This window comes from Malurus melanocephalus, unplaced genomic scaffold (assembly GCF_030028575.1).
Source record: "Malurus melanocephalus ecotype Western Australia unplaced genomic scaffold, MMel_1.1 scaffold_1, whole genome shotgun sequence".
Classification (NCBI taxonomy): Eukaryota; Metazoa; Chordata; class Aves; order Passeriformes; family Maluridae; genus Malurus; species Malurus melanocephalus.
The window spans coordinates 9,408,288-9,479,491 of record NW_026623233.1 but is presented as its reverse complement, the minus strand read 5'-3'; the positions used below and the strand labels follow the sequence as shown (position 1 = coordinate 9,479,491).

At 37.1% G+C, this 71,204-nt stretch overlaps 3 protein-coding genes across 6 annotated transcripts in view; 2 read left to right on the top strand and 1 right to left on the bottom strand.

Annotated features, from left to right (window-relative positions):
* LOC130572258 (E3 SUMO-protein ligase RanBP2-like) overlaps positions 1-26,388 on the top strand; it is a 34,092-nt gene extending 7,704 nt beyond the window's left edge. Inside the window, exons 7-29 of one of the 2 annotated variants that reach the window (XM_057363838.1) lie at positions 1-158; positions 880-970; positions 1,842-2,051; positions 2,582-2,760; positions 2,843-3,018; positions 3,329-3,452; positions 3,788-3,949; positions 4,278-4,415; positions 4,505-4,651; positions 5,689-5,871; positions 5,954-6,037; positions 6,570-6,705; positions 6,876-6,973; positions 7,515-11,865; positions 17,487-17,654; positions 18,647-18,739; positions 19,589-19,782; positions 20,174-20,402; positions 20,900-20,998; positions 21,172-21,314; positions 22,831-23,104; positions 23,230-23,564; positions 25,818-26,388. The exon at positions 1-158 is cut by the window's left edge and continues 35 nt beyond it. In XM_057363838.1, the coding sequence (XP_057219821.1) occupies positions 1-158; positions 880-970; positions 1,842-2,051; positions 2,582-2,760; positions 2,843-3,018; positions 3,329-3,452; positions 3,788-3,949; positions 4,278-4,415; positions 4,505-4,651; positions 5,689-5,871; positions 5,954-6,037; positions 6,570-6,705; positions 6,876-6,973; positions 7,515-11,865; positions 17,487-17,654; positions 18,647-18,739; positions 19,589-19,782; positions 20,174-20,402; positions 20,900-20,998; positions 21,172-21,314; positions 22,831-23,104; positions 23,230-23,564; positions 25,818-26,123 (8,078 nt within the window). In that variant the 3' untranslated portion in view covers positions 26,124-26,388. Of the gene's footprint in view, positions 159-879; positions 971-1,841; positions 2,052-2,581; positions 2,761-2,842; positions 3,019-3,328; positions 3,453-3,787; positions 3,950-4,277; positions 4,416-4,504; positions 4,652-5,688; positions 5,872-5,953; positions 6,038-6,569; positions 6,706-6,875; positions 6,974-7,514; positions 11,866-17,486; positions 17,655-18,646; positions 18,740-19,585; positions 19,783-20,173; positions 20,403-20,899; positions 20,999-21,171; positions 21,315-22,830; positions 23,105-23,229; positions 23,565-25,817 lie in introns of both variants that reach the window. The other variant, XM_057363833.1, reaches the window with a different exon arrangement.
* Positions 26,389-27,428: 1,040 nt separating this feature from the next.
* CCDC138 (coiled-coil domain containing 138) lies at positions 27,429-60,630 on the top strand. The gene is made up of 15 exons (XM_057363819.1): positions 27,429-27,523; positions 29,568-29,628; positions 30,259-30,394; positions 31,123-31,238; positions 31,861-32,045; positions 33,040-33,198; positions 34,405-34,524; positions 35,925-36,002; positions 36,079-36,189; positions 38,359-38,523; positions 39,255-39,371; positions 40,475-40,667; positions 42,920-43,096; positions 58,257-58,395; positions 59,475-60,630. The coding sequence occupies exons 1-15, from the start codon at positions 27,440-27,442 to the stop codon at positions 59,644-59,646; spliced, it is 2,013 nt and encodes a 670-aa protein (XP_057219802.1). The 5' UTR covers positions 27,429-27,439; the 3' UTR covers positions 59,647-60,630.
* A 5,264-nt stretch (positions 60,631-65,894) lies between these two features.
* EDAR (ectodysplasin A receptor) overlaps positions 65,895-71,204 on the bottom strand; it is a 70,982-nt gene continuing 65,672 nt past the window's right edge. For 2 of the 3 annotated variants that reach the window (XM_057363797.1, XM_057363786.1), the window contains exons 11-12: positions 69,445-69,505; positions 65,895-68,049 (exon numbers count right to left, since the gene is read on the bottom strand). In XM_057363797.1, the coding sequence (XP_057219780.1) occupies positions 67,730-68,049; positions 69,445-69,505 (381 nt within the window). In that variant the 3' untranslated portion in view covers positions 65,895-67,729. The remainder of the gene's footprint in view (positions 68,050-69,444; positions 69,506-71,204) is intronic. The other variant, XM_057363805.1, reaches the window with a different exon arrangement.

Below are 71,204 nucleotides of genomic sequence, written 5' to 3'. Positions count from 1 at the left end.
TGAGTGTGGCTGATGAGTTGTCTCGTACCTATGTGGAAATGAAAGGACAGCTGTACATGCATGCTGGAACTTTGCTGCTGAAAATGGCCCAAGACAATGAGGCACAGTGGAGGGCTATGTGTGAACTAGCAGCATTGTGTTACCTCCTGAGTTTCCAGGTAAATGATTTTTCAGTCTATGCCTTCAGCTGATGCTTTTCTTGAAATGTTCTTGCTGTGCTTGTGTTGAACTCCTGTATTCCTGAGATGAACCAGTGTTTATGTATCTAAAGGAGAACTCTGTCATGACTTGCCAAGCCCTCCCCTTTCACAATTGTTTAAAAGTTTCAAATTTCGCAAATAGGGTTCAAATACACCTTCAACTGTTCCCCTTGCCAGAGAACCAGATGGTTAAATGCTAGTGCTTTATCTCCTGCAATATATTACCTTTTTCATAATACTACAAATTTACCTGTTAAGTCTTATTCCTATAGGGAGGAAAGAAGAGGAATTGAATTGTTCCCATGGACTTGTTGGATAGATAGCAGAATTTAAAAAAATAAGGTTCTTTGCCTTATGAATTCTGTGCCTTGGCTTTCCTTTTTATGCCATTGCTTACATTGCAGGCATTACTTGCACTTGCAGGTATTACTTAATGTTACTTTTAATAGCTGTAGTTGCACATTTGTGGGCTTTAGGTGGGTTCTCTGCTCTCTTYGCCCATCCCACACAGAACTACAACCCAATGTGTAACACAGTACCTTCATAATGAATAATGCCTGTTTTCCTATAGCTTTCTAATGCTAAAAAGAAGCTTATTTCCTGATTTCTAGGATTCATTTAAATGTTCTGGTCTTACCATGAAAAAAACTATAATAATTTTTCTCCTTATCTTCACCAGGTTCCTAAACCAAAGTCAAAACTAATAAAGGGGGATCAAACTGGACAAGATATGCTAGAAATGTTGGCCTGTGATCGAAAAAGCCAGTCTGGTAATAAAAATACCTGCATGGTTCCATTTTAGTGCTGTAGAGTGACTGTAAAGACTAAGTGATTTGTTAAGGGACACATTTGTGTATCTTGTAACCTTATTGCTCCAATATGCAGTAAAACCTCCTRGATTCTGACTACATATGTAAAAGAAAACAGTAGTTTGGTTCTGATGCCTAAAGTTATTTTTTTCCTTGTAAGCATACTGGTAGRGTGTGTTCTCTTTGTTTCAATATAGTTTGGGTTTTCTCCTCCTTTTTGAGTTCCTACCATGCTGAGGTAGAATTTAGGTTTTATCGTCTGTTAAATCTACTTGAATTGRGTTCTGCCTCTTGATACTATTTTGCAAGTATTGTTAGCCCCAGGAGGGAAAGAAAAKATTACTGTTTGTTTCTCTGATCTTTTCATCCTTTTACTTGTTCATTGGCTTTCTTTTTGCTGCCAAGTATAGACAGTGTTTCAGCCTACAAAATTCTTAGAAGGCCTAGATGAAAACAAATGAACCATCTAGACATCAGGTTCATTTACTTCAGAGTGGATTTCATKAATCCAAACTTCTGCTTGTATTTCAGCTGTTTCTTTTAAGGTCAGTTGCAATGCCCKTAGAATAGTCATGGTAAGAGCGCTTTGTTTCCCCTAAGAACTGGATTTACATATGCCTTGGGATGGTTGTCACTAGGAGCTTGGAAAGCCTATGTGTTGAAACACTGACCTAATTACGGRGAGAATGTACCTGAGCAGTCTGTAGGTTTCATAAGGGGAAATCCTGATTCCCATCCAGCCTTCGGTAGCAAAGAACAGTCCAGTTTATCAAATACTGCTTTCTTGGTGTTCACTGCTTTATTTATGCGAAGTRATATTTTTGTTTTCTAGGTCATATGCTGCTGAACTTAAGTCATGGCAAGCAGGACTTCTTTAAAGAGATTGTGGAATCATTTGCAAACAAGAGCGGTTCATTTGCATTGTTTGATAGCCTGTTTGAAAGTGGAGCTTCTAGGGAGAGATCTTTTATTGGCACAGATGATATTGGAAATGTCAGTACACAAGCACCAGTGCAAATGGAACTTCATAAATATGATATTGGTAAGAGGTGTTACTTTCTGGAACTCAACACAGCTTTGTGTCCTAGAACCTCTTCTACAAATACTTGTGAGAGAAGTTTTGGTTCACAAATACTTGTATTGCAACAAAARACAAATACCTGGAATAGTGTCCAAAGTTGTCTTAATGTCATAGGAAAGACTTATACTTTGTTGTCATGTAAAGAAGTGCTTCTTCARTAATTCCTTAAGCACTTTTTGAGAAGTAAATAGATTTGCTAAAATTAGTTGTCTGTTGGACTGAGTAAGGTGGGGATGAAAATGATGAGAATCATCCCCTTAGAAGCTTAAGCAGGTGATGGCTTTGAGCCCTTGGTTGTACTTGATATGTTTGGCTAATCTGACATTTGTAATCCTTCATAAGTGAAAAGTGGAATCTTKGTGCTCATTGGTCTGTAAAGTATCTTTGGCTGCTCTTACTGAGTGAAATGTGAAACCYAGCATTGATCAGATAGAAGTATTGAGGACTTGCAGGAAGCTGACATTTGCATCCAACCTTGTTTTTTTGCATAGGGGCTGTTCGATTGCACAATGGCAGTCTCCAGCACCTCGTGTGGCTTGGCTTGCAGTGGAATTCCATGTCAGTCTTACCCCCCATGCGCAAGTGGTTAAAACAGCTTTTTCACTTGCCCCAAGAAACATCAAGGCTTGAGACAGATGCTCCTGAATCCATTTGCCTATTAGACCTTGAAGTAAGTGAACTTTCAAGTTCTTTAGTGTACCATACAAATTAAGTTTTTTGGCATTAACTTTTATCTGTTTTTATAAAAACAGGTATTCCTACTCGGGGTGGTGTTCACTAGCAACTTACAACTGCAAGAGAGGTTTAATTCTCACTACAGTTTACATCAGCCTCAATTCTTACCATTGGCAATGTACAAACAACTCTATACTGAAAAGCAAAGATCCTGGTGGGATGCTGTTCGTACTCTTCTTCAGAGAAAATCAATGTAAGGCTTTTTCACTTTGGAAATGTTTGATCAAGCCTTTAGGCAGCATCTGCTACCACAGCTTGGATTGGTCCCTATAGATTCTTGTAAAATAATTTTTGGACATACTTTGGACATTGAACCTTGGTTATACTAGGGACTTGCTATGCTTAAAAAATTTCTAAAAATGGGATTTTCATTTCTAACAATGCATTTCTAACCTAGAGGCAAATTAGGACTAAAGCCTCAGGCTGTATTCATCAAGTAAATGGTATGTGAACAGATGAAAACCAGAAAATATTAAYCAAGGAATGTTTCTTCTGATATTCAGACCAGGAACAGCAGCAAAGCTGAGACTTATTGTACAGCATGGCATAAGTACTCTGCGAACACTTGAGAAGCATGGTCTCCAACCTGCCTTAATCATACACTGGGCAAAAAGCCTGCAGAAAACAGTAAGATGAGATTATTTTTAAATATGTGGAAGCCAATGTGTTTTTCTCTACTTTCTAAGCTATTAAAAGACTCGGGAGATGGGGGAATCAGATGCATGTGTATTAAGAACACGTTATTATTTTACCAGGCAAATTTGTTGCTCTAGTCACTCTATAAAGTATCCTGTCTTAAACTGTAGTGTTATTTTCTACATGTGTTACTTTACATAGCTACTCTGTTTAGTGTCAGAGGATGAATTTGGAACTCTTAAAGAAAATAGAAGGGTTTGTAGGTATGGCATTTTGACTTGAATTTATTGAAATAACATGTGTTTCTATTCTCTTTTCTTCACCAGGGAATTAAYCTTAACTCTTTCTATGACCAGAAGGAATATATTGGACGAAGTGTCTACTACTGGAAGAAAGTTCTTCCTATGCTGGAAACCATCAAAAAGAAGAGGAGTATTTCTGAACCTACTGATCCTCTCTTCAAACACTTCCATAGTGTAGACATTCAGGTATAGATTGATTGAATCAAGGCTGAAGATTGGGCCCATGTCAGAAATGTACATAGTTGTGGGATTTTTGTCTATAATGCACAAGTCCATGTTGTTATTAATATGAAACTCTTAACGGTGAGATTTGGTAATAGTGTTTAATAAWGGGGGAAGATTCTTTCCCTATAACTTGGGTCCTATTTTAAAATGGTGTTTATGKTATTAGGGCACTTAACACCCTCCACCATCCAAAGTTCCAACTTTCTTGAGAAAGAATTCTCACTGTATTCTAAGAAAAAAGGTTGTCATTCCATTGTTTAATATAAGTCATCCTTCACTGTGTTTGTAGGTCTTTCAGGTTGCAGCATATGAAGAAGAGGCGCAGATAGCATTTGCTATGTTGGATGCAGTTGATGGCAAAACTGATGATGCTTTATTAGCATTTGAAGCTATTGAAAATGTGGTTTCATACTGGAATCTTGCCTTGGTAAGTTTATAAGTTGCATTATTCAGAAATGCTTCTCTTTATTCTCTTTCCTTCTGATGATACTATTCARTCTGTATCCTGTTCTTTAGATTTTCCAAAGAAAAGCAGAAGAGATAGAAAATGATGTCATGCTGCCAGAAGARCATGAGGAGCACAAAACTTACCTTCTTAAAGCCAAGTATTATCTAATGAAGATTATTGCAGAAAGCTCTTCAGATATGTCATTAGCTGAGAAAGTAAGTAMTTTTTGCTTTAAAAACTTATTCCAAGGCATGCCGTGGCTTAAGTTACTGTTTAAAAATTAAATCCTTTGCATTCAGGTTAAGTTTTTAAAATAGGCGTTGCATTAAGACAAGTTAAGTTTTGGGTAACTATCTTGTTTTGAGATAAATTGGGTGGCAAGTGCTTCCAAGTTCCAGCAAGCCCCTCCTCTATCAGGGCTCAGAAAATAATTCCCTTTGAGGAAAGTGAAAAAKATCTGTTTATTTCACAAAACAAAATGCCCACAAGGTGTGGGAAAATGGAACTATTAAACCTGGGAAGACAGCTGGTGGATTTCAGAGTCCTTTCTTGTGGGCTGGGGCTGGATGGGAGTTGCTCTGGAGGCTCCCTGCACGATTTTCCTACCAACCATCCAGGGATCAGCTGATTTTTCAGATCTGTAAACAAGCTGAAGAGTCGAAGAAGAAGCAAAAGCAATCCCAGGGAAAACAGCTACTCAACACAGCAGCTAACAAGAAGCAGCTAGCTAGCTAGCAAGAATGTGAGCCGGSTAACTCCTCCGTGCTCTGCAAACCCACCTCTGGGAAAGAGTCCTTGAGCAAAGGGAAAAAAACCTCACACACCTCCACTCCYCTCCCCCTGCACCCAGGTTACAGCTACAGGAGCCATTCTGGGTATAAAGCAGTTGATAGGGAATTACACCATTGTTGCAGTCACTCCAGGACAGTAACTTTTGTAACCTAACAGATCATGTGGTATCCTCACTACCCTGTGGATGAAAGCTTTAATGTAAACAAATAGCTTTTGCCACTGTATTTTTGTAGAGGTGGATAATTTTAAAAAATAAATAGTTTTTAAAAAATTTAAAAAAAATCGTTTGCATGAATTGTTTTCTTAGGTGAATTGTAATAAATTTGGAGCTTTGCTGATAAAAAACCCAGTATTTATCTAATGAAAGACTTGTGAATTKCTCAGCCAGAATTCTGAATGTAGTTTGTCTTGTTCTGAGGGAGAATTGCAGTCATTACTGACATTTGAAATACCTTTCTAGTTGCCAGTGTCCATTGAAACTGTGAAGGAAGTGTTAGACACAGTGATCCAGGAACTTGGCGAGAATGGTGAAGAGGGAAGTCTTGCCTTCAGGAATGGTCTGTCACGAACTGTAGATTCAGCAATGAAACATTCCACTCCATCACCAACCAAGTTCTCTCTTTCGCCTACTAAGACATACAAGGTATGTTAGCCAGTTATTATTCCAGGGAATTGTTATCTTGTGAGAAAAATTAAAATAAATCAATTAACTTTTCTTTTCCTAGTTTTCTCCGAAAACTCCTCCTCAGTGGGCAGAAGATCACAAATCTATACTTCAAATGATTTGTCAGCAAGTGGAAGCTTTAAAGGTAAAAATTCTGTCACCATATTCAATTAAGGTCTGTTAGCCTTTTAGTTAGGTAAGGATCTAGTGATAAGAGCATAGGCTAACTTACAGTTCTTAGAATTCTTTTCTGTAAATATCTGCCTGAAATGAGTGCAAAAGTAAATATTTTTGCTTAAAAGCTCCTCTTTAGAACTTGGACAGGAGTGCTGACGCAACCCATCTAAGGATTCTTTCTGCATGTAGAAAGAGTTGTGCTTTTAACAGCTTGGTTCTCATCCAGTTTGTTCTGGGCTTTTTACTGTTATGTACTGGTGTTAGAACACATTGGAAGTACATTGTACTCCCTGGGCATATCTTGCATGAGTCTGGCAGGTACTTCTTGGTTGGTTTTGTCTGTTTGGTTTTGGTTTTTTATTTTAATTACCGCCACCCCATGTCCTGGGTTGAACATGCTTCTAAATAGCAAAAGGGTATGGATCATGCTTTGTATTTTTTTTAAACAAATTCGTGTGCAATAGATATTTACACTTTTGCTTGGCATCCTGTTTCAACAGAATGAAATGCAAGAAATGAAACTTAATAATTCCAACACAAATGCGTCTCATCGATGGCCTGCTGAAAACTATGGGACAGATACAATGCCAGACAGTTATCAGAGAGCACAAAATCTTCATGAAGCTCCATTAACAGGCAAGTTGCTGTAAGATTTTTATCTAAAGGCTTAGCTGAATCAAGTAAGACTTTTGAAAATGCCAAAATATTTTAAGGTTTCACAATTAAAAACTGATTGCTGGGAAGACTCTGTAGAAAATAAGAAGAAAAGATCAGGTGTAAACTGCTTTTCTGGTGTTCCTTTTTAGTTGCTACCACTGGCCCATCTGTGTTCTACAGCCAGTCACCTGCCTACAACTCTCAGTATCTTCTGGGAACTGCTGCAACCAATGTAACACCAACAAAGGTGAGAATAAACTTACTTGAGTTGTTTCTGATGATCTGCTGAAAATGACTGATTGGTTTTTATTCTATACATAGATGGATGTAGTTGCAGATCCTGCTGTAGAATTTGGTGAACTTAGACTGTTAGGGATAAAATGATAATTTGTCTTCCTGCCTGATTTTTGGGATATGGCATTTGGGAGGAAAACCCAGCAAAATATCTGTTATGTGTGTGTACATTTCTGCTACAGGGTATGTATGGTAGTCCTTAACTATGTCCCCCCTTCATAACRTAGCAAAAGAAAATGAGGTTTGCAAAGCCTTTTTTTTCATGGAAAAGACGCCCAGTCATATYGTGCCCCTTTTTCTTGTTTGCTTGTTCTCAAATGCCCTTCAAGTTTTAAACTAGTCMGTTTAAACTTAGGTAAGAGTAGTTTAGCTTTAAACTTGCATGAAAGCATGCCCTTCTTTTAAGAGTACATGTTAYGGGCTCCAGCACAGTAAGATTTTGTCCTCTTTGTTACCATGATAATCAAAGCACTTGTCTTCTGCTTTTTCTTTAGCCTCCTGTCTATGGCTTGAACCGACTTACACCTCAGCCACATATATATTCCTATCAACCACCMCCAATGCATACACCACCTCTGCAAAACACTTCTGGTTGTATGTTTTCTCAAGAAATGTATGGCCCACCTCTGCGCTTCGATTCTCCTGGTACTGCGCTCATTTCTCCTCGTGCGAGTGATGACTATTAYAACTACAGTGTTCCACAGGCAAGCACCAATCCAACACTGCCTAAACCAGGGTATTTCACAAACCGTTCAGTCACGCCACCCACTTTAAAGCCTGCAGAACCRAAGGCAATGCCTAAATTTGGACAGCCAGGAACAGCTGAAGGATCAAAAACACCTCTGCCAACACCAGCACCACCRAGTCAGCCGACAACTTTTAAATTTAAACCTAACTTCAAGTCTAATGATGGAGACTTTACTTTTTCTTCTCCTCAAGTTGCACCACAGCCTCTTAATGCACCTTTTAATAGCAGAGAAAGTCTTTTGGATCTTCTGACATCTGATAAACCTTCACAGGATGATAGATMCACTGAACAAAAGCCAGCTAATATCTTCAGAAATATCTTCAGTTTTAGTGGTAAACATATTCCAGGCATTTCTCTTAGAGAAAACATGGGACAAAATGCACACAAACCRCTGGGTGTTGAGAAGAATGATACATTTAGTGTTCAAGAATCAARCAAGCCTGTATTTATGGCTTCAAATTCAGATTTGGCCAATAGAAGTCATGAAACAGAGGGAGGAAGCATCCATGGTGGAGATGAGGATGATGATGGTCCTCATTTTGATCCCGTGGTGCCTCTTCCTGATAAGATTGAAGTAAAGACAGGTGAGGAAGATGAAGAAGAATTCTTTTGCAACAGAGCCAAGCTCTTTCGTTTTGATGCAGAATCTAAAGAATGGAAAGAAAGGGGTGTTGGAAATGTGAAAATACTGAAACATAAAGTATCTGGCAAATTTCGTCTCTTAATGAGACGGGACCAAGTACTGAAAATCTGTGCAAATCACTACATAAATACTGATATGAAATTAACTCCAAATGCTGCATCAGATAAGTCATTCGTATGGCATGCTTTAGATTATGCAGATGAATTGCCAAAACCAGAACAACTTGCAATTAGATTTAAAACACCTGAAGAAGCAATGCTTTTCAAAAAAAAGTTTGAGGAGGCACAGAATATTTTAAAATCCTTGGGATCAAATGCTGATACATCTGTAGCTCAGAGCAGTGGGWCTGCAAAAGAAACAGCCAATCAGGACATCAAGGAGCCTAGCAGAACCATTTCTGGGACCATGAACTTGGGCTTTCAGTTCCCAAAAGATGGAGCAAGCAGTGAACTTGACAGCAAAKGCAGCTTTACAGCTGCATCCACTGCATCTGGCACTACTATTTCATTTGGAAAGGATGCTCAGCAAGCCTGTTCTTCTGGTGGGTTAGGGCAGCATCTCTTGAAGAAGGATCAGTGGGAGTGTAAATGTTCAGTCCTAAATGAAGCAACTGCAAAGAATTGTGTATCGTGTCAAAGTCCAAATCCAGGTATGTGGGAAACCCATGGCACCYCATTAACTGGCTCAGCAGGTTTCAAAGTGAGTGGTAACACACTGCAAGACAAATTTGGATCTGTTTTTGCTAAAAAGGAAGGTCAGTGGGACTGTTCCGTGTGCCAAGTCCAAAATGAAGCAAAAGATGTCAACTCGTGTTCCTGTAAGAGTCCAAAATCTCAAAGTCAACCAAACACATCCATACCTACTGTTCAGGCATCTGCTGCTCCTGCGTTTGGTTCCACTGCTGATAGAAGCAAGCCACAGAAAAATGGCTTTGAAGGGCTTTTTGCTAAAAAGGAAGGTCAGTGGGATTGTAATACTTGTCTTGTGAGGAATGAAGGTTCTTCATTAGTCTGCGTAGCTTGCCAAACACCAAATCCATCTGCAAAACCAGCTGGTGACACTTCATCAGCTCCTGCTTTTGGCTTGAAAAGTAAATTATCTGAACTTGATGGAGGACAACTGGGAACAGGCTTTAAGTTTGGTCTTGACCAAGGCAAGGCACCATCATTTACATTTCAAATTTCTTCTGATACCGAAGCTAAGTCTGCCAAGGAAGGATTTAGCTTTTCAATGCAAGTGCCTGCAGGTGGATTTAAGTTTGGGATACAGGAGTCTGCTAAAAATACCAGTAAGAAAGATGAGCCATCCAAAGAGCCTGCAGCTGGTTTCTTAAAAAGTGTTGATGAAAAAGACAAAAAGGAATTGCCTTCAGACAGTGGAAYTGGATTCCAGTTTCAAGAAACAGCAGACAAGGAGAAAAGTGACTTTGTTTTTGGGCAGAATAGCAGTACTTCTACTTTTGCTGAGCTTGCAAAAAGTACTCCTAGGGAAGGCTTTCAGTTTGGCAAAAAGGACCCTAATTTCAAAGGCTTTTCAGGTGCGGGTGAAAAGCTGTTTTCTTCACAAAATTCTAAAACAGATCACAAAGCAARCACATCTGCTGACCTTGGTGAGAAGGATGATGATGTGTATAAGACAGAGGACAKTGATGATATCCATTTTGAGCCTATAGTTCAGATGCCTGAAAAAATAGAACCATTTACAGGAGAGGAAGATGAGAAAGTACTGTACTCCCAGAGAGTAAAGCTGTTCAGGTTTGATCCAGAAACAAGCCAGTGGAAAGAACGTGGTGTGGGCAACCTGAAAATTCTTAAAAATGAAGTTAATGGCAAAGTGCGAATATTGATGCGGCGTGAGCAGGTACTGAAGGTGTGTGCAAATCAYTGGATAACAACAACAATGAACTTGAAACAGTTGTCAGGCTCAGACAAAGCATGGATGTGGATGGCCAGTGATTTCTCTGATGGTGATGCAAAGTTAGAACATCTGGCGGCCAAATTCAAGACAGCAGAGCAGGCTGAGGAGTTCAAACAGAAGTTTGAAGAATGTCAGAGGCTGCTTCTTGATATACCACTGCAGACACCCCATAAACTTGTTGATACAGGTAGGACAGCGCAGCTTATACAGAGAGCAGAAGAAATGAAGTGTGGCTTAAAAGATCTCAAAACGTTTCTGACAGATGACAAAACTAAACTGTCAGAAGAGGAAAACGTAAACCCTGCTAGCACTAGCARTGCCTCTGATTTGGTTATAAAGCCACATGCTGAAAGTACTGGCCCTACTCTGGAGTGGGATAACTATGACTTGCGTGAAGAAGCATTRGATGATAGTGTAAGTAGTTCTGTATATGCCTCACCTCTTACAAGTAGCCCTGTGAGGAAAAATTTGTTTAGATTTGGAGAGTCTACCACTGGTTTTAGTTTCAGCTTTAAATCTGCTTTGAGCCCATCCAAATCTCCTGCCAAACAGAATCAGAGTAGAACATCAGTCGGCACAGATGAAGATTCTGATGTTACTCAAGAAGAGGAGAGAGATGGACAGTACTTTGAACCCGTGGTACCTCTGCCTGATCTTGTGGAAGTGACCAGTGGCGAGGAAAATGAGCAAGTTGTCTTCAGTCATAGAGCCAAGCTCTACAGATATGACAAAGATGCAAATCAGTGGAAAGARAGAGGTATTGGGGATATCAAGATAYTGCAGAACTATGACAACAAACAAGTGCGTATAGTGATGAGAAGGGACCAGGTACTAAAACTCTGTGCCAATCATAGGATAACACCAGATATGAATATGCAGCAAATGAAAGGATCTGATAGAGCATGGGTATGGACTGCATGTGACTTTGCAGATGGRGAAAGAAAAGTAGAACTGCTGGCTGTGAGATTCAAGCTGCAGGATGTTGCAGAYTCATTTAAGCAAATTTTTGATGAAGCAAAGCATGCCCAAGAGAGAGAGACACTGATAACWCCTCTTTCTTCTCGTGCCAATACACCAAAGGAGTCTCCATGTGGTAAAAATGCTGTAGCTGTGCTGGAAGAAACAACCAGAGAAAGAACTGATGTCAGCCATGGTGATGATACTTCTGATGCAACTGTAGAGGCTGCAGAGGTTTCCAACACTTCTGAAACACCAGCAAAAGCAGTGGTTTCTCCTCCAAAGTTTGTATTTGGATCTGAATCTGTCAAGAGCATTTTCAGTAATGAGAAGTCTAAGACATTCACATTTGGAAAYACTTCAGCCACTGGTTCTCTCTTTGGCTTCAGCTTTAATCCCCCCAAAAAGAGTGAAGGCCATAATCCAGCATCTCAGAACACAGCACAGAAAGAACTGGAAGTCCCTGAACCACCAAAAAGCTCAAATCCTACTCAGAAGCCTGTTGACAGCAAGGTGGATAGCTTGCCTGCTTCAACACAAGATGGACCCTCTAACTTCTCATTTAGAATTCTGGAAAAAGGTGAGTGTCAGTTGAACTAATAATTTTTTCAAGTATGCAATTTACTTAGCAGTCAGCTCTGTGCTATTCTTTATTCTCTTGAGAATTAGGTAGTTTCTTTCAGTTTTGATGCCGGTATCCACATGTTCTCCAGAGTTTCAACTAAATGAGGGAATTGTAATTCATAATTATTTTCAAATAAAAATGAAAATGTATGATGCAGGATGGAATTCAGTTCACTGAGAACAGGTGTTTCAGAGCCTATGGTTTAGCTTTAGCTTTCAGGTAAAGAGCTAAAACTCTGAAGTGCTGTATCTGAATCTTGGATTTAAATGCTCAAAGAGTCTGTGGATTCATTTTTTGAGACTTAAATAGGTAGTTGATACTGTATGTCTGTAGGCCTTTCCTGTGAGTGGCAAAATGTGAGAACAACAAATGTATGCAATAGGTAAAGTGTGGATCATCCCCAGGATTGAGTTAAATGGGTATTGTGGAGCTGTTGTGTACCTTTGTTTCTAGTCTTAAATATTGGCCTCTGCAATTTTAGTTRTGTAGTTTAACACCAGATGTCAGCTTTCTTTGCCTGAAAAGAGGTTATGATTGTATACTCAGTTGTGCAGTTTYTGTCACAGTCTGAAAAAGATGTACATGCAGAAGCTGTGGCTGTGACAGGACCACAGTAATGTGCTTAAATGTCTTTCTGAGAAGGATGGGATGTCTCAGAATTATTAACACATCCTGTCTATTAGCTAAAGTATAATGAATGATATGGCAGAAGATGATAGCTGCAGTCGATTCTCAGGGGTTGGRTAAGCTTGTGTAGAATTAACAGATGAAATTTCGTGCTGTGAAATTTGACTATGGAATACTTGCATAACATAGATAAGTCTGGTTTATCCTTTTAAAATTCCAGGTAAACACTTGTATACCCACAATTTATTTTTTTAGGATTTAATTTTAGCCTTTTTAAATCTAATCCCATGGCCTTTTGGACAAGCACACCCTCCTTGCAACCTGATAGTAAAGGTATTTACATACTGCACTGAATGTGTGATAAAAACACTCTAGCAGGCATGGACAATAACCCAGCTGTGTCAAAGCAGTTGGCTCAGTAATCCTTACAATATTAACATGCATGCTGAAGGAGAGTACTTGAAACCRTGTGTCTGACTACTGAATTTGTCATGTTAAAGAATGTCTCTAGTCCGWTAGTATGTTTACATCAGCCAGCACAGTGGATGGCCCTGTTTAAGCTTTTGGCTTTTGTTTGCCTTAYTTTTTGAGGCTATCTGCCCTACACGATCACAGTTTTACTAAGTTTGCACGCTGGATCTCTTAAATTGCTTTTTTGCTAGAGAAATTACATTGCAATTTTCAGAGAATATATCTTGAAGTGTCTGGTGTTATCTGTTCCATGTCAGTGAAATATACCTRAAGATCTTGAGACAAGTTATCCCACTAAGAGCTTGAATGTATTTAGCCTCTGTGGAAATGTTCCCTTTAGTTTCCCGATTATCAGTGTCAATTGCTGCACTTGTAAAAAGAATGRATKCACAGAAATRAGAGAGGCCARGTCCTTAGCTGCCACTTACATCTTTATACTTCATGTATAATATGAAGTCCACCTCAGCTGGTCAGCAAAGTTCTGCCAATTTGTGACTGATTTGTTTACATTCAGAGACTATAAGCTGTARTAGTTTTGTTTAGTATTTGATTTTGTGTTGCTACCAGTCCTTCTTGCAAGTATGCTTCCTGTAAGCGTACTCAACTCACAGTTTTTGACAGTATTTTAATTTTAGATAACAAACGTTTAGCCTGCATAAGAGTCTTCTAATATTAGTGTCTTACATTGTTTTAAAATATCAAAATGTCATTCAAGAAGCTGTTCTTAAACACTGAACTCCTGTTCTGTGTATGTAACCTAAAGTCRCTTGCGCTGTGTTTTTAAGCATCTCTGTGGATGGAGTTTATTAACAATTCAGTTCTGTTTTTGTAATTTGATGTCCGTAATATGAAGTGATTAAGCATTCTATGCAATACACACATGCAAGAACTTTTCCTATCTCACRTTGATCCTGGGTTTATATTGGGAGCATATGGGAGGGGGATGTATTTAAAGAAACAAAGAAGATAAACATTTCTGGTACTTCAGACTGTTCTTCATTCTACTTTTCTGACAATTAGGCAATGATTATGTAGTCAGTGATTTATTTACACTTGATAATTGTCCTTAGTGTAACTTTTTGGTCTTAGATCTCTGACTTAATAGTAAAGTATTTTGAGAAGTCCCTTCTAAATTAGGTTTTCAAATCTACCCAATACACAGATAGTGTGAAGTTTTGTCATGGGGAACCTCTTTTGGGGTCTGGCTTCTGAGTTGCGCTAGAACCACATTCAAAACAAGTTTACYGTCAGTAGTTCTGCACCTCTGTGCAGAAGTATTTAACTATTTCTCAGGTCAGGTYACACATTTTTTCTAAGTTCTTGTTCTGGTTTTGGCTGGGATAAAGTTAATTTCTTCTCAGTAGCTGGTACAATGCTGGTTTTGGATTCAGTGTGAGAATAATGTTGATAACGCACTGATGTTTTGGTTGCTGCTGAGCAGCGCTTAAGTCAAGGACTTTTTTTTTTTTTGTCTCATGCTGTGCCATTGAGTAGGTTCACAAAGCTGGGAGGGAGCTTTGCTGGGCAGGTGATTCGAAGTGGCCAAAGGGATATTCCACACCATAGAAWATCATGCCCAGTTTGTAAATTGSGGGAGTTAMCTGGAAGAGGGGCTAATAGGCGTGTGSGGATAGAGTTTGGCACTGGTCAGGTAGTCAGCAGTTGTATTGTGCATCCCTTGTTTTTCATGGAGTTTTATTTTTTGCTTTTAAAATAATAATTATTATTTACTATTATTATATTTCATTTCTGTTTCAATTACTAAACTCTTCTTATCTCAATTTACAAATTTTACTTTTGATTCTCCTCCCCATTCCACTAGGTTATGGGATGTCAGCCAGCAGCTCTGTGGTGCTTAATTGCCAGCTGGACTTAAACCACACCAGTGCTTTACAAGTTTGAGTCATGTCAGTTGTTGGTTACTGTAGCTGTTACATGCTTTAGTGTTTAAACTGGTGCTTTCCTCTTACATTCAGACAATACTCRTCAGTGTATGAGAAGAAATATCAGTATTGTGACTAGCTAGAGAGATTTAGGCCTGCCTGGTCTTAATGTTAGTTCAAACAAAAGTGAAAATACAGTACAGCATTGAAAAGAACTGTTGTGCATGATGTTGTTCTGGATTTTGTTTCTTCCATATAYTAACAATGTTTTGTGTGGGGTTTTTTTCATCTAAAGTAGAAAGTTCTATTAACCTAAAACCAACAGTCTTTTCAGAATGTATGTATGCATGCATGGATCTTTGTTTAAAGGCTGCCTGTGAAGATATATATATAAGGTGTTTGCAACAGTAATCTTTGTTGCTGAAGTCTTTTATCATTTTGAGTAGATGTTTGGCACACTAGAATCTTATTTTAGTGTTTGATAGATCAGTTTCATGGTAAACTTTACCTGCTGACTAATCTGAAGTGACCTTGAATGGATTTCTCTTATTCAGCTGTGTTGCCCAAAGGGTACTAAAAGAGACTTCATGATAACTTTTTAAATGYTGTCAAACCTGATGAGCAATGAATGAATGTGGTAAAATAGTGTAACAGTGTATTTGTTGCCATGCTCCTAGCTAGATTTCTACTTCTCAAATTAAAGAAAGCACATTCTTTTATCATCTACCTGATTGACTTGAAAGAAGTGTTTTGTTGTATTCAAAGATATATTTTTGAAAATTTTCTAACCCTAAGGAAAGCAGGTTTTTTGCTGTGGGACTAAATGCTCCACACTTCAATCTCTGGTGAACTTGGTGCAAACTTTGTTCAGTTAAGACACTTGCTTAACTGATCAGAAATAATTAGTAATATGCAAGGTATCTTCTTAACACAATACTAGATGTACTTCTAATTCTTAAGACAGCCAGGGTAAGCGAGTTTTTGGATAAGATTTTGAGAAGATGTATGAAAACATCTATAGCCTGCTGTTGTAAGAGCTTAGAAAATTGCTGTTCAAAAATTTTATCCTACATCTGCTTTCTACAGGCTCAAAGAAGTTACTGAGATCCAAAAATCTGAGCACAAAGAATTAATCTACCAGAGTGTGCTGATGATGGGTTTGAATTATTTTGTAGCTCTGGTGTATAAATGCCTGAAATTATCAGCTTGTAATCAAAGTTGGGGCAAAGACTGCAGGGGCTAATGCTTTGAAAAAATACTTTAGTTTGAATCAGTACTTGGGATTTTGCTTTTACTTTACTTTATACTGCTCTTAATCTACTGAAAGATAGTATTGAGAAAATTGCTTTTAAAAAGGAGACTTACTTATTAGGGTGTTAGTTGTGTGGATCAAGGGACATGTCTGTAAAGGTGTCTCTTTTGTCCTTGTCTCMTCTTGCAATGATGAGTTAAATGGTACGATCAGGAAAATCACTGTTTTTCAGGAACTGGATGCTAGATTGGGTTCTAGGTAGAGATGTAGGTTTCCTGTAACTGCACTGTGCCACAAATTAACCATTTTTTTTTAAAATGAAGAGTACAGTGAGTTTTTGGGACAGCCCTTCAGATAACTAACCTAAATCTGGAGAACAGCTAATTGGCTGAGGTACTAAAGCAGTCATTGCTCTTAGAAACAGCTGATATGTGGCTATTGATGTGCTTATGGGATAATTCTTAAAAATAGTTCACAGATTTTATCCCCAAACTCCCCTTCTCAAAAAACAACACTTAAACCTAAACATGCAAAACCTCAACCAAACTATACCCGATGTTTAAATTGCTATATTCTCCCTCTGCTTCCATTCTGTCATAATAAACTCAAATATTTGTTTCCAAAGCTGTCTGTTTTTACAGCCATATGTTTATCTGCAGTTTGATCTAGGCATTACTTTCAGCTTTAACCTTTGGACTGATCATGCAGTGTTCTTAACACTGGTGGAATGAACCATTTAATATTGAGAGAAAACAAAAAGCCTAAATAATAAAATTGATGGTGCTATTTGTCCTTGCTCCAAAAGCTAGTTATAGGCTGAAAGCAATATTTTTTGTTGTTTGATAGTGTAACCAGGATTATTKTACTTCCRTTARCAACAAAARTCTCAGCAACAGCTATTATGGTAAATTGAGATTAGCTAATAAAAAGCTCAGATACCCCATAAGTAATCTGAAATGAGTTCTATTTAGTGGCTTGGATASGTTGTTGTACACCACTTCTTTTCAGGCCTGAAGTTTGCCTGTTCTCACCTCTGTTTGACACCTCTGTCCCTCCATAGTTGTATTTTATCTGACGTGAGGACGTAAATAACAATCCTTTTAATAATATAAAGATGCAGCCATGATTTGTTTTAATACTTGAATTCCAAAAGGAATAGAACAGCATGTAAGTTTTGCTGTTCTATCCTAGCATCCTGTAAGTTTGATTTTTGTTTCCTATGTGTCAATAGAAAATAGGTAGGCCCTTAGAATTAATTCAGTTCCATAATAATGTGGGGTTAATGTTATTTCCTGTTCTGAAATTATTCCGTTTTAATGCTTTGTTCAATTTCCATAAAAAAGCTGAGAAGACCACAGTGTCAGAGGAGGATGATCCATCTGATGAGGTTGTCATAGTTTATGAGTTAACACCTACCCCTGAACAGAGAGCTCTTGCTGACTTCCTCAAGCTCCCTTCAACATTCTTCTGTTACAAGAATAAGCCTGGATATGTGAGTGACGAGGATGATGGTAAGGAATGCCAAAGTTTATATTTGTGCTGCCTTTTTCTGGGGAAAGGGTGTAATACACTGCGCTGGTACAGGCCCACCTCAAGCTCTGTGTGCAGTTTTGGGTGCYKCAGTGTAAGATGGCCATCAAACTGTTGGAGCATGACCAAGGTGAGTGGCCTTGAGTGCCATACTCAGGAGGAGCCACTGAGGTGTCTTGGTTTGTTCTGTTTGGAGAAGACAAGGCTGAGGGTGACCTTGTCACAGTCTACAAATTCCTCGAGGGTATCAGCAGCATCTCTCTGCTGCTCAGTGATAGAACACAAGGAAATGGAATGAAGCTGTCAGGGGAAGTTCAGGTGAGGGAAAGGTTCTTCGTTGAGAGGGTTTGCACTGGAACAGGCTCCCCAGGACAGTAGTTAGACCAGCAAGCCTGTCAGAGGTCAAGCAACTTACGGATGATGCACTTAATAATATGGCTTGGTTTTAGGTAGCTCTACAAAGAGCAGGGAGTTGCAGCTGGTGATCCTTAAGGRTTTCTTCCAACTTGAGTTACTCAGCACTGTTTCGAATATTTTTGTTTGGGCCAATTGGAAGCAATTCTGTCAATGTCCTTATGGCCAAGTCTTCAAAAGCAGTATGTGGAAAACAGAACATTACAATAAGAGGCCCTGGAGTGGCTAAAGTTTTTATGTAAAAAATCTTCAGTCTTCTTTCCCAAATCTTTCCCAAATCTAGCACGCTTAATAAAATCACTCAGTAAGAAATGTCTTTTCTAAAAACAAAACCTGTGCCATGTATCTGTGATGATCTAGGCTAAGAAAGTGTGAACAGCACACTGGAGCACATGTAAGCAAGACTAGAAGTGAAAGCGTACTTGTTGACTTGCATAACTTTTAAAATGTTAGCAGAAAGTAAGTATGCTTGCTGGCTTTGTGAGTTGGAAGGGCTTAGCAGACTTCTTCTCTGACCTAGAACATRCCTGAGAACTTACTCTTATTTCCTGTATTTAAGATGAAGACTATGAAACAGCTGTTAGGAAACTTAATGGAAGACTCTATCCCAGTGATTCAGAAGAGAGAAAGAAAGGGCAAGGTCCTGTAAAAGGTATGTTTTAAAAAAATTTAATTATTGTGCTTTATGTACTGGAACATAAACTCTGAATCCAAAGGACACATGGGCAGAGGTTAATTTTATGTTTCCTGGGATAGTTTTTAGAAGCACAGGTGCTGGGAGCAGAAAAGCTGAATCTCAAAGTACAGAGTTAAGCTCAGTATGTTAAACTGTTTTTTTTTAGCAGTGAAAGAGTACCTTAAAGAGAAATGTACATTCCAGGTGATCTTTAAACAACATCAGAGGTYTCTTCCTATCTTGAGCTCCTTCTGAATATGAAAAATTCAGCTTGGCGTGATAGTRCTCAAGAGAAAGTTGCCTACATCTTTGAATACTTGCTACTTGTGCAGTTACTCAATTTCAGTTTATGAGTTAATGTTCAATTTGGAAAAAAAATCTGTATACTAAAAATACAGGTGTAGATGACTTGCTTATGTTTGATTGTGCTTCAGACTTCAGTGTTGCATACCTTCAAATCTAGGTAGGAACTTCTGGAATTCGGGTTTTTTTGAGGCTATGTGCTAGAAGGATGTATGTRTTGAGCCATCTGAAATTTTGAAGGAAGCAATTAGTAGTGGCAGCTGCAAGATGGAACTCTCCACCATTGCATGGAAGTTCCCTGATAGCAGTAAAAACCCATGGATGTTGTATTTTTAATTCTAGTCATCCCAAGTTAGGTTWGTCTTCACTTCCACTATTTAAATAGTAATGCTGTCTGGGAAACTCTTTGTCTGTCTTCAAGTTGATCTGACTGTTACAAGTTCAATTTATAATGTAGGGGCCAAAAATTATTTCAGTATTTAGCTWCCTTCACATCTATTTTCCACTAATTCTTTACAGTAGGCCTTGCAGGAAAAAGCGAATTAAAAAATGAAAGAGAAAGTGCTGCTACTTGGGAAAAGAAACCAGCTCCTGAGGAGAAAGCTGAAGCAAAAGCTCCGCAGATTCCTTCTACATCTGTTTGTGCCATCAGCACTGATACTGAAAGAGACAGTCCAGAAGACTTAAAGTCAGAAGCTAAAATTCCAGAAACAAAAGTAAGAGCTAAATCTTTACTGAATGTCTTGTTATTAAAGTTRTACAATTACTTTATATACATGTGAGACAGTACAGTGTTTGCTTCGCTACAGTGGGGAAAAACTACTTACTTGAGTTGTGCCTCCAGTCTTTGCCAACACTAAAACAGGAGATTGATTTCAGGAAATAATAGTGTTTTTTTGAAAACATACTATTTTGAAGATACTTCAGTCTCTTGTCAAGTTAACTTATGTGATAAGTGTAATGAAAAACTTCAGAAAGCTTACAGCAACTTTTCTCAGTGTCCATTTTTTTCTGAAAGGACTGTTCATAGTCTCCTGGGGAGGAGGTTTGAATCCTMGGGTCTTCTAACTTACTTGCCTATTACATTACTGTTTTTATTAATTGCAGGAGACCAAAGTTGCAAGCTCAAGTGACTTAGTTTGTACCAGTAAAGAAGAAATACCCACTTCATCAACTGAAGAGGTGACAGCACTTGTACAGTCAGCYACCAGCAGTGAAGAACCACATTCCAGCACAGAAACTGTGCAAGTATCGCAGACTTTGTCACAAACTGAAGACAAACCTGTAGATTTGTCAACTAAAAAGAGTGATTCAGATGGTTCAGAGTCAACACAAGGTGAGGTCGGGGGTATGTTCTGASGTTTCTTTGTAGGAAACTCAGTATGCTTTTCTGTAGATGAGTTCATCTAATGTAGTTGCTGTCTTGGGGAGAAGTAGTACCAATACTGAATTAGAAACATGGGTATCAGTCTGGTACAAATTTGAGTATATCAAGTTTTGTTGAGTTGAAGTTCTCTACAATAGAACAATGCTAGTGTCTATTGTGTAATTTACATATTATGTACTTTTATTAGTTTACTGTTAAATACTACATGAAAAGTTACTACAGCTCTGTGGCTCTGCATAGAAGTAGCATGTTGAAACTCAGAGTCTTGGGCCCTTTTTTAAAACCATAGTAGACGGTCATTATGGACAAGTGTCATTCAAATTTTACATTTATTGGAAGGAAAAAATGCTGTAGACAGTTCTCCAGTTTATTCTTGTGACTATATAAATGCATTTCCTTTAGGAAAGTAGAGAAAAATCTTTGACTTTCCCCTTTTTATTTGATAGAAAACAGAATCATCTCATTTGGTTTTGGCAATACTGCAGGCCTGTCATTTGCAGATCTGGCATCCAAAAGTTCTGAAGATTTTGCTTTTGGCTCAAAAGGTGAGTTCAACTAGTCTCTGAGAAACACCTCAGCTTGACTTCTGCTTCATACAATATGGCTTTTGTGCACCAAATTTTTGGTGATCAGTAGAAACAATGTTTTTTTGCAAGTTTTTGTCAGGAAGGAAAAAAAAAACTACACAAAGTTTAAAATGTAACTCTCTTAATTGTAGATAAAAACTTCAAATGGGCAAATACAGGAGCAGCTGTGTTTGGAGACACCACCCGTAAAGCAGATGAAGATGAAGGTGGTAGYGATGATGAGGTAGTACATAGTGATGATATCCACTTTGAGCCGATTGTGTCCTTACCAGAGGTAAGATGACTTCTGGAATATAAAACAACATTAAGAAAAGCATGTCTGCTAATACAGAGAGCTTTAAAAAATGTTTTGGTTAACTAACTTTGCTTTCTGTGTTGTTGTGCCTTGTTCTGAATGTCTTAGACTATGTTGAAACACCTGCTGTTTTCAATGCTAGTACACCATAGCTCTGGGGAAGTGTCTGGTGCCTCAGTTAATATCTTCAACACTGCTTTCTTTATCACTTGAGTGTTGATCAGGATGCAAATTTGTACACATAGCTTGTAAAAGCATTTATATAGCACAGCTGAAAATCAGGAAGGGGAACTGAATAACTGGATTACAATTTGACTCTGGCTTTCTATCTGTAACTTGTAGATTCAGTTCTGTGAAAGCTGTGCCAGCTTAAAATTTTTACTGCAAGCTAAGCAAGAGACTTCTAAAATCACTAAGCAAAAAAATATACAATTAACCTCATCTGAAGGCTAAGAGAACTAACTYTGTCAGTTTGAAAATAAGTTGTTTTTCAAGAAGTAAAAGAACCTTCAACTTTGAAGGTAGCCTTACAACTTACTGAGTGAGACTTCATGTAAATGTGTAATATGTAAATTACACATTTACACATGTCCTGATTTGATATTTAACCTAGTAACCATTTTTATGACTTTTTTATGATATAGTCATTTGTCTGATCTTTCTATACGTAATGGAATTTACCTATAGATTAGTAAAATTATTAAGCAAGGCAAATAGAGCACAAAGGAACAGTATGTGGTGTCCTTTAATTTGTACAGCTAGTCTGATATATTTTGTAACATTACTTCAACTTCAAAATTTGGTGTGCCTTTGCTAATCTATGTGTCATGTTATGACTTTTATTATTATTTTCTTCCCTGCTTCCCTTTTTCAGTTTTACAAACAGTGTTCTGTCATGTGTTTCCCAGTTCTCTGAAGTGTTAACTAAAGGAGATAAGGGGCCAATAAATGCATACACAAAGTGAGGTGGAGTTAGGGCTGTTAGGCCACAGTTTTGTATAGTCAGTGTTAATTCTGTTCAATGTAAATATAAAATTCTTKAGCAGTGTTCTAAAGGGAACTCCTGAAATGGGAACAGTACTTTGTCTTCTCTTCTCAATGTGCACATAATTCAGCAAACAGGAAACTTTCCAGAACACTTGATAATGTTGTGGGGTTTTGTTAAAAGAAGAAAAAAAAACCACATAAAGAAAATACCACCAAAAACCAACTAGCCAAACCACTCCCAAAGCAAAACCAACAAACACCAGAACTACATGCAGCATGGTGGAGTATTGCAGTTGTGTTATTAATCTCAAATAGTGCAATTTGTTGTGCTCTTAAAATTTGAAAATGTTGTACTCATTTTTGTGTGATGAATGGGGTGTTGGAGAAGGGAGCACATGGAATAATTTTCCATTGTAATATGTCAGAATGAACATAAGTGTATGTAATAATTATTTAATATCTCCCTAGGAAATCACTGGTACTCAGTCTAATATGCTATTTATTTTAGGTGGAGGTAAAATCTGGAGAAGAAGATGAAGAAATTCTCTTCAAAGAGAGGGCAAAACTTTACAGATGGGACAGGGATGCTGTTCAGTGGAAGGAGCGTGGTGTTGGAGAGATGAAAATCCTCTTCCATACACAGAAGAAATACTACAGRATCCTAATGAGAAGAGATCAGGTTCTTAAAGTCTGTGCAAACCATGTTATCACCAAAGAAATGAATTTAGTGCCCTCTGATACATCAAACAATGCTTTCATTTGGACTGCCACAGATTACACTGGTGAGTTTTTTTTCAGGTGGTCTTTGTATTTTCTAGGTTTATCTGTAGTTTCTGTGGATTTGTTTTTCCCCAGAGATTATTAGAAAATTAGACTCAAGAAACCTTTTTTTTGGATTTATTTTCAGATGGTGAAGTCAAAGTAGAACAATTTGCAGTCAAATTTAAAAGCCAAGAACTTGCCAATTCCTTCAAGAGCAGGTTTGAAGAATGCCAGCTAAGCTTGTCAGAACTACAGAAGGGGCACTTGTCCCTGGCAGCAGGACTGTCAAAGGACACCAACCCTGTTGTGTATTTTGAAGTTTCTGCTGATGGTGAACCTTTAGGACACATAACCATGGAGCTGTTTTCAAATATTGTTCCTCGAACTGCTGAAAATTTCAGAGCCCTGTGCACAGGAGAGAAGGGATTTGGATTCAAGAACTCCCGCTTYCACAGAATAGTCCCAGACTTTGTGTGCCAGGTAAGCATATCTTCACTGAGCAAATGAGATACATCTTGACTAACAATGGTATTTCAAAAAATAACTTACACAGAACAACACATTGCTATTGGCAGCATGGATCCATTGTGCAGGATACKCTCATCTGTCCTTTCCCTGCAAGGAGATGAGAAATGGTGCAAGCAGCACATGCTACCCTAAGATAGATGCTTTTCACCTATGTCTGCCAGTAGTCTCATGCTTCAGTGTATCCTGGTGTTATYATTTAGTGTGGAAGAAAAAACATGGAGGGAGAGTGGGATCCTCCTACAATAGACAAGGGGCCTGTTGCTGAACAGGAACACCAAGGAAAGTAGGTGTTTCCAAAACTTCCATTCATCCTTCYCTCTTTCTCCAGAGAAGAACTTTTGTATGCTCACCTGTTAAGAGCACTTACTTTCCAGGCTTCTCTTASACTTTAAAATACACTTTGTATTTCAGATACCATGCACTTTAAAACTGATATTCTGAGTACTCTAGATGTTCAGGTTTCAATTTAAAACATGTCTTCTAGATCCAATTATGCAGTGGCCTGTTTCCTAAAACATTGGGTTTTATGCTGAGAGTATCAGCGTGCAGTACATGTGTATCTCAGGTAGACGGTGTTGGTTTTAAGCCTCTGTCCACATTTGGTAGCACTGGCAAGTTCTTCATAAGTGCTGAACGCTTGGGAGCTTGATCATAGCTCAGAGAAATCTTYCCTAAAATTCTTATCAATACTTCATTGAGTTTTAGTAACTTGTAACAAGTAAAATAAACCAACTTCAGTACATGCTATGCTAATGATTTGCATGTCACTAATACATGAAGATGAGGGATGTAGATGACCTTCTACAAGCTCAGATGTATACAGTAATATAGGAAAAGAATTTACTAAAGTAATAGGAAGGATATSAACCTGTTAGAGTGAGTCCAGAGGAGGGCCAATACCTTTAGGAAGGATGGAGCACTGGTCCGATGAGGAAAGGCTGTGAAAGTGAGTTTGTTCAGCCCGGAAAAGAGAAAGCTTAGAGGTGATGTAACGGTGTCATTGCAGTGTCTCAAGGAAGCCTTCCAGAAAGATGGAGAGAAATGTTTTACAAGAGCATGTAGTGACAGAACATGGGGGGAATGGCTTCRAAGTCAAGGAGAGTAGGTTTAGATGTTGGGAGAAAACTCTTTACTGTAAGGATGGTGAGACACTGGAACAGGTTGCCCRGAGAAGCTGTAGRTACCCCATCCCGGTCAGTGTTCTAGGCCAGGCTGGTTGGAGCTCTGAGCAAGCTGGTCCTAGATCAAGATGTCCCTCCCAATGGCAGGGGAGTTGGAGCTAGATGATCTTTATGTTCCTTTCAATCCAAACCATTCTGTGATAGTATATGAATGGCTTGTCACCAGAGTAATAGAATAGCCTGTCTTTTGATTAGCTGTCTACCTGAAGTATGCGCTTCATGGCTCTTTTGTTAAAACTTTGTGCCATTCCGATCAGCAAAGCAGTATTAGCTCATTTAAGGTTTAAGCTTCTTTCAGGGTATTCAACGTTCTATAAGGAGCAGACTTTCTTTTTAAAGCAGTTAACTGCACCATGAGTACCTTGACAAAGTGAGGTTTTTATCACGTGAAATGAGTGTATTTTGAGTTTGCTCTGCTTTGCCTGGACTTTCTTCAGATAGGGTGAGAAAGTCTTCAGTGAACTAGGGCTTTCTTCGAGATACAACTTACACTGTCACCTTTATGTGTTTACCCAAATTATCAGGAACCAGAAATTTACTACCTTCCAGAAAGATAAGACACACTTCTTATGCTGCTCAACCAGTAATGTGGCAAAAGTCCTATGGAATTACTGGTTGCTGCTGTATTAACCTTTTTCAGGTGATGAATTCTATGCCTGCAGGGGCTAAGCAAGGACAGGCCTTCAGTGAGATAATGCAGGTCCAGGCAGCTTCCRGGGCCAAGTGATGCAGGCAGTAGGAAAGACAGGTATAGAGGAATGTCACCATGGGGAGCAGAAAGATAAAATGCTGTGTTCAGAATAAACAAGGGATAAACCTTCCAATGCTGCTTCCCTTAGCAAACCTGCTGAAGCCAGGATAGCCTTGTATCTAAGCAGATACTGATACTTGTGAAAATGAAAAATGAATTCTTCCAAAATTAAGTCTTTACTGTTAAAAGGAAATACAATTTTTGGGTTATGTTTTRGGACTTAGCAGTTAATGCTATGCTTTTTTTTTTTTCTTTTTCTCTTTTTTTTTTAAGGGAGGCGATATAACTAACTATGATGGAACAGGCGGACGGTCAATTTATGGAACAGCATTTGAAGATGAGAACTTCGAAGTGAAACACACTGGTCCTGGATTATTGTCAATGGCAAACAAGGGCAGGGACACAAATAATTCTCAGTTCTTCATAACACTTAAAAAAGCAGAACACTTGGACTTCAAGCATGTGGTATTTGGCTTTGTGAAAGATGGAATGGATGTTGTGAAAAAGATTGAATCCTTTGGTTCTCCTAAAGGGCTAGTAAATGGAAGAATTGTCATTACAGACTGTGGACAAATATAGAATTATTTCTTTGAGTATACAAGTGTTCTAGCAGTATAAATCAGTACTTAGATGTTATTGACTAATTATTTCAACTTCTTAAAATGGACACTTCTGATGTATAAATGTAAAATTACAGGTTATAATTGAATTTTTTATGTGTTCTAATTGATTTTTTGCATGTTAAATAAAGTTCAGGCACTGGCATATTTCAGGTGTATTTGTGTTATCCTGACATATTTGTATTAAGTGTCAAATTTTAAAAATTAAATCCTAGTCTTGTTAAAATAAATGTCTAGTCTTCACTTTGGTTTGTTTAAAAGAAAAAACTTCCATAACTTTGCCTCCTGCTCTCATTAAGCTGTTTTGAATGTGCAGATTGTAGATACAAATTGCTCGACAGTACAGTGAAGGCTTTTAAAGTTAATGGGTGCAGAAAGAAGGCTGAGCCAGGTAGTGGTTGCTGGTTTCTTTTGTCTGGAATTTCTGAATGTCACCTGAGTATTTAAAAGCTAGAGCATAGTTTTTAAATGATTGATCAGTGTTGTGCTAGAGAAGTATACAGGATTTTTGTACTTAAAATATTTCTAAAAAACTTGGCTTAATGAGAAACATCTGCTTAACACTGGGATTTTTCCTGACATGCTCTAAGTACAACCCTCTAACCCTGCTCARTGTTTTATTAGCTGTGGCCAGCTTCTGACCTCGCTGCAGACTTGAGTTTATGAATGCCAATGTGCTTTTACCTTTTACAGCTTTGCCCCTCGTGAGTGAGTATGCATGGGTTAGATGTTGGGTTTATTTAAACTCTGCAGCTCTCTGCTGGCATTATCATGGATTTAGCTTAGCTTTAGGTTTATTTAGGGTTTGTTTGTTTATTTTTTTAAAGGATGGCAGTARCACGTCTCTAGGGGTGACCTTACCATTCTTAGCAACCACCTCAAAGGAGGCTGGAGCTGGGGGCCGGGGGGAGGTTCGGCCTCTTCTCCCAGGCAACCAGCGACGGGACAAGAGGATCTAGACTTAAACTGTGCCAGGGGAAATTTAGGTTGACCAGTAGGAAGAATTTATTCACAGAAAGCGTGATTGGACATTGGAATGGGCTGTTGAGGGCGGTATTGGAATCCCCGGCGCTGGGGGTGTTTAACAGGTGCAGGTGCCCTGTGCTGTCGGGCCGTAGGCTGGAGCCGTGCCGGGGGCGGGCGGGAGCGCTGCTGCTGCTGCTGCTGCTGCTGCTGCTGCTGTTGTTGTGTGCCGGCCCCGCCCGCCCCGCGCTGCCCGCGGCCCCCAGTGCGCCTGCGCGCCCCGTGGCGGTTGGTTCGAGCGGCGGGGCCGCCATGGCGAGACCGGCACCGGCACCGGGACCCGGCCTGAGGCACGGCCGCTCTGCCCAGCGCCTGCAGCGGCGGGGACCGGCGGGGGTGAGGCGGGGCCGGGGCCGGGGCGGGCGGCCTGCGGGGGGAAGGAGGAAAACGCACGGAAAAGCCGTTTCCTCCTCGCCGTCTCCCTAAGGTGTTTGGAGGAGATGGAGGGAGGGGGCCTCTCCCCTCCCTCGGGGTTTATTGTGAGCGATGTGCTATTGCGTACCCGGGCGGTGCGAGACAAAAGTGGCCTTTAAAYAGATTTGAGGAGCTTACGTGCCGTKTCTAGATCTACCCTTGTCCCRGTGCTCTGCCTTACAATAGGAGTGCTGAAGACYTGCTTGGGCAGGAAGTTTCCCTGGAAACTGCAATTCCAGATTCCGTGCAGTGTCAAGATACAGCTTAGAACCTAATTCTTGCCTAAGACCTAGTGCCTGCTAGTTGAGTCAGAAAATACATGAATCGTCTTAGGATTATACTAAGCTTATATGAAATATATATGTGATAGGTTAACTAATTTCATTTTTGCCACGATAATTGACAGCCGTACTTAGAATACGTTAGGAGTGTTTATATGTAAAGCCTAGTGATTAGTTCTGTTGTCAGAGAGCAAGAAATTSTTCCCTATCTAGTCAATCAGGAGTCCAACCCATGGTTCATTAGAGACTGCAGCAAAGACCAGACAGTAAATTATGATGGATATCATTCCCTTGTTGAGGTACAGCMGTGTTGTCTTATGACAGAAAGAACCTGACTTTTTCTGGTCTATGAATGAAGAACTGTATTGTGCTGCCTCTCTGTTGTGCTGACAAGTATTTATGGGTCTGCTCAGTGGTCTGGGAAACTGATGTGCCTAAAAATCCAGCAGCAAAGATCCATCTCCGATTCTGGTGTTTCAAAAGCCATTGATACTTAGGAGGAGTACTTGCTGGCCAAGCACCTTTATTTGCCTGAATTCTGTTTGTCTTCCAGTGAAACAAATTTTTGCAGTTATTTTCCTGCATCTGTATTCCCTGGGTCAAATGCTTCCAGTGTATCCAGGGGATAACAGACGTGAAGTGCTCAAACGCATACTCCAAGCGAAGTCATAAGTTGGAAAAATACCGATGAGCAACCAAAGATTGAGAGAGATTGAAAGCTGGCTTTGACTTAGATACATGGTTGGGATACTGAGTTCTAGGAGTCAACAAATGTATAGAAAACCCAGCCTTTTTTTTTTCCTTATAAAAAGTGGTTTGCCATTTTAAGATCAGGAACTGTCCCAAATGTATGTGAAGATTTGAGGATTTTAGAAGCTAAAATCCAGCTGTATGTGCCCTTAGTTCCTGCAGAAGGATTTGCAACTTGAATAGCATTTGATGGTGTTTTAGACTCTATGGGGATTTTTTCATTGGGATATATTCTGCTTTGAATTACAGAACTGTTCTTTAAAGAAAAATAAATTTTAAATCTTATTTTTAAAAGACTGTCACTGAGACTTTAATGCTTGCAAGGAAGAAAATGTTTCATGTGTTCGTGTGCTTTGTTATTTTATTAAAAAGTGGTCTTTCAAGTGCAGGAAAATTTAGCAGCTGATCACTTGATTTAGAGTATAGCAGGGAGATGCAATGAAACAAGTAAGAGAGTTGCCTTGAGTCTGATATTTTGTAAGGTGCATTTAATCGATTTTGCTTGTAGTCTAAAACTTCTGTCATTCACTTTTTTAGTATGTAGTTAGAAATTAGTAAGAAAAAGTAGAGCAGGATACTTTGGTTTAAAAAGCCTTGATATGAAGGTAGATGGCACTGTTTCTGTGATTACCTAATTCTACTTTATTTTATGTTACTGTCTTCATATTGGCTTTATAGTTTCTCAAATATTCCGACATATGACACTGTGAATATTTTGTTATTAGATTGTAGGGAATATATTTGTCTCTTCATATTAATATGAGGACCATTTACATTTCTGTATTAAAAAAAAAAAACAACTTCACTTTTCAAAGCCAGTGGTCTATAGTAAGAATCCTGTCTTAAGGTGTTGTAACTGTTAAACCAGTAAGTTGTAACATACTTTTCCTCTGAAAATTCTGACTAGATTGCAGTGGTTTTGTGCTTTCTTGTAGGATTGCGTCTCAGGAGCATTGCACACCAAATACAAAAGTGGAAGCTCCCTATTTTACAAAGGTAATACCAAACAATAGGGCTTTGATATCTTTTGCAGGRGAAATATACACTAAAGCTGTGTCATTCCTAAATTTATTTAAAGCAGTTTTGTACTTTCTGATTTTCAATAGGTAGATATTCTTGATCAGGGGGTTGTGATAYCTGGGAGCCAGCCTGGGAATGTTGACATGCAAGTAAAGGATATTTTAGAACAACAGTTCACAGCCTATTTGTGTTTAAGTCCTGCTTGCATTAGTTGGTATCAGTCTGCCTCATAATGTGTATATTTGGCTTTAATTTAAAGATATATAAATGTTTAAAATTTGTAATATATTTTGGCTCCTTCAGAAACTGGTGCATGAGGACAACAGGCTAAAACAATGTATTTATCAGACTTCAGTTACAGAAAAATTTCTATATGCAGACAAGCTCTAAAATTTCAGAAAGAAATCTGGTGTGAAAGCTAAATAATTCTTACTATGGTTTAAGCTGTTATAATTAAATTCATAATTTGTCAGGCTGCATCAGTGGTGGTTTTGGTTCTTAAACCTACATGACTACTTGGCAAGCACTTCTAATAAGTCTTTGTTGATTTCTTAATGTCAAATTCTCAAATGAAAAATAAAATTGTTGTCACTTTATATATTACAGGTGACACTGGCAGCTCACTGGAAAATACAGCTATTTCTTTGTCAAATTGTTCTTTAGAGTCAGAATTTACTGAAACTGGAAGAGAGAACAACATCAGATCCAGTGAATTCCAAAAAAGTTTGAAAGACTGGGGTTGGTAGGAGGTGTTTTTAGTTCTTCGTTATTTATTTTCTCGCATAATCCAGATGAAACAATGAATAAACAATATATTTGAAAGCTGTTTTAAAGTTATTGTTTTATGTTAAGTAAAGAATTGTTTGTGGACAATTTGTGAGATAATGAGAGTGCTGATTTTGATGAGGAATATTGTTTCACTTTCTGATCTAATTGGTGTATATTGGAATTGTTAAGGGGAGACAGACATGACATAAACTGAACTAGGTGATGAAAACATGAACTAGGAAGAAAGCAAATAGCCCAGGCTGATAAACATTTTTATGTTTGTTTAGAAATAATTCTATTCTAAATACCAAGAATTTCTTTAAAGGCCCATTTTACACTAAACAGGAAATACACAATTTAAAAAGARTACTTGTGTTTTTAGTTCTCCAGAAATTTGGTGGTTTGTGGTGAGAGAAGAATGTTGGTTTTACCTGTTGCTTTCATGTGCTTACAGCATGAAAAGCCTGGGTATTGTAACAACTTTTAAGTCAGCAATACATAATTGCTGTGGTTAAAGTCTTGKGAGTAATAATGCCTTTCATCCAAATGATTTAACTCTCCTATTTGTTATCAGTAAAATATCAAAGTCTTAYATTAAGCAGTGTTTGCCTTTTTATACAGACTTCTTTCAGACTTCTCTGTTACATATCACAGTAGGAAGGAGTTAAATAATTTAAAGTWACTGCTCTTTTGCACTTTTAGTTTTCATGATAAGCAAGATTCTTTTTGTGATTCAAGTGATCTAGAAGTAGAAGAAAAGGCCATTGATTRCTCTGAAACTGATGCAATTCAAAATACAGCTATACACATGGGAACAGGTAATACTTAATTTTATATATTCTTACAACTGTGAAGTATAACTAAAAAAACTTTCTAGTAAATTTCTATTCAATTCAGAAATACACTAGTCACCTAAAATGTATTTTAATGTGGTGTTTTAAACTTTTACATGAATACTTTCTTTAGAATTATTTTAGAAGGTTTAGACATGCCTGAAGCAGTACTAACATTATTTTCTCATGTGGTGTCAAGTAGTTTCTTAAGTCTTGTTCTGTTTACTTAGGTGTCACCCTAAAGTCTATTCAGTAGCAAATCACTTGCCTGAAGCCTTTACAAAAATAGGAGGTTTTGGTGACATGATTCACTCTRTGCATAGACTCCATACAGATATCTCTGTGATTTCTATATTGCAGTGGAGGGCATAGTTKTGCTTATAAAATTCTGTTGATTCCTGATCAGTTAAAATAAATCACGGAACAAAAACTCTGATCAAATCTCTGTAATTCTTTAGAGTACTTGCACCTTTTGATACATCTTGCTCTATACTTGTAACTCTAAATTTTTAGAACACATTTTCACTGATTYCRTACAAYAATCATATCAGTTTTTARCTAGGACAGATTTTTTTWAATGTAAAATGCATTTTTTCCCTGTCCACAGGCCACACTTTACCATCTCATTTGGATGCAAATACTSAAGAAAAAAGGGAACAAATTATTAACAATGGTTTCTTAAAGAAAATTGTGCATGATACTGGTGCTCAGGCATGCAATAGRCAAGGTTTAATGCCACCTCACATCAGTCAAATTTATGATGAATTATTTGTCATACATCAGAAGCTCCAGGTAGGAACTGGAAGTGCCTTAAAATTTTTGTTGAATAGTTCTGTGAAGATTCTCACTTTTCATAAAGAGATCTGAAATTACATATATAGTAAAACTTACTTATATATTAGATCTAATACTTTATACTAATCACAATGACTTATATACTAAACCTCTGCCTTCATCTGCCTCTTCCCCTAGATTAATTCAATGATTCGGTAATGATGCTTTTACTTGAATTGTGGGTAGATCAGGTAGATGGGTAAGTGGCAGATTCAGCCTTAGGGAGTTTAAACACTGTTTTTACATCCAAGACTCTTGTGACACATTGTGGGCATAGAGGGGAGCACCCACAACCGTTGCTTATTTGAGAGCATCTGAAACTGTTCTCTTGACTGTAGGCGTTCCAAAGTGCTTTCCATGATGGCCTACTYCAAAATCACTCTATTCATCCCACCAGTTCATTTCCAGTAGGCTCAGGCTGCTAAYAGAACTTGCTGTATGGTTTTACTCTGTAATAGTTCCTAAGCTTCTACTGGATTCCGTGTCTTAACTGTCTTTTGCAACATACAAGTAAAAAATAYTTCTGAGTCTCTCTTTTCCTCACCACTTTTTCAGGGATGCTTCTCACTAGTTGAATAAGTAATATCATTAATCTAGTATTCAGCATAGACTGTCACATCATACTATATTCTGTCTTACAGTTGGTAGTATTATCCAAATATTTGGGAAGCAAAAGCCAAAGTTTAAATGTCTTGAAYAATAATGCTGAGTTAATTTTTGTATTTTGAGAGCCTGAGCTTTCCCGATGCACATCAAATTCGTTTGGGTTAATGTGGGAGGACACTGAACAAAGATGGCAGTCGAGATACTTTGTACTAGTAAGCTCTTGTGTTACTCTATAATTTCACAAAGAGCTAAGCATATCTCTGGGGAAAAATTTTAAATTCAKCATAATTTGGGGAAACTTCACATAGGTTTTTAAAGTAGTTTAACATCTTTTTTCTTGGTACAGAGAGAAAGTTCAGCACAGCAGGAGTATGCTCTGCAACTCCAGAAACRAGAGCGTTGTCTAACAGAACGAGAAGCATTGCTTTTTAAACATGAAGCAGCTTTGGCTAAAATAAGAAGTGTTGAGGAAGAAGTTCACACAAAATTTGGAGTTATAAAAGAGGTGAAATAATATATTTAATTGTAGATACTGCTCTACATGCCATTTAACTAATCTGTAGTTATCTTAAGCCATCACATGTTTGCTGGAAATCCTGCTTATTTCTTTGAGGTGCTTCAAATTCCCAAAGGAAATATTTATGTGAAAAAAATACTTACAATACTTAAAAAATTGCTTTGGATACTTAAATATTGCTAGGGGTTTTGTACGACTTCTGTTTCAGAATGATGCATTTGGTTGTCTGAWGTGTAGTACATTTTACTGTTACAAGTTAGAAAAAAAGAGGTAACTTGTTCCTAAAATAGCGAAAGCTATGTGACCAATATTAGAGAAAAATTGTGATCTATCTGTAACTGTGTGTAAGTTAAAGGAGTACCTTTGCATTAATTGTAGTTGCAGTGGATTTCCTTGGGAAGGCTTTAAGACACATTAGGATCTTACAACTAAGACCTGTTGCAGAGAGAACTAGCAAACAAAGACTCAGAAAGTTCAGAAGAAGATCAATCTATCTGGGGGTGTGGGAAGAAGGAGTAGGTGAATGAGTAAAGAAGAGTGAATTCATGGAAAGGGAGAAATGAAAGCTTTAATATTTTCAGTAAAATAAAACTTTGCTGTTTTATCAAATCTGAGGTATTTAATCTGAGGTCCAGAGAAGATTAAATATAAACTAAATTTCAGGGTTAAGAGACAAATGGTAGTGGATATACAGGTTGTATTTAACAATTCACATGCCTGTGTTGTAAACCAGATCCCCAGTCTACAAGGCATAGGTTTTGTTTCTCACTCTGCATGATTCAGAATGAGCAAAGCTAAAAACATGAGTTGAAATGTCAAAAATACAATCACCATTTTTTGGAAATATTTGGAAGTGTTAGCTGTACGTAAAAGCTTCGTCATTGATTTTAGTTCACCAACTCATCCCACATCTGAATTATTTGAGAAATATATATATATGGTTGGTTTGGGTAGAATATAGCAGGAATAGGATCTATAGGCTGTGCATGTTGCTCTCAGTTTCTGTATTGATCCTTCTTCMTACACAGTATGGATCTTGTTTTTCTCACTACTGACTGAACATGGACATGCAAATTTGGACATGAAGAACTTGATATTTGACAGTTTGTCTGATTCTTTGGACACTTAGAGGAAACCTATTGTTTCTAGAATAGTTTATTTTAAATTATGTTTTTAAATTTGATATTTCTGTAGCAACATGAGGCAGAARTTAAGCAACTGACAGAAGCCTTGAGAGAAATAACTAAAGAAAATAGGAGGCTGAAGATGTCATTTGACAGCTTGAAGGAAATTAATAGCTCCTTAAGAAAACAGGTAAGATTAATTATTTYCTATTATAAATAATTCTACAGGTTACAGGCCACAATTTAAAATATTTGAGCAGCTTTAGTTTGCAAAACGGTTGATTTTTTTTTTCTGTAAGACAAGAATTGTATGAGTGACGGAAAGTACTTTTCTCACCTGTTTCTAGTGCTTGAAATTTAGCCTTTCTGATCTTTTACAGTATAAAAAAGAAGTTGGGTTTGTTCCATTGACTCACTAGCAACAGCTAATTGTTAGGAAGTGTATATCCATTGAGTGTAGATAGAGAGGAAGTATTTTATGGCATAATCAAATCCACCATATGCTGATTTGCTGTGCTAAATTGCTGTGCTTATTCAATTAAATAAAAAGTAGAATGTGTGTTTCTAACTTCATGTTTGCTCAGTTTCTACAGTTATTTTTGCAAATTTTAATGAAGGCATTTTCTCAGTTCCTAAACTGAAACAGTGTTTCACAGTAATGCATAGAGTAGGAATTTATCTCACTTGACTAAGTCTGACCTAAAATGATGAAACACAAATTGTTATCTAAACTATTTGAGCATTGTTTATTCATTGAACTACTTACATTTCTGATAATCTGACTACAGTAAAAATCTACAGAGCCTTATTCTTTCCCTTAGAGAAGGTCAGACCTAACTCCTAGGATGGTGATGGTTGTGATGCAGCCCATSTGTCTCATTATTTCTTCTCACTATAAAATCTTTGCATTTGTGTGCCAGCTGAGGGCTTCTGTGATGGCCATGCTGTTTATTGTTGTATGGATAGAGTATGTTTTTTTATTTAAATGGAGGTTCCAGTTTCCCTGTTCTTTTCTTATTAACCAAACTGTTTTTCTAGTATAGTCAGTATCCACCTTCCTCTTTAACAAGACTATTGTAACATTTTTGATGCCTGTGCTCATTTTTATGTCACTTCTTCCTGAAAAGTAATCAAATACAAAGTATCTGTATATCTAGAGTGATACTGTAGTGTTTACTCTTCCCCTGTACTCTGAAATGTTGGGCTGCTGGTCAACAAAGAGCTGCTGCTGCTGTCTTGTTTGTTCAGAATGGAGGTTGCCCAGAGAGGTTATTAAGAGTGACACCTTGGTGCTGTTCAAAAGCTGTTTGGACACAGTCCTGGGCAGCCAGTTCTTGATATCCCAGCTTGAGCTGGGGGGCTGGATCACATATCTTCCAGAGGTGCTGTCAAACCTCAGCCAGTGTTTTATCCTGTGATTTGTTGAGGGAGGTGGATGATGGTTTTGTTTCTACCACTTTTAATKCTAAGAAGAAAGATCTTAAAAAAGTTAGCTGCTCAACAACCGCATCAAGTTACTTCAGTGTGATAATTAAGTCMATAAGTGAATTTTGAATTTACAGGTACTGTAATATTTTCTGCTTCTTTCAGATAAGTGATGTAACTGAGTTGAACAAGAAGTTGGAAKGTCAAGCACGAAAAGTACAAGCTCGTTTAGAGAATCTGCAAGTAAGGTTTGTTTTTACTTGTACCTTCTTTTATAGAAAACYAGTGAAATATAATTCATTGTTATATTTTGTTGTAGAGGAAGCATGAATTTTCAGTGGTACGGAAGTCTGACGATTTATGTCAAGTGATGAAACAAAGAAAACCCGTGAAACAGGAAAAAGTGGTGGCAACATCGAAAACTKCTAAGGTAAGAAGTAAGTAGAAGTCTTGAATATTTTCATTTGATAGACATTAGGCAGTGTAATATTCTCTGTGCATTGGCTAGAAATTGCAAAATGTAGCTTCCAATTTTATTTTATGAGCTACGCTAAGAAAAGAAACAGATTATATTGGGAGAAAACSCACAGTTAACAAAGAACTACATTGGTAGGTAAAAATATATCTTGTATTTCATACTGCTTATGTGTATATATATGTATATTTTTGTTTATATGGCATGTTTTCCTCCTTCTTTCCTGCCATCTTTCATCTGCCAATTAGAGTTATAACCTGTGTCCACTGTAACAGGTTTTTTTTTCTGTGTCAGAGCAAATCTTGTATTAATTCTGGTTACTGCTACAGTACAGCACTATCCTTATAAATAACACCAGATAAAAAGTAGTCATTCAGTAGTATCCAATAAAGAATCTTAATCTTGTAAACCAAAAGTGATTTACTACTATTATTTTTTTGAGAAATAATCTTTAGTGAAAGAAAGAGATTAAATGCAATGTTCATTCACAGTTCCAAAACAATCGCCTGTTYTTCCTTAAAAAATCTTCTTACATTGCTTAATGAAATACTTTCTGTCTCCATGTAGTTCCATTTATGATACTACCCAGCTGGTTATGCTTCTTTTTTTTCCCAGATAGAGATAAACTGTGAAATGAGAGAGATATTCACACCACCTTATCTAACTGATCTAYCATCATGGATGCCTTAAAACTGCTGTCTATAAAGAGCCAACCAATTCTCTTTATATAGSTTTTAGCCTACTTTGGTTGCATGTGAAATACAAATAGTATCAGGAGTTACAGTTCTGAGTAAAGAGGAAAACAATTATCTGAATGCAGACAGAAGAAAACTTTTGAGGTCTTTAGAGAATTGTTCATGTAACCTGTCTTCAGGTATCTCTGGATTTCTTTCGTAGAATATTTCATTGCTGTGTAGTAGAGACAGAATGACAATTTTATGAAGTCTTGGTTCTTTTTTTAAAGCAATACTAGTTATTCAGTTAAATTTCAACAATGCTGGATTGCATGAAATAAAGCAAAGTAGGTCTAGTGTATTGAAATAAGAATTTCCCCATGTGAAGGACATTAAAGRCTTGCTCTCTCCTGTAATTCATTTGTTCAGAATTATGAAGAGTAGTGATTCTCTGAGTGAATTATTTTTTCCAAGGTGTTTTACTACCATTTGTCCAAGTACAAAATAAATTATGGGTATATGTTTTTCACACCCAAAAACCATCACAAATGGTGTCTGTTCTGCAGTGGGGAGTGAAGTGTGAGAGAGAGAGAGAAAATTGCTACTGAGTTCCTTCTGGATCTTTGTAAGAAAGGCCTGACAGCAAATGGCTTAATTAAATGGCTATGTTAATAAGACAGAGTAAAGGGAGGAATATAGATAGTGAGCATATCTTCTGTCATTTTACAACCTGGGACCTTGTGTTTGTGCAGCATCAGATGGAGCTCAGGTGGACTTTTCCCAGGGCATGCTGAGCAGAGCCTGTCCATTGAGAGAAGCTCCTCCATTTTGGCYACTCAAGATATTGTATCATTTTCTTGCAAGAAAACAGCTCTGCTCATGAAGGRCGTTCACAGGAGAAGAACTTGTTGCCCTTTTAGACAAGGCCAAGGCCAGGCAGGATCAGCAGCACCAAGTGGGAGCTGCCTGAGTTTACCCTGCAGCCAAGCACACAAGATAACGGTGCWGTTGGTTGATCTGTGCCACACAGTCCAGACTGCACCTACTCAAGTTAACTGTGCTGTGGATCTCTGACTCCTCGATGTACAGTGGTCTCCCAGACAGGATTGCCACCTTCCAGCCTTTGATCCACACACAGTTTGCCTTTCCCAAAGATATTGTAAATTGCATTTATATTAATACTATACAGGCTTCTCAAACCCTAGGTACAAAGCTCAGCAGAGTGCACAGGGCTGGTTCAAGATCACTGTCTCCTTGAATATGTTTTCCACTGGCTTAYGCTATAGTAACTCACCTCTCAGATTTTATCAGGCATAAAATTGTCAGCCTCTATATTATGCATAATATTTCATAGCTAGTGTACTCTTATGTATTTCAGTCTGTTTCAACTTARTGCTTTTTAAAGCTAAAATAGTAAGCTGAAATATCTGATGTTGTGGATTTATTACAGCTACCATTGAATTCACAAGTTTATGAACTCTTAACCTGTCTTATGGATTGGATCTCAGACCAGTATCTTAGCAAAATAAAAACACAAGAAGAAAGAGAGGACACTCATAAACCTATGATTACCCAGAGCTCAAAAAACTCATGTACTCTGGAAAGGTGTATGAAGGTAAAGGAGTTTTGGTTGTTTGTGTTTTCAGATTTCTGGATATTTTAAATKATTCTGAGAGTATAGCAGGTTAGCATGTAATTAAAACAAAGTAATTGTTAGTAAGTCAGTTTTCATTCCAGCAGTGAAATATAATAGATAATYTGTCATTTGTAAGGCATACAGATAATGTTTARTAAAAAGTGTGGTGTCCAGTCTCARTATGAGAGTTTCAACATTTTATTTCAAGTGACTTCTGTCAGGTGATATTTTGTCTTGTGTTTTATGTGTGATAGTTTAAGGAGATGAACAGGTCAAATTTAAAATGTCTTTATGCCCATTTAGATATTAAAGTTTCAAATATGACTGATAAAAGGTTATGCTATGCTGTACTTTTAACACCTCTATTGTTTTCTTTCTCATTATACCAAGATTTGGAAATCAGTGAGGTGTTCAGAAAATTCACTTTGTTGTATTTATTGATTATATAAAAGATKTATAGCCACTGTGATTTGATTTACTAAGATTGAGCTCACATGTATCTCCACTCCTGCATGTAAATCTGTGTAAAATTTAAAACCCGTTTATACACATAATTCTGTTATCTGTACTGAATCTACCCAGAGAGTATTTGCATATGTAATCTGTTAAACTCCAAGAGAAAGTTAGGAGATTTGTTTGTTTTTTACTTACAATTGCTTATGGAATAGTTCATACACTGCATATAATTCTGGCTTTGTATATTTTTGCAGCTTTTGCCTATGGCTACTGAACAGCTCCAGTGGATGCCATATGTGAATCCCAAACTGCACATGCCTGTGATTAAATTTATTTACTGGTCTCTAAGACAGTTAGACACTGATATACAGGTAAAATAAGTAGTCCTCATGCAGTATATTTTTWAAAAAYAATTCACAGAAGATATTAATGGATTTTTGCATTTTAAATACATATGAAAATGGATTTTTTCCGGTAGCATATAGGAGAGAAACTGCTGTCTTTGTAAAGCATCAGTTCATAGTGTTTACCACARAGAGATCGCAAATGAAAAACAAATTCTTTTTCAAGTTAGATTTAAATTTTATGTTGTGTATCTAAATGTAGTTTTCCTATTGTGTAGGAAATCGTGTAGTATTTCCTGTAGATTTCTATTGTGATGTCTAAGCATATCCAAAATGGTATTTTTCCATACGTATTTACAAAACTTTCATTGGAAAAGGCAATTATTTTCAGGTGTTCTTTATGAATGAGATTTGTTGAAATTGATGGACGTGAGTGGCAAAGCAGTGAAGGAATTTTGATTTTTTTCATCCTCTGCATGATGTCTAACCACAAGACATTCCTTGCTTTCTTTGACTAGACTGCTGTAAGAAAATACGTAGCAGTATAATAAAGAAAAAGAAAGTAGTCATACTGTAAAGATTCAGCAACATGTGTCAAATTCATTTGCTAAATCAAAGCTAGAAACTTTGCAAATATGCTGAGTTTAAATTMAAAACAATAGTAAGATATTTGGTTAGGTTTTATTAGGTAACTATATTTTAAACAAGCATATTGTGAAGTTTGATTCTGTGGTAATGTTTCTGTAGTTTTTGGTGAAAAGTCTAGTAGGTGTTACCTGTACAGTGTTCATAAAGTTCGTATATAGACCTTGAGTCTGTGAATGCTTTTAAAGCATATAACTTGAGGCAAGCTTACAAAATACAGTTGACTGAAATAGGTTTTCTGGAACCAGAGGCACCTTAAATAAAGTCAGTATATCCAGGACTCTCACTAGTTAGTATCTTGCTGATACGTGTGTGTTGATAAGGCACTGTGATAATGTTGTTCAACTGCTTTTGGAACACAATCAGCATCTCCTATACTGATTATACTCCAATACATGGTCACACCGTTTGCTACTTCATATTTAATTGCATGGAGAATGAATGTATGTTGTGTTTTAATGCTTACACTTCACTGTTTGAAGCAGCAGGCAACAGTGAGATCAACCATGAGGAGACTTGGCGAAGATATTTTCAAAGGCATAGTGAGTAAGGGAAACCCACACAGTTCTTCTGAACAGTCTGCRGAGAGTAAATCAAAGTCAGCAGCTTTCTTTCGGAGTTCCTGTATGCCTGTGAGGTTTCTGTCAACTTTAATTGTGCTTAAAACTGTGACACAAGGTAAGTCACAATTYTTTATATCTATTTATTTCAGTCGTGTGCCTGGTCAAAAAGCATTTTAGTGATACTGTAGGGTCTATTATGCTTTATTAGTGAAAAATGGTTTCTCTTGGATATTGTGAAGCAATATCAATATACAAGTATGAATCTTGCTATTGCTCGTTTTATGTTAGAATTTATGTTTTCCTTTTAATATCATGACTTGTCAGACAGATCAACATTTCTGAAGAGGGAGGAGAAGGTAAAGGTTTCAAAGTAGACACTGCAAGATTATATGAATCAGATTGTAACTGCACAGTGTGAGAAGCATGGAAAATATGACTGAAATTATAGAATACCTCTTCTCTCAACTGATTTGTTAACTGCTGCCTTCAGCTATGAAATCTTATCTCTCTTCAGAGGAAACAAGAAACAAGGTGTTGCAGATCGTTTTATGGAACTCAGGCAGGAAAGTAATTCTGTACCATTAAGAGCAGTTATAAGATGTGCTTGCAGCTTACCTGCAGCWACTTAGCAGTCCTATGAGTCTGCATAACTGGGGTTTACTGCAGGAGTAAGTTTTACAAGGATAGCATAAGAACGAACATCCCTAGAATTCTTTTCTAGCTCTGTGTACTAACCACTTATTTTTTTCTTTTTCAAAGACATTTTAAAAGCAMAGATTTTTGATAGTGAGTAATTTTTAGTGGGGTCACAATGAGCAATCTAACCTAACCTCAGAGATGGTCTTGCTTTCGACAGGAAGGTTGGACTAGATTTCAAGCGAAATTATTCCATGATTCTGTTTTTGCTACCTTTTTTTCTCAGAATGGCTTGTATTTTAAAATATCTTTACAAGTTACATGGTTAGTAACACACACTGATTGATACAGATTACAGAGATGTTAATTTYCAAGATACTCTTGAAAAACCTCTCCAGAATGTCAAAATCAGATGTCTGCTTTGGCATCTGAYTTTTTTAGTCCSTTGCATGWAATGTGTTACATTTTGAGCTGTTTCTTAGACAGCAGAGATCCATATCACAAAATTGCTACAGTCTGTGGCACCCTGACTGACACTAAACAGGAATGCTGAAGATTTTAAATGCATAGATAACGAATAGAGTTCTTTTTCACAGAGGTCATGCTTCTGGATTAGATGTTTAAGAAGATGAGTATGTTTTTATGCTTGATCACCTATGCAGTATTTAGATTGAGAGTATTTACAGTAAACACAGGATTAAAACATGGTGGAAGATCACTAACGCTGTGTTCCAGCTGTTGGAGAAAACTATTTCAGTCAACATATTTTGGTGAAGCATGATAATTAGTCTCAAATTCAGACTCACATTCTAGACATGTTTGATAAAAACAAAGCAAGAAGAATTACAATACAAAAACTAGTCATTGTGGAGACTGATTTACCCAAAGCAGATGAATGTTCTTGATTAGAATCAGTTTAGCTTCTCATGATTGCTTTTTACTGCTGGCTTCTGTAACACAGAAAATATGATCTGTTGTTAAACATATGTCAGATATCACTTTGTATGAATTTTGATCACTCTGGCCACATGGCACTAATGATCTGGTGATAAAGTAGCAGATTTGGTTTGAACATATGTCCTCTTTCATTCAAAATGTCAGTATCCAGCAGATGGCACCGTAGTTAAACTTATGAGCAGGATAAATTGTTTCCTTCTACTTAATTTTCTGCGCTCCAGATGATCCATGCAATTCCAAGATACTCAGTAAGATTTGACATCAAGAAATTAAGAAAATAGATTGGTGCACTTAATCTATATCCTTYGCATAATTTCTCACAATGGATGAGAATATAAAATGTTTGTACTGAAACGACAGCTTTTTATAGAAGGAATGGGAGTAGTTGTTCTCATGAAAGTAATTGCTCTCACTCAGAAATATCAGCCATTGACTCCATTAATAGAAGTTTCTCAGATGTTGAAAACAACATCGTCTCAAACTATGCAAGTTKTTATTTTCATTCCTCTTTAACAAAATATTTGCAGGGCTTTAAATCTGTAAGTATCTTTTTCTTAAACATATGAATTGTAAATAGTCTTTTTCTTCACTCACAATAAATTGTTAAGGAATAAAAACAGGCTGAGGATGCCTTAAATAAAAGACAATAAATTTAATATTTTCAGCCATTTAACTTCTAAGKGTCTATATGCAATGATAACTGTCAGTTTTTCACATTGCTTAATGAAACAATGGTTATAGAATTTTTATTGCTTTTATTCTRATATCTTGCAGTGGATTACCTGGCTCAGGCATTTGATTCCCTTCGTGTAGACTTGAAGACGAATGAAGGGAAGGCCTTATTTTTGGAATACCAATGTGTGCCTGTTGTATTAAGTCACCTRAAAGTATCCAGTAGAGGTCTGCTTTCCAGTGCTTTTGATGCATTACTTCAGATGACCATGGAATCTGGTAAATTTGGTTATTTACAAAAAAAAAAAGAAAAAAGAAAACAAATCAGGAAAGCATAAATACAGTGCAAAAACAGTATAAAAAAGCAGTGTAGAAACTATATAAATGATCCAATGTACTATTAGCAATTCTTTATATCATATACATTAATTAGAGACATAAAAGATATTTATGCATTGTCTTTTTCTGAGTCATTTTGTGTTTTCCTCTCCCTCCTAGCCACTATGTTTTATATTTTGTCCTGGTTACTTTGTTATTTCTTGCTGTGGTTTTTTTTTTATTTTTGTAGCTGTTTTTGCTTTGGCTTTTCAGTTTATTCCACTCTATTACCTTGCTGATATTTTTCTTTGAAGTCAGACTGTGCCAGGGAAGCCAAATCATAAAAACCTGCCAGAAGGGAGATAAAAAATTGATTTTATTTTAATTCTTTTCTTAGTTTGAATGAACAGTTCATCCCCAATCATTTTTCAGTTTCTAGTGTTTGGAAATGGTATTTCTACAGGAGATGGCTATGTTTTGTTGCATTTTACTGTGCTTTGGCCCTAGAAAAGCATTAATAATCTTAATTGTCACAGCATTTTTTCAGGTGATACAGGTGAGAATCAACTGATAACCAACTGAATGAACATGAAGGTAGTGAGACATTCCAATGCCATGTTGAATAAACCTTGCAAGTGGGTTTTTTTTAAGATAAAATCACTGTCTTTAAGAACAGAATTGTGTATTGTTTTGGAAGTATTTTGTTACTACGCACTGTACTAGTTAAATAGAGAGCATGTTTGGCTTGGGATGGTGTAGCATTGAGTAAAAAGCAAYTTTGTAGCACCCTAAGWGCAAAAATGTTTAGCTAAAGTTCTRTTCTTCCTTGCAGATTCTTTTTTTGACCAGGTAATTATTGCAGTCTTACACTGAAGTGTTCTTCCTAATAGTCATAACTCTGAATGGGGAAGTAATTGGGAAAAAATTAATTGAATACACAAAGGTTCACAACATAAGCAAGATGGACAGTGTCTGGTATTTCTTTGGGTAATGACTGTAACACCGCATCTCCTATTACCTAGCAGTAGCCATTCTGATACGCCAGGTGCCTGCACTTTGAAGAATAATGAAGACATATTGTGAGGCTCAAATTTTGCTTTCTTGCCTCTCAGAGAAGTTGTATGTATGTGAAATCAGGGAAGGAAGAGTAYGATTTAATTAAATTGACATCTGATTGAAAATAATTTCTTGGCAACTGTGTATAAAGCCTTATGTAGAACCTTTCTTTTTGGTAGAATAAATTGCCAGTGCACTAATTAGGCATGTTCTGCACTTTTCCAATATGTAGTGTTTTGTAAGAAATTGTTAACAATGAGAAATAGTATGGCTGATGGGAAAYTGTGTTTTCATTCCTTTGGAAGTTTCCTGTTAAAAAGTCATTRAAAGACAAACTATAGAAGGCAGCASTGRCTATTCAGAGGACATTCTGTGTTAAAGTAAAASAGGAGTTCATGCTCAGTTTTAAAGCTGTACAGCCTTAAATATGAAGTCATAGGTAATGGCTGTATACTAAAATAAGGAATCATATTACCCAAAAGGCAGCATCCAATCAGCAGGGGGCAAAGTCTATACTTTTTTTTTTCTGTAATATATAGTATCCTAGGCATTATCTCCACTTGTTGCAGTAATTGTCTGGCTTTATAGGAGTGTTGCAATACTTTTCTTCAAARAGAATACCTTTACAGATGAAGTGATTAGAAATTAAACTGGAAAAAAGGCCAGTGGGTTGTTTTTCAGCATATTATTTCCTACAACTTTTTTTTAAGGTTTTTTTTTTTTAATAAAGTATTTTTACAGAAGAAAATTTCAATTGTCTCAGCTCAAAAATGTGAATCAGATGTGAAATAACTACTGTATTGCAGTACTACTCCCTGTAACTGAATGTACCTTTCTTTTATAATAAGCAATGAAAGGCAATGTTTCTATGCAGCCCAGGCCTATCTGAGGTCCTTCTGTAGATTCTCTCCTTTYTAAGAAATTATTTTTCTCGTGTTCCAGAAACAAAGCCTAGGATTTCCCYCATATATTAAGGATAATTACTTAAGATGCATATGAACAATCATAGCATATGATGAGTTGGAARTGACCCATCAGGATCATTAAGTCCAACTCCTGGCCCTGCATAGGACGCCCCARGAGTCACACCATGTGCCCAAGAGTGTTGTTGAAATGCTTCTTGAATTCAGACAGGCTTGGTGCAGTGATCACTTCCCAGGGGAGCCTGTTCCAGTGTTCAGTCATCCATTTTGTGGATGTCTCCTGACTCTGCTTCATRCCATTCCCTCAAGTTCTGTCACTGGTCATGAGAGTGAAGAGRTCAGTGTCTGTTCCTTCTCTTCCCYCATGAGGATGTTGAAGACTGTGACGAGGTCTCCCTTCAGTCTCATTCAGGCTGTACAGACCAAGTGACCTCAGCCTCTCCTCATAAGACTTCCTGTCCAGACCCTGCACCTCCCTTGTGTCATTGCTTTTGATGSTCTCCAATAGCTTTATGTCTTTTTTTATATTGTGGCACCTAAAACTGCCCCCAGAACTCAAGGTGAGGCYGCCCCAGSYCAGAGCAGAGCGGGACAATCCCCTCCCTTGCCCGGCTGGCGATGCTGTGCCTGATGCCCCCCAGGACAGGGTTGGCCCTCCTGAGTTCCAGGGCACTGCTGACTCAAATTCAACTGGCCATAGGCCAGGACCCCCAGGTCCCTTTCCAAGGCACTGCTGTCCAGCCTCTCATTCCCCAGTCTGTCTGTACATCCAGGATTGCCCCATCCCAAGTGCAGAWTCTGGCACTTGACATGGTTAAACTTCACACAATTGGTGATTGCCAGCTCTCTAATTTGTTGAGGTCTCTCTACAGGTACCTACTGGCCTAAGACAGATATTTCTCTTGATAGAAACTAGAATGAGAGTCTGCAATACTGCTGAAGCAGATTTGGGGTTGGTATGCACATTCTGAGGTTTCGGATCAGTAACATTGCTTTTGGCTTCATAGTGTGTCTGGTACAGTGGGTTCAGAATCCAGGTTTCCATTGCAAGTTCACCCAACACTGACAGTGCTTCACTAAGTGAAAACATGATGTCAAATGCAGCATTTTTCTATCTGTCTATGTACAAGATCTTAATGGCAAATTAAAATTAGTAGTGTTGCTTCTGGGGATCTTACTGGCATACAGCCTTTCGTGCACTCCATTTCTCTTCAGGAGTTTCAAATCAACTGTGAGAGTCCTGACACCACCATTTCAATGGGAAATGATGGAGGTCTGAAAAGTAACCTTCCTTAGTATTTCTTTTCTCTGTTGACATATGACTTCATTATTACATGTTCAGCAGTCCTGGCCAGCTCAGGATGTGCATTCATGCACAATATCTTCTGCTATTCTGATTGTTGCTTTCTTCTCTTAGATCTTTTTTTCATRAGGAAGAGAAGGAGCAGACAGAGGTGAAGAAATAATTAGCTCTGGAGTGATTTACTTGTCTGAGAAAGCTTGCTAGATCACAGGGGTGCACAAGGTGATCCAGAGGATGGCTTGAGGCATTTCAAAACGTGAAAATAATTCATAGAGTTGAGATTCTTCAATTTCTTCTGGAAACTCTGGCCAGAAAGTCAAAACTACTATTTGGGAAAAATTAAACAATAAGGATCACTCAAAATAATCTAGTTTAAAAAGAGATTGAAAAAATAAATTGTGGGTTAAGATRAAGGCATTTTATTAAAGCAAAAGCGAAATCTGCACATGGAAGCAAAGGAAACCAAAAGATCCCATCAGTAGGTACTGTCTGGCCACTTTCTGGGAAGTGGGGCTTCAGCATGCATAGAGATTGCTCCAGTATGTTGTAAATAAGGAATGCTCCCTGCCCCTCTCACATGTCCTTCCCCCTCCTCCGTTCTCTTAGCTTGTATTGCTAAGCAGATATCATATGCTCTGGGAGTCACTTTGGGTCAATGKCCTGGCTGTGTTCCCYCCCAAGATTTTGCCCAACCCCAGCCTGCTGGTGAGGTTAGAGAGAGTGTTGATGCTGTGCCAGCACTGCTTAGCAGTAGCCAAGGACTGRTGTGTTACCAGCACCTTTCTASCTACCAATACAAAGCACTYTGAGGGCTGCTGTGAAGAAAATTAACTCTGTCTTAACCAATCCCAGTACATCCAATTATTGACGTGTTTGCAGCTGTATAACAGTGTGTCCGATACACAGAATATATATGTGTGTGTATGCATATAAATATATATATATGTGTATGTACATATATGCCAATCTTGTTGGCCTTACCTCTTTTACAAAAAATTTAAGRCCTAAGGAGGAAGTAAAAGTTCTGCTGATAATTGTTCTTGTCATATACAAACACATTCATAGTTGGACCAAAGGCTGACTTTTAAATGTCAGGGGTGAAAAAAAATTGATTTTTGTGTCCTCCTCCGGGTATTAGAGTGAGAGTGGGTTCAGACAGTTTACTTTGTGTCAAAAGAACTTCAGTTTCTGTTTACTGTTATGCTCTAATAGTGTTGGGGTTTTTTTCCATATTCCGCTGCTTTTGTGGATTCATTTCATTAGTAGATTTGAGGAACGATTTTTTGCAACTGAGTGGGTCCTCACCTAACTACTTGCATTCTGTTAGCAAATTGCTTAGTTTAACCTRTGCTAGAAACCTAATAAGTAACTGAAATGAAATTGTAGATAATTCTTAGGATAAACTATATAATTCTAAATAATTTATATTATATTTTCTGTTGTTTATGTGATGGAGAAATTGTTTTTCTTCAGATGAGCTCAGTGGCCTAAGTTGAAGTCTAGTTGGTTTAGTCAGCTCTCTTCAGGGGAAGTAATAGGTTGCTTCTAAATTCTACAGCTGTGAGAGTTAACAGCTTGTCATGGACCTGACAGTAGGAAACCAACTGTGCAAAGATATTTTATCTCTTTTATCTTATTACATCCTGCTAATATTTTTGTTTAAAATTGTACTTAATGGTGTATAAATTGGTATAGCTATATTTTTACTGTAGGTATGTCATTGCTTCCTGTCTTGTTTCATGGTGAGATGGGAGGAATGTCAGTTCAGTTACATATTTTTCAATTTCTTTTTTGTTCTCCATACCCATTATGAGTATTTCAATCCATGTTTGTTTTCTGGAGGATGGCCATCTTTCCTGTACTGCAAAGATTGACTGGATAGAAGCAGAATCAAGAGAGCAAGTCTTGCAGTGTTTTTTAGTCCTGGTGCTCTTTTCCTTGAATCTTAGGCTCCAAATAARTGCCATAACGTTCAACTTGATCCTTCTTTTGGTTATTGAATCTAATCAGTGATCTATAAAAGGCTCTTTCTTGTTTCTCATGGAGTAAAAGGTTAAGGCATCTATTCCCTCTCCTTTGATAGGAAAGAAATATTTCAGTACATGGCTTTTGAAGGTTTCCTTGCTTTAGTTAAGGAAAGCAGGCTACCAGGCCGTGGCGTTTGGTTTTAGTCACATCTCTAAGCTATGAATCCTTCTGAAGACAGATGTAAACCCAAGGACTCTGATATCATTGTCATAGAAAGTAGGTTTAGTATCTTGTTAAATGCTGAACGTGCTTGTTGATAGATTTCTATAAACACAGTGTGCTCTGACTGCCTTTGAAATTTTGAGAGGAAAATATTTTAACTGCTACTGCCAATGTTTCAGTTTAGTCAAATGACATGTAATGTATTTATTGCTTAAAAAAGCTCTTACCATTTCCCATTAAAATTACTATTAAAATTAATATTTAATAATTAAATTAATAGCTACTTCTAATCATCCAGATTGTTATAGTATAAACCAGTGGCTTCCAGAGCATTTTCATACCCCGAGCTCCCTCCTTAAAGACTACAAGTTTCTTTTCTCAGCAGTTCTGGTTTCTGGGACAGGAATTGCAACACACACTGTTCAAGAGACTACCTGGATGCCAGACTTGAAACATTTTCTGGAAGCAATCTGGTAGTAAGTAGCATGACCTCATCAAGAAAATTTATTCTGTGGGTGTTGAAGAACATCTTATCATTGATATAAAATTACCTTGCAGTTGAATACTTGTCCTATGCAATCTTGTTCAGTCTTTTCACTTCTCACTTACTATTTTTTTAACTTGTGAATCAGTTAAAAGGGTTTCAAAGGAGATAGTGAGTATATAGGCATCTATCAAAAATGCCATTGTTAACTGCAGTCTGGTTCATGCTTGTTTTGAAATCTGCTGTTAGCAGAGAGCTCCCTGCCTCAATTTCACCTTTTGCACTTCCATACAAAGGCATCTTGAATTCCTCCTGCAGTGATATCTGTCTTCTGTCATATAGATTGGTAGGGTTCCCCTTTGTCAACCTTAAGTTCATTCAATGAAATCAAAACTTGCCTGCTCACTGGACGTGACAAAATAGTGGCCTTTGCTTTAAATAAAACTTAAATGTAATTTGTCTTCRGGCTTATTTCTGTTTTTCAGAGAGTATATTTTATATTAGTGTGTACTTATTCACAAACTGAAATGAGAAAAATAAAATCTCAAAATKATACTCTTCTGTTTACTGTAAGTTATGGCACATTCTGGTAAGGCTTAAGGGTGATTTCTTAAGAACRTTGACATCACTGTAGATTTTTAGTAACTGCAAAAGTGAGCTGTATCTACACAAYCACCGAACTCTGCTTTTAATTTTTTAAAGAAAATATTATAGTCATGGTTAATCAAGTCTGTGTCCAGATGTACTCATCTCATAGGGAAKTTAATGAAGCCAGTGAAGATAAAAGGATTGTCTCCATAGTAAAAAGCTCTGCTTATTTACATGTAAACTAAAGTCTTCTTACATTGACCATCTAGAGGACATTCCCTCTTTTTCTTTGTGCTGGAATGCTTCCATAACTGATGCTAGGAATTCTACAACATGCATGATGCTGTGGGTACTTCTAAGAAGTCAGTGGTCAGAATCTGCTGAGGAATCTCAAACCTTCCCTTTTACATTTCCTCTTGAGTCTTAGCATTCTGAGACTTTACAGTCTACAAGCAGTAAAGGCATGGAATAAAAACTACCCATATGCTTAAACAGATTAAAATTCAACATTTCCCAGCATATTATCTTTACTGATAACTTTGCAGGATTGTAAATTTTCAAGTGAGTTTATTCTGCATTGTACTGAAAGGGTAAAAATGTCAAGTTTGTGAATACTATACTAAGATAGGATTCCCCTTCACCTGTGTGAAAAGCAGATGTGAAATTGTCCTGAGGACTTATGTTTTGAAATTATAGTTGTAGAAATGATTTACAGCTTATGTGGCATGAACACTAAGTACAAACCATTTAAAAGGAAATCCTTCCTCTATTATCGTGTCTTACCATTGTAATTTTTATTCATTCTTCTGAAAACAATGAATAATTATGTTGGATTAATAGATGTTTTAGTTTAATATTTTAACCACAGATAAGTGTCTCTAATTCTGTTAAATGCAGCCTAGATAAATTTAGGACCAGCCTGTATGTGCTGCAAGCAAGAGCMCCAAAACTTTGCCCACATTTTTGTTAATTAATTTTTTAGTTTGAATACTTTGATGAAATTAATTTAGTATGAAGTACCCCTCCCTAATAACAAATAACATCTGTGTCATTATTTTCTCCTTCTTCTAATAACAGTCAAGTAATATTTAGCCATTCTRAATTTTCCCTKTCTCATCCACTCCAAAGGAARAAATAGAARCAGCCATTRAATAGAAAGTTACATMGAGCCAAGTAGCCATTTAGGAAGTRAAACRTCACTGCTCATTTAGAATAATTCTTTAGTTCTTAAACAGAGTGCCATTTTGAAGGTAGATGTGAATGCTAACTTTTAARAAGTATTTGATGKTAAAAAGTTGTTGATATCAATATTTGGATGTATGCATCCCCTTTCAAGTCAATTCAGGTTATGAAATCTTTAGAGCATTGAAGTTTATTAAGGAAATATCTTGTTTGCTCTTATTGACTAAACTTGCATATTTTAATAAACAGTTTACAGTTTTATAGTTTTCCATAACATAGTTTMATTTAAAGCAAACTATGATTTAAGTAGGAAAAATATTTTTATACACATTTTACTTTGTATTTGACTATCAGAACTACWGTACTTTTTAGCCAACTGTTTTGAAAGCAATGTCATAATTGAAATAATGTCATAAAGAAAGGCTTTTYTTGGAATTGGGTAGTACAAATTGAGTAGTTTGAGTAACATCCATGCATTGTCAGAGCTCACAATTTATATACCTGTTCACTTGCAATCTGGTGTTACAGAATTGCAGGTGATGCCAAGTTAYGTTTGTTTATGTTAAGGCTTTCTTAGAGTTTGTCATTGTGTTTGGAGCAAAGCTCCTTTAGGTGTGTGCTGAGAGAGTTGTGATTCCACCTGTGATTCTGGTGTTTCCTGGGCCTTTTCTGGTTTCTTGAACAAAGTAACCCATAGTAGTGTATAGTATACAAATTCAATTTGAAATGCTAGCTAGGTTATTTGTAAAATGGTTTATTTTCCTGTCTGTGAGGCCTTATTAGAATCAGTCTTTAATGGTAAGACCATGTTGATTGCTTGTAGACATACTAAGTTCAATCAGCACAGCAAAAGCTTTCATCCTCTGATGTTTCTAATTAGTGATTTTCCAGGAAAAAAATGTATGTTGTTTCTTAGTATATCAACTTTATGCTTCTGCTATTCTGGCAAGTAATATAATTATGGTTTCCATGTATTTTATACCTRTTGCATTCTAAGTGTGGCAGTTCCACCATGGAATTGCATTACAATTTTCCTTTGTTTATGCTATAGTCATTAATTAATACATCAGATAAGCATGATTGCAAAAATCAGTGTTTAAAACTGAAGTTCATTTCTAGTGAATTCCTTACACTACACACCCTCCAGCCATTCTATTAACCCCCATTTTCTGCAATATAATATCACATGTTGCTTTGTCAAACAGTATTGAAGTCTAGATTAGTTGTAAGATTAGTTATAACTGCTGTAGCATTTATTTACCRAACAAAAATATCTGACTATTCTGTCTCAACTATAGTTCCTATACATTTACTTATAGATAAACCTATAGTAATTTTTTTTTTTTTTTAATTTCTCTGCTTTAGTTCCTGCAAATACCTCTAAATTTCTACTGAAGGGCACATATGTTCAGTTTGCCTTTTTTGGTCCAAATCCAACAAATACATTGCTTAGACTGTTCTCTCTTTGCAAAGGGCTGCTCACTGACTTGTTTTTTACGAGTTTGGCTTTTTTTTTACTTAAGTTGTTTTACCCAGCAAACAGTGCACCCTTCCACACCTTGAGCAGCCAGTTTTTTCAGGAGAATGCTGTGGGATACAGTGTCAAAGGCTTTACTAAAGTCCAGGTAAACAATATCCACAGTCTTTTCCTCATGCACCAAGCAGGTTACTTTGCTGTAGATGGTGATCAGGTTGGTCAAGCAGGACCTGCCTTTCATAAATCAATGTTTGTGCTGGCTGGGCCTGATCCCTGTACATGCTGTCTGATGACACTGAGAATGACCTGCTCCATGACCCTCCCTGGCACCAAGGTTGGGCTGACAGGACAGTAGTTCCCTGAATCATCATTTTGGCCCTTCTTATAGATGAGTGACACATTTTTGAACCTCCAGTCAACTGGGACTTACCCTGTTAACTGGAATGGTTAATGCTGGTACATGATGGAAAGTGGCTCAACGAGCACTTCCCACTGCCTTCCTTGATACCATTTTGTGGATCCCATCTGGTCCCATAGGCTTGTGTGTCTAAGTGGGGTATCAGGTCACTGACTGCTTCCCCTTGGATTATGGGARCTTCRTTCTGCTCCCTGTCCCTGTCTTCCAGCTTAGGAAGCTGTGTGCCTGGAAAACATCTGGTCTTGTTATTGAAGACTGAGGCGATGAAAGCATGAGGTTGTCTTTTTCTCATCCTTTGTCACTGTGTTTCCACCTCACATCCAGTAAAAGATGCAGATACTCCTTAGGCCTCCTTTGTTATTAGTGTATCTATAGAAACATTTTTATTGTYTGTTACACCAGTGAACAGACTAAGTTCTACTTGGGCTTTTAGCCCTTCTGATCTTCTCACTGTATAACTTCACAAAATCCTTGCAGTGCTCCTGAGTTGCCTGCCACTTCTTCCAAAGACCATCAACTCTCTTTTTTCACCTGARTTCCAGCTAAACCTCTTTGTTCAGCCAGGCCGCTCTGCTTTCCTGCTAGCTTGTCTTTTGGCGTACGGGACAGCCTGCTCCTGTGCCTTTAAGATTTCTTCCTGGAAGAATGTTCAGCCTTCCTGGACACCATTGCCCCTCACAACTGCCTCCCAAGGGACTCTCTCCACCAGTCTTCTAAACAGGCTAAAGTCTGCCCCTCTGGAAGTCCCAGTAAATAGATCTGCTGGCCCCCTTCTTTACTTCTTCAAGAATAAACAACKCTTACCATTTTGTGATCTCTGTGTGCAAGACAGCCTCCAGCCATCACATCACCCATGAGTCTTCTGTTCACACGTAGCAGATCCAATGGGGAGCCTTCCCTAATTGGCTCCCTCACCATCTGTGTTAGGTAGTTCTCTTCCACACATTCCAGGAACCTCCTGGACTGTTTCCTCTTTACTGTGTTTTATTTCTACCAGGTATCAGGTAAATTGAAATCCCCTATTGGAACAATTAGGAATTATGAGACATCTCCCCAGTTTTTGTAGACTAGTTCATCTGCCTCTTCATCCTGGTTGGATGGCTTATTACAGACTCCCACCGGGATGTCTGCCTTGGCCTTTCCTCTGATTCTTAGCCCAAAACACTCAACTCTGTCATCACCTTCATCAAGCTCTAGACAATCAAAAACCCCCCAAAAATACAGTGCTATCCTATTTTTTTTCCCTGTATGTAATCTCCAGTTGCCATATGAGAATGTTATGGGTCACCTATACATCCTGTCCCATGGGTGTTCAAATCCCTTGCACATCTGAGGAAAAGGAAGAACAATTCAGGTCGTACTGAGATCAACACATAATGGGTGACCAGCTGAAATTGCCCTTGGGCTCTCTTAGCATCATCCTTGTGGGCACTTCCACTGTGCTCTAATCACTGTCTCTGAGCAGTCCTAGCTACTGATTACAGGAGAAAATGTTAGATTCAGCAAWTGGTCCAGATTTTGTAGGTGACTCCCATAGACAGTTAGTAATAGRCAAGTGATACTGCTGTTTCCTTTGAAGTGTTTTTGCTGTGCTGTGCAGTTAACTTTGGTAACTTTTCCACACTAGTAGACCCTGCTGCATGTCATGCTGTCATGTATTTTCCTTTCTCCCAGCAGATCCTCACACAATTAGAAAATGAGAAAAAACTGTAATCTTTAATTTGTTAAAACACATACTTAGGGTTGTCACTTCCATTTCCTGAAGTGACAAACCTTTTGGTATGAAACAGAATTTTCTGGATAACTATAGGTGAGATTTTATGCTGTGTTTGACTGATTACTTGGAGGTCAATTTCTGTTGAATTCTGTCAACAATGACAAATTGCTTGTTCGTTGCAGTCTACCAGTCCAGCTAAGTTAATGCAACTACAGCATGCTCCAGTTTTGTAAGGATAAATGGAGGCTTTTGCAGGTTATTTTAAATTGTGACAAAATCCTGTCAGGATGAATTCCAATTAAGTTTTTATAAAATAGCTAAATAAAAGCAAAATCTGTGCAGAATCTAAGCCACCAAAATACTTAAAAGTGTGAAGCTTACATTCTTTTAGTTAGTCAGTGAGAGATGCATTTAAATTATAAATTTGTTTTGTTTATTTTCTGATTACTTACAATATACTCTTCAAAAGATTATCTGAATTGAATATATAAGCTGTTTACAGAAAGCCCATTTTAATGTGGGCTTTTATCAATTTGCTTTCACGTGATTAACTTTGCAAATTTATAGGAAATACTACCACTTTAGCTTTTTTGTTTTATAGGGACATGTCTTTTTAATGTCTTAAAAGTAATGTCTTTTGCATGAATTTGTAAATTTCAGAGGCAGAACATTCTTAGAGTATATATATATATATATATATATATATATATATATGCGTGTGTGTGTGTGCATATATGGGGTTTTTTTGGGTTGTTTTTTTTTTAATGTATTATGTTTAAGGAGCCTGTAAGAGCAGGGAAGCAAAGAAATATTCAGGTCAACTAAACAATGGCATTTGTTCATTTGTTTACCATGCAGAAAAGAAATCAAATTTGTTCATTTGTTTACCATGCAGAAAAGAAATTAGAAGTGTCCTCTGGCTGTTTAAGGATATTTATAGGAATAAATTGTAGGATTGGCCTATTCATGCAAGCAGTCTTTGTTACTGATATTTAAGATCTGTAACTTAAGATCTTTGTTACTGTATCTTTAAGATCTGTCATGAGTCAGACTTCAGCTGAGTCAGAAGTCATGTTAAATGAGTTTTTTAAAGCCATTTGTTATCTTAATGGGCAACAGAAAATAGAAGAACCTTTCTTCTCAGTTTGCTTCTTGAATGTCAATGTTCTCACATTCATTTTCTTCCCTTTCTGATAAGCATCTTTGTAAGTAAGAGAAACTGTTTCAATTTTTTGTTGTTAAAACAGACTTCATCAATGGTGTAGTGCAGGTTGATAGGGGTTCTGTTTCTTGGGAATAGGCAGTCATTTGTGGAAACTAGTAAATTTTAGAAGAATTACCATAAAATTGCAAACTACATAAGTTGTAGTCCTAGATTTTGCTTTCTTTACAGAAGGTTATGTCTTCTTTTTATTGTATAGAAATTTTACTTCAAACACTCCATAGTGATGGAAATATTTAGTCAGGAAGTACTCTTAAGATGGTAGATTGTGTTCACTGGGCTTTGCTTATTTGCTCCTTTCTGTTCGTGSTTTTGTTACCTCTTTTCATGGATTTTAACAAGTTAGATTCACTAGGGCATTACAGCATCATTCCAGAAGTGAAATTTTAGTTAATTATTTTTCCAGGTTTAAGACTCTGCTGTAAGTACTTAATAGTCCCAGAATTCTGTCACAGAAAGCAGTGGCTCAGTAAAGTGCACTGAGTCTTGACTRTGTGTCAGTCACGTATCACTAAATGTAGCACATGTGGTGAGCTCATCTGAGGATTTTCTGTTTGCTGTAATTGACAGAAAGCCCTGAGGGGTTTTTTATATGACAATTTCTGAAAAAGAATACCTTATTATGCAGAAAAAGTACAGAAATATTGAAAAAAAGTATTAAAAGTGGTGTGCTTTGAAGACCATAAGCTAAAATAAAATGAGTAATAGTATCTTATCTTTTTTTGCTGATTACTACTTACTTTTCTACTTTACTTTCATTCTGATTTTAAATTTAGTACTGTTACAATTTAGAGACAGAAGACTGTGACTGGAAGTAGTACTAAAACKGAGAGGACAGCATGCGTAAAACCATAGGTGTATTGAACATGGTAGAAAAAATGCAAGAAACATGCAAGTAGATGTAAACAGAAAAGCAGATTAATTTATAATGATTTATTGCCTTGACAATGCATATCTCTTTGAATAATTATTGTTTTGCATTGCTTTGGTAAAGAACAGAAGACCCATCAGCTATACAAACCACAAAACATCTGCCTGCCTTTTCCAGACTTTATAATACGTTAGCTGTTGTTGCATTTTATTGCTGCGAGATTGGCCTCTTGCTACCAAACTCTGTTATTTTCCTGCATCTGTATGATTTCCATCCACACATTCCATGATACATGCTGTGGATTCCACCTGTTGAATCCAGCATTTAAAATTGATTTGACAAAACACCTCTGCTGAAAAGAGAGGAAATGCAAGTSCCGTAGTTTCTCTGATGTGTGCTAAAGGCATTTACTGTTTCTCAGTCTCTTTATTTAAGGGTATAAACCAGCAAAAGCCCACAAGTCTCATGAGTTCCCTGTGTATCAGGGAGGTGGCATTTGGTTATTTGTTGGAATAGGAATAACTTGGTCCTTACTGAATATTCAGTGAAAATGCCCAGCTCAGAAAATTAGTTATTTGGACTCTCAGGCTGACTTAAAATGCCAAGTTGATTTATTTTAAAGCCCTATTTCAAACAGTTTTCCATAGCACTTCTTCTGACATAAGTTAAAACCTTGAATTCATTCCAAGGCTACTTGTTACATTTAGTAAGTTATATGTCCTTGAACGAGGAAAGGGAAAATTTTGACCAAAATAGATGTCGAGCCTTCTTTGTACTGACAAAAACATCTTGACATTCTATTTATAAATTGCAGTATTCAGCATATAAATTTTTCTTAATGTCTTGTTTATTGGCTTATGCTGTAATTTGCATACTCCAGTTTCTTATTAAGTGGAACCCATTAAATATTTTAAAATTATGGAATTAAAGTATTTTCTGTGCAAGTATATTCTGATAATGCAACTGCCCTGTGGTATATAAAAGTCTGTTAATTTTAAGGGAAAATAAATTGTTACTATTTAAAATGTTTTAATAGAAATTAATCTGTGATATTAGAACCAAGAATGAGATAACCAGGGAACAGATTTAACCTTATTTTGAAGTTATTAGATTTTGGTAAACAAGGTAGAGGGAAATGTTTTTTCAGTGTGACATAAGAACKCCACTATTTTAAGGGAAGGATTTTTGAATTTAATTGTTGTACAGATCTTGAATTTAGCTCTTAATAATTATGTTTCCTCTCTTGAAACTGAGTACAGGGACAGTATGTTGAAAGACTCTCAGGTCTCACATGATCTCTTACTTCTTTCTGAGGCTTTTTGCGCAGCCTAATGTTCCCCTCCCATGATCTTAAGGAAAGAATCATCATAAATGAGCACTTAATAAAGATTTTCAATGTAAGAATTTTTATTTGCGTTTAAAATGGTTGTTTCCTGATTTCCTTTGTTCTGAAGATAACTGAGCCTATTTTCATTTTAGGATCAGTAGTGTCATAACTCTTAGGAACGTGTAATTTTTCAGTTTCGAGTTTTACCTGAGTTTTGCATCACATGATCAGTAGAAGCAGATTTATTTGGTTGTTCTAATTATTGCACAACATGAAGCATTTGAGGCCTTCTAAAGGTGTCMATAGCTGTTATACTTCTCCCTGCACGGAACTCTCTGATACAGTTTTTTAATTCTTTTCCAGGTTCCTTACAACCTTTCCTGGAAGCCTGCAGTAGTGAATCCTTCTTCCAGACCTGCTCAGTATTGCTTCGAAGTTCTAAGCTAGATATTCCAGTTTTGGAAAAACTAAGTGTTATACTGCAAAAGCTCTCCAGAATAAAGTAATCCTTTATTACCATTATTCTGTTAGCTATTATTAGATCAGTGAATTTGGTGACCTTTATCTTCTTTTCTTTTCCAAAGCCTCATCTCTGTTTTCCTATTTATTCCCTCTACCATATACAATGCTGGACTTTCAAAGTTTGTTAAATTGAAACTGTTTCTGTCATAGAGGTTTAAGACAAGACTCTCAATTAGTGCATAAATCTAGTTCAGTGTACAGAGTACAAACTAGAAAAAAGCCTCACAGTGTAGACTTACAGAGGAATTATTCCTTATGTCTGCAGGTGACAAAGATACTTTGAATTCTTAGAAGAGAATCCTAGATTCTCAGTTTTACTCAGATGCTTAGTAATCTCCTTTGAAAATTTAGTCTTTGATTTGTGTTCAGGTTTAATCAATTTCCATTCCCTAAAAAAAAAAAAAAAATTAAGGTTTTGAGCTCTTTTGGGAATGTTCATCTTTTTAAACTGTGTTCCCATTGCTTACCTATGATTGGTTTATTGTAACAATGGTCATCATATCAATAGTAATGTGCTTCACTGGCAGATTGCTTAATGGAGTTGCTTCATTTATGAAAGGGGGTATCTAAACWGARTTAATTCTTAWATTGGACTTAAAGCTGTTGACAAARCAGAGGTTGTAATTTCTTGTAAGGAATAAAGTTGAACTCTAGGAAAAAGGTTTTCCTATAAAATAATCTAATATAAATTATAACTGGCATTTACTAGTCAAARTAAAATTGGCTCATAAATCCTAATTTTTAAAATTTATTGTCTCTCAAATCTTATTTCACATGAGTGAAAAACCTGTTACAGCCTTTCCTTGAGCTTTCATTATACTGTGTACATATCACTTACTCAAGAAAAATAAGAATTTTTGATAATTTTTCCAACTTYCTCTCAGCATGCATTGATAACCTTATGCTTAGAAACATATGCAACACAGAAGAGTTGTAGGAAGTCGTCAAAGTAATGCACATTTTTCTTCATTTAAAAAATAGTTTCTGAAGCATCTTTACTGTTTAWATAAAACCTCTCAATTTTCAATTGACAATTATTTTATTAAAATTCTTTTGCAGAAGCAACAAGAAGATGTTTGAATTGTTTGCTCTTCACCAAATGATCCAAGAATTGCATAGAACTATAAATCCAGATCACGCTTTTCTSTGTATAAACCTCAATTCAATTCTGCTGAATTTAGGATTGTTGAGGAGTAGCTCTCTTGCCTCCAGTCTAAGCACAAGTCACTAGCACTATCTTCCAATCTAATTATTGTTCTGTATAATTTATACYGACTGCCTATGTTACTTGAAATTTGGATTTTTTTTTTTTTTTACAGATTTGTATAAATAAATACCGCAGCACCTCAGTACTGTGTAATTGTATGGGTTCTTGTTGGTATTTCACTCATTCATAAAAAGGAAAATTAAAAACTTTGTCATATGCTAGATGGCTTTCTTCAATGCTTTTTAAAGAAGTGAAGTAATGCTGCTACTGTGAATGACTCATGCAATCTAAGCAATTGAATCCTTAGAATAAGCAGATCAGAAATACCWACCTTTCCTTACAGGTATGAATCTTAGTTACTTTTGACTCTTCAGAGAGTTTTATAGATTCATTTATTTGTGTTATGGCTGATAAGTATCAGACAGATACCTTATCAAATTATCTTTTGATCATCTTACAGTTTTAATGATTAAAACCAGATTTTGTTTTAACATAATTAGATGTATTGTCTGAGAAATTTTGTTGTTTTGATTTCAGAATCTTTTTATGTTTGTTTGATCTTTTCCTGTATTTAAGTAACATTTAGTATTTTATCCTGCTTTGTGTGGTGCAACTTTGGATGGTAATATCTCTGCAGATGTTAATAAAAGCATTTCTTACAATGTCTGGCTATAATAATCCCTAACAGAAATTATTGTATTTTATTGTTTCTGCTGTATTTTGTATTAATTTGCAATACAATTCACATTTCTTTTCTRAGTCTGAATATGTTTTCTGTCTGCCATAGTTCAGTGTTTAGGAATTCTTACCATTGGAAATAAGATACTTCTGAAAATTGAAATTATCCGTCAATTGCTGATTTGTGCTATAATTACTGAAAACCTGTATTTGTAAAATTGAAAATGCCGTTAAAGCTCAAAGATCTGCTGTATTTCACTCTCTGACTAACACTGACATCAATATAAAACTTCAGAGAGGTTTTATTTCTCATTTTCATACCTTCTCTTGTTTTGGTGGTTTGTTTTGTTTTGTTTTGTTTTGTTTTTTGGTTTTTGTTTTGTTTTTTTTTTTTACCAGAAGTCTTTGAATTGGTCTTTGAAGTTGAATTCTAACTGCAAATATTTTTCTAGCAATTTGACTAAACATTTCTGACAAGCTTTTCTGGGAAAGGAGTCCACACCAGATTTGGCACAAGTATGACCAGAAGAGAGAGCAAGCATTGTGCATTCTTGGGCAGGAAACCAATTCTAGGTAATTTTTTAAAAACACGAATCATAGCTGAAAGCATTTGCTGACGATCAGTTACATTCTGAAATACGTATTTCTTCATAATTTGTTTTGGTCTTCAGTCAACTTTACCAGCAGTGCAAAAGCTTGCATATACCTTTGGTTGGAGACAAAGTCCTCTTAGTTGGGAAAAAAGTTCCCAGTCCTCATGTGGTTCTCCATCTACTATCATTTAAAAATACAAAAAAATTAATTACAAAAAAAAATCCTGTAGAAAATTCAACACAATCTGGTCATCTAATAATGGCAAAAGTGATATGGTAAAAAGAGAGACATARAGTATGGTATAGCTTTTAATATGGGTCCCTTGGGGTTTATATGCAGTATTGTTTACACTCTGGAAAGTTGAATAACAGCTAATTTCAAGTTTTTATAATCTAAATGTTAGGTTGCTGTTAAAATGCAAAATAAAAGGKTTTTTTAATCTCTTAAATATTAATGCATTATGTTAATGACCTAAGGATGACACTAATAAYTTTGATCTTATGTAAATTTTTCAAGGCCAGGTTAGATGGGGCATTGAATATCCTGTTCTAATGGGAGATGTGAACATCAGGCTTTTGAACCAACCCACCCCAGTTGTGCACACTAGTCGTTGTTGTGGCCTTGCTCAAACATCCCCATCCTGTTTATTCCCTTGAGTGACTTTGCCAGTCTCTGTGGGGAAGGGGAATAGAGGAAGCCAGTTGCATTCCCTGCTGTCACTCRTGGATTTGTTTTAGGTTTTGGAAATGATAGATTTCTGTCAAGTTGGCTACATTTTGGCCACTTCTTTGTATTGTCTTTCCCTTGCAGATGGAAKCTAGAATCTTCTGGGCTTTTTTTCTGCTTTTTTGGCATTTAGATACTGTGAGTATGGATTTCTTCTAGTTTACCTTTCTTCCAGAAAACTGTCTACAACAAGAGACATTTTAAAAAGTTAACTGTACCTCTAGCTATTTTCCCATAGCTCTGTATTCCCTAATGAAACATGGTGTACGTTATCTTTGTTTATCTGGTTTCCTGCAGAGGAATATGCGATTTTAAATATGCCAGACACCTTTGTCAAGAGGTGAATTAATATTCTGAGAATATAATTATATACAGAGGATGTAATTTTTCAAGTATTTTTTTTGAGAATTTGAGGGGAAGCAAGAGTCATGATGAATACTTGCCCTTRAAAGTGAGGCAGGGACTCTCACTTTCTGAGAACTGTTCCATCTGAACATAGAGCTTCAAATTCGCTACAATCTACCATGTCTTGGTTGTGTGTAGGTCTCTAGGAGTGATCAACTAACACTGGCATGAAACAAAGAAAATTTCTTGTARTCACAACCTATTATTTTTAGGAGAGATAAAGAACTAGCACACAATTCTTTCTTGCTGTTTTTTTAAACTTGCTGTGAGAGTCCTCTTGTTGAGAAAGTAAACAAGAATGTTGCATCACTTCATGTTGAGATATTTTCTGGTATGAAAACTACTACCAAACATGAAGAAAAATAATTTATCTTTTTTATTACAAATCCATCAACTGTAAAATTGTAATCACTCTTGCTGTTATCAAAGATTTCCTATTGATAAGTTAGACAGATTTTCAGACTTTCTCTACAAAGCCTGAATTTAGCAAACATGTAAGACARATTGTTCCCTGGGCAGGGGACTGTTGTGTTTGCAGAAGCTTGGCAGAGCTAAATAAAATAGGCTAATATTACCCAACCTGCACAGTTGTGCTCTTTCTTCATGTTTGTGACTTTCACCAGCTGATAAAAGGTGTGAAAGTGGGATTTCACAGTTGTCTTCCAGTTCTCCTGAGCATGACTGGCTTTCATCTCTAATGTTATATAGCTGAATTTAATATRTATCATGAGGAAAGATTTCTTGTAGCAGATAAATTTACCTGGAAGGTGAARGTATGCTGAAGGCAACATATTTTGAAGAACTTCTATTTATGATCAGCATCAATGTCTGAAATATATGACTAAACTTACCAGACCAGGTTTAAAAGGTGCTGTAAGTAGAGCTCATAATTCAGAGCTGTTACACTGGATCCTTTAATTATAKACTGAATTTTTCACCTAAAACTTATATGGCTTTGGAGATTGATGATCTGATAAAAAGCATTTATCTTCAGGATAATGTATTTAAATGTAGTACAGAAAGTTGGAAATTTGATCTATTAAACAATTTGGTAATCTTCCACTTTCCAAATGGTTAGAGGAACTGGAGTGGCAAAGCAGTGACCCCTTGTGTTCCTCTGAATGATGTAATGCACACATATTTTTAAAACTTACAGAAATTATTTTAAAGTAATGKTCTTGTGCAGAGCTGAGATCCTGCCTTTGATACCTCCCTGAAGAACACTATGATGGGCAAAGGCACCTTTKTGTGTTACACTGACTCTTGTAGTGKGCTGTGTCAAAACCACCACTATCCATTTTGTGCTTTGGGCTGATGAAACTCTTGAATGCCATCTTTGACCTTGGTTAGGAACATCCTTGTTTATTAGACTTTTGTTTTTTATATAAGTTTGAAAACAAGTGTCTTGTGTATTTATGACTAACTACTACTGGAAGTGATAACTTTGAACAAAATCACTTTCTGTTTACTTGCTTGTAGCTACTTTTTTTTGAGTGGYCGTGAGTTGAAATTTAACAAGACATAAGGCACAAGACATTCTGATCTCTAAAGTCACAGAGACTTAACTGGGAAAAAGAGATCTGAGAAGCCATATATGGTTTTTTTCCAAAAACCAGTTCTCTCTGTGCTCATTACTCAAGCATATTTAGACTTGACCCAAGGAATATTTCCCTGAAAATAACACATCTCTCTGATCACTGCAGCTTAATGGTAAGTAATTGCTCTTGTAGATGTACCCAAGCTAGGGCTGCGAATTCAGTGGCCAGGAAATTGCTAATAATAATTGAAAGGTCAGCATAAGATAGCATTCCTACTGATAAGTTTACTTTAAGATCATCTTCAGCTCCATAAAATGGCATCCTTGGTGCAGTTAATTATGGAGAAACAATWCATAAAAATAACATATTCAGCCTCAGGGGGAAAAAAAAATCATGTGGTAGAGTTTCAAACAGAAGTATAATATCCCACCCACACATCAGCTTTTTGGAAAAGTAAGCCTTTGAAGAAGGTTTGGAGATAACTAGTGTTGCCAGACTGGTTTTTGCTTCAGAAGAAGCAAGATTCTAGTGTATGGATTCAAGGGTTATTTATATAAGAAATGCAATTAAACATAATTTCTCTGTTCATGATCCTTCCCACAAAGTAGCACTTTAATGTCTGTTTGATTTGATCTGTCCTACCCACTGAAGTGAGAAAGTGTGAGGATGATTTTTTTTACAGTTGTCTTGCACACCAAGGCTGAATTTCAGAATTCAGAAGCAGATGCTGAACTCTGTTTCCTTCCTGATTCAGTTGTCTTTCTACTAATCAGTCTCCAGCACTATCTCCTCCTGATTTTTTGTTTACTTCTATGTGGTGGATTAAATTGGAAAATAATTCCTGAATTGACTTGTTATACTAACTTGAATCCTAATACAAGCTTGTTTCTATAGCAGCCTCAGTAATAATAATAAAAAAAAAAACAACAAACAAAACTCTTTTTTTTATTAAAGCAGATGGACAAATGAGATGCATGTGTGTGACCTGTGTACTACCTAATCACTGATGCCTTCTGCAGCAGTGCACGCAAAGGCTTCTTAGTGTTCTTCCCTATGTATTCAGACAGTCTAGTTTCACAGAACAGTGGCAAAAATGAATCAATGTTTTTCTGTCCTTGAAGAGTAGTTGATAGTGATAAATTAATGCCTATGTAACAGGTGCTATGCATTATAAATCATATCACAATAAATAATCAAAAGAGCTTATRTAGATGTGGGGATAGAATATATATGCAATATTATGCATCTAGAACTAAATATAGCCTGAGACAGTTCATTCTTGSCCTGTTTATATTATTTAGTGAAATGTGCCCTAGGAAGCCTATCTCATGCATAATGAGGGAATGGGCTCCATTTTCTCTTCATTATCAAGAGGTTGCTTGCAGAGGAATGACTTCTGCATACAGGAATCATTGTTGTACCTCTGGGTCATGATTTTCACCTGCAGCAGTAAGAATTTTTCTCTTAAGTACACCCTCCTTAAAACAAAGCAGAACTTCTGAACTGTATGAGGCTTAGAGTTTGACAGGGAGAAATAGAACTAGCATGTCTTTTCAGCTCAACCTCCAACCCATACTGCTGGACATTTATGCACATTATTCTTTGTTCATGAATAATGTAAATATTATTATCCCAAATTGTAGAATATAAAGGCATTCAGCTGTTTTTGCTTTATACTGCAAAGCTGAGACCTACNTTTTTTTTTTTTTTTTTTTTTTTTTTATGTCATCGGTCCAGGACCATCAGGACTGAACACTGTGTAGGGGACAGTCCCTGAGTGCAGCGTGAAACCAGAGAAGGTCTGCAAAGTCCAGCAAGTTTCTCTAAGTAAAAAACTGGGACAATATAGGTCAGGCTAGGAGCTGGGGCAAGTCTTACAAGGTAGTAAGTGGTTTTCAGTCTGGGGGAAATCTTTACTCGGTGCTGTTATTTTTACGAAAGTTAGCAGGTCTTCTGCTAGTCCCACCTGTGCAGCCTAATCTGCGTGAACATAATTATCCTGTCATGAAGTGAAAGCTTCCAGTTAGGATTTCTGGTAATGTTAGTAGCACTGCTAATTCAGAAATRCAGAGTGAAGACATGCTAATGAGAGTATTGTTACTCTGACATTACTCACCAGTCTCACAGTCTGCACCAGTTCTCAGTACACAGATAAAAACCTACAGTTTCTCTGAGAAATTGAAAGGGGCTTGGMATTTTCACATACCTACAAAGTGAAACGCTGAATACAAATTCTCTTGACAAAATAGTTTCTGCTTCAAGTTTCCTGAGTGATGCAGAGAAGCAGTATCCTACAGAAATGCAAGGATTCCTCCATGTATGTTACCAAGACACTCCCATACCACAGGAATGTGCCTGCCAGCCCTTGGCTAACCCATTTAATTACAGATTTATAAGGTAATATGCYATTTAATCAAAGAAATGGCTAATACAACTGTGTTCAACCTCTTTCATTTATTAGCATATTTTATGTTCATACTTTACAATATAATAAGTTATATATACAGCATTAAACACAGTTATTAAAAAGTAAGCTTTGGCAAGACCTACAGGATTCTTCTTTCAATCCTGCACATCTTTTGTGTAACAATAAAAATACTGTATACTAAATAAAATAATGTTAAATAGTCTGTGTTTGCATTGGCACCATCAGTTTCAAAACCCTAACTTTTCATGGCCCAATACATAAAAAAGACTCCTGTACCTTCTTTATCCTCTTTTTAACAAATAAGTGATGTGCAGTTTTAAATGGCACATAAAACATAGGAGGCAGTCCACTGAATAACACTGTCATTACACACTGGCATAAGAAAAATAGAATCTTGATGCTTTATTTTTTTTTTCTTTCTTTCTTTCCCTTTTTTAAAATTCTAGTGGCAATAGTAAAAACTGAAAATTCACGGTCTTGAAAATGGTGTTGAAGATTGCTGAGCTGTAAGCAGATCTGGAAATATTATTGAAGCCTGTTGAAATCTGTAAAAACTTTCACCCCTAAATTCAATATCAGTCAGCTGGTTAAATTTCAAATAAATCCAGCTTGCTGCAKCATTGAAAGAAGAGTTAAAATTTCATTAAATTTGGCATATGCAGATTAATGAGTATGATACGATGTAAAAGAGAGGGTGGAAAAAAAATGAGAAGGATAAGGTTTTATGTTCCAGTATGTATTTTCTCTGATATACAAATCAAGTGCTGAAAAGGTACTAAATATAGATGTTAAAGGGTGACACTAAATGCTTTGCACAATTATGATACTATTGTAGMTAAGATCTAGTTACTAAGTGATGGAATACTGGTTGTTAAATTCTGGGTAATAGTTAATATTTTTAATAGCATTTTKTTCACTCATGCATTTAGGAATTCAAGTAGTATTGCTTTGTAATTGACGTGTCTCTTAATTTAGTGGTCGCACTTGGTGAAATCCGTCATCACTATTKTAGCTATAAATTAGGCAAATAGGTTTGGTAACCGATACTGACTTGCGGTCTGAATGAATTTTAGAGMAATTTAAACTGTGAAAATCAGACATTAGTGAAAAGAAAAACAAATTTAAGTCAGTTTTTGTACTTCAAAAACTCACAATAATGGTTTACCTTCTAGATGAGTTTGATGTCACTGGTGCATTCTGTACTCATGGTCTAGGCTTACCAGAGTATAGCATTTTTCCTCTGCATCTTAAGTGTCTGTAAAGAAATCTAGTGCCTGATGTGTATTAACTGATACTGTAGCTGTGGTACTGCTTCTGAYTGTAACTCTTAAACCATTGAGCCGTTGAATGAAGCCCTAAGAGACAGGAATATTTTCATTTACTCAATGCCTTTCTTGAAGGTCAGGCAGGAAGGGTGTTGGCAGGGCTCTTTGCCCTTCTACTGATACACAGACCGCAAAACGGATGTTTGTGTGYCCACTCACTATCAGTAACTGTTTCACATGATCATTTTGTTCAATGACATGTYTCATGCCAAGCTTCTTGGGACATTTCTGCTCTTGTTTCGGTCGATGTGTAACTTCACTTTTAGAAGTCAAAGAGAAGAACTTCTCATTGGTTATCGTGAGCAATTATAGAAGGATCATCAGTGGTCTTTGGTCCAAAGTCTTTGATGCAGTGCTTACTGGAATCACACTTCTTTGGGCGGATGTGGAAGTACAGGCCCCAGGCARGCATGTCAGGATGTCCCTGCTGGTTCAGGAGCCGGCATCGCTTGTGCCCACTCCAGAATATCTGCACACAAGGACTCAACAGCATCCAATCTCTCAATTTGCACCAGTTTGGTGAGCAGTTCTGGGATGCTGTAGCCTGCCGTGCTGATGCGGTCAAACAGCTGCATGCCATCTGTCATGCCACCAATCTCATCCCTCTTCAGCCCAAAGCTCTCGGCCAGGTGACGCCACGTTTTCACGATGGCTTTCTCTGTGTTGTACGTCGAGCTGAGCATGCGGCTGGTCTTCTCCAGGCAGTCAAAGGGCAGCTCCGTAGGGCTCAGACCTGCAAAAAGAGGGGTGCATTGTCAGCTGGTTCTGGGCACAAGTCTTGACATTTATTAAAGTACAACAGATTACAATKAATGTTAGAAATGAATGCAGCTAAAACCTTTAAGTGGTAGTTCATGATAGGTATGTAGCCCCAAAGTTATTACTGTATATTACCAAATTAATTCTTCATAATGACAGTAGGATACCATAATTAGGGTAAAAAGTTGCCTKGAAAAGAAGTATTAGATGTATTCCCATGGCTCTGCCCCTTCCTTCAACAATTTACTAGCTGTTAGAAAAAGTATATTGCAACTGTGTCCCTAGTGAACAGCCCCATTAATAGAGCTCTGCACGTCAGGCTGAGTGTTWGAGCTCCAGAGACAGCTTTGACCCTTCCCTGAGACTGTCACCAGCAGCTGCTGAAACAATCTGTAATTGAAAGTTGCCCTTGTAGGAAAGTGAGAAGTGAAGTGAAGCAATGATGCCAGATGCAAGCATAAAAGTCTCTGCAAGCACTCAACCGTCATTACTATCATGAATCTCCAGGGAGGATTTAACATTCATCCTGTGGAGAAAAGATTATTTTCTCCTGGACATATTTCCTATGTATTTATGGTCAGAAAACAGAGGAGAGAATCAGCTACAAGTTTTTCCCAAATCTGCTTCTGTAGTTTTCCTGCTTCTTAGTCAACTGTAGTAATTTGATGGGAGACAGAGCTCCCTGAATTACAGAATACTCATACATGTGCACACAAAGTGTGTGTGTGTGTGTGTGTGTGTGTGTGTGTGTGTGTGTGTGTGTGTGTGCGTGCTGGGAAGTAAATGCAGTCACATCTCCTGTTCTGCAGGGAGCTTAATTCATGTCTCTTCTGCTAAAAGAGTTCAGGTAGTCAAGTCCTAAACAGGGTTAAAACACAGCCTGGAAACTCCATATTTTGTTGTGAGATGTGGGGCAAAATTTAGAGAAGCAGAGTAGGTTGAGACTTCTCTCTTACCCTCAATCCTGACCCTCCCCATCTCACACTTTCCTATTAGGAGCTACTTTTTATCTGTTATCTAAAGAAATAAGTCCAACAGGTTTCCTCTAGATGGGGAATGCAAATTCTTTGCATCTTGGTYAGTTTGTGTGTCCCAACAGAGCCACCACCCCTCTTCCTGCTCTCCACAGGAAGGGAGTCCATGCACATGCCCAGAGGGAAATCACAGCGTGCTCCAGCCCAAGCCCAGCCTGGACAGCTCTGGGGTCAGCACCACGGGGTTCCTGGCAAGTGCATAMAAATCCACCTACAGAGCATCTTCTCTGGATTGGGACTATTTTCTGTAGACAGCCAGAGGCCTTTCTTCTCTTGTAGCAAATGCTTGTGATCTCAATTTATGCTGTTACTGTAGGTGCAAATTGTACACTCACCTTCTGCAACATCGCACACGTTAGCATACACRTCGAGTATCTTTTTCCTTCGACTTTGAATCTAAATGAGAAGAGTTTTATTTCATTAATTTTTCAGTTACAAGAGTAAACATTCAGCAGACAGCAGTGGAAAGTCTGTGGGACATTTCTGTTTCATGGGATTATCATGGAGTGTCCTCAAAGGTCCCTTTTAAAAACTCGAAGAAAATGACACAGCAATTATTCCATGAAGCATAAACAAATTTCTGATTTCATTTGCCACTGCTAGAGATCTTTTTTTTCAACTTCTAGACTTTTTCTGAGAGCAAGTACTTTTCTGCTACGAGTGTTTGCATATTTTATTTCTCTTTCAGACCAAGGCAAATCCCTGACAATGAGGATAAATCCAGTGTCATGTATGCAGACAATTAATGTGGGGATGTTTGAGTAAACCAGGACAGGACWGGATACAGAGGATTAAATTGAGACTGAAATTGCATTCTTCCAGTAATATAAGAGGACTGTAGAGGAGGGGATCTTCTTTTCTGTCACTTGACATAGACCTGCTTTGTGCATTACTCATTAACTGAAATATTTTACAGATAAATTAAAGAAAATAAATTGGCAAAGCTTTGGAGAAGAAAAATCTGAGGTCCAGGGGGCTCTAGGCATTTTTGGAAAGAAACAGGACTGAAAACCTGACATTTTTCAAGCTAAAAATGGACATTTTTATATAGTATCATTTAGCAAAATATTCTCAAGTTTTGGCTTTGGATTCAATGTGGAGTGAAAACAAATGTCAAAATGTCATGAGCTCTCAGGGACTGAAATTTTCTTCCTTATGCCAGCTCTCATTAGGACTGAACTTTCTGAAAAGCTGTCTTTTTGATAGGCCTCTACCATTGTCTCCACAAATTTGTCACTTTTCACTGCAAATGAGGCTAGAATAAAAGCTCTGCTTTCAGTTTTTTTGTTTTGTGAAAAAAATTTCCTCATTTTATATGGGCTGTGAAGGGCAAGGTGCATCAATGACTTGGATTAATGGATTTGCAGCTGGAGAGCACCAAGTGGCAGCTTCACCTGAGGTGTCTTGCACATTTGTGCACTGCAGTGCTTTGCAGACACTTATTGTTGCTCACATTTCCATAATTTGCATGTGCTTAGTTGGTCATGTTGCTATTTTAGGCTTGGATTATGTCTGTTTTAGAACCTTGAAAACAGGAAATTTTCTTTTAATGGGGTTTATTCAAACTTCCCCTAAGAAAATTATGGATGCTTACTTTCATTCTCCCCTCCCTTTTAGGGCAAAGAGGCAGGTTATGTAATTCCATGCTCGTGAAGAATTCTGCAAGATGCTCTTTTTACCAGAGCCAGAAGATGGGAGATTTTGAAACTTTATACTAAAAGCAAATAGGTCACGTTTAGCCTAATGATCCTCTGTGTGACAGCACATTGCAAATGGTTTGTTATAACTAGGCAGAAACAGACTTGGTTAATAGCAAGCCTCTAGTTTTCTTTATCCTTGTCCAACTGCTCTGAGTACTCTTTCCTGTGCTAGTAATGCTACTGAATTCCCATTCTGTAGAAAATTACTGCTTTTCTAACTGGCTTAATTTTTTTTTTTTTTGCTTTTTTTCTGGCTTAATTGTGGAATGTTAGGCTTGGAGTGGAGAATCTTGATGCACTTTCGTTGAAAAGTCTGTCTTCAGCCTTGTCAGCAGCCTTTAGTCCATGAGGACGTGTGTTAGAACAGGTCTGGAAGAAATAGCTCATGCTTTAGA